The 52,707-nt window shown below is 33.9% G+C and overlaps 1 protein-coding gene and 1 long non-coding RNA gene across 2 annotated transcripts; both read left to right on the top strand.

Moving 5' to 3' along the window:
- Positions 1-7,112: 7,112 nt before the first annotated feature.
- On the top strand, positions 7,113-15,091 carry LOC123540397 (uncharacterized). The gene is made up of 3 exons (XR_006684168.2): positions 7,113-7,368; positions 14,190-14,238; positions 15,050-15,091. It is a non-coding gene; the product is annotated as an uncharacterized LOC123540397 (long non-coding RNA).
- Positions 15,092-24,789: 9,698 nt separating this feature from the next.
- On the top strand, positions 24,790-36,867 carry LOC123540078 (calmodulin-A-like). Its single transcript, XM_053525771.1, has 6 exons — positions 24,790-24,832; positions 25,582-25,725; positions 29,360-29,422; positions 30,947-31,043; positions 34,067-34,167; positions 34,638-36,867. Exons 1-6 carry the CDS (start codon positions 24,790-24,792, stop codon positions 34,667-34,669), a joined length of 480 nt encoding a protein of 159 aa, XP_053381746.1. The 3' UTR covers positions 34,670-36,867.
- Positions 36,868-52,707: the final 15,840 nt, after the last annotated feature.

Genomic DNA, 52,707 nt, shown 5'->3' on the forward strand with positions numbered 1-52,707 from the left:
TCGCTGCTAAATCAGCTTGCTGGTAAACGCCGTCACGACCACAAATCAAGAAAGAATTAGGAAACCTTAAGTTCTCTGTAAAGATAAATCATATCTACATCGTCTACCATTGCTCAGGTTTTGATATTCAACACAATGCTTGTAAAAATGCAAAAATTATGATGACAATGGGGCACATAGCAGCATTTATTACATACTCGTTTCTATTCCCCGTTAAATTAACTGGTACCGGAAACGTCACAAACAATACCGCGGGCTTCTGCTGACGTTAATACACAAAAAAAACGTGTATTATCCCTACATAGGTCGGATCGCTACCTGTCAATTCTGTAATTCCTTTTTAAAATGGTTATTTAACAAACAATCAAGGCCTTCGAGTGGTTTATCGTTTAATTTACCACGGTTCAGAGTTCAGATGCGCAGGAATTATACCACGAGGGCGTTAGCCCGAGTGGTTAAATACTGAAGCATCTGAACGATGAATCGTGGTAAATTAGACAATAAATCTCAAGAAGACCTTGATTGTTTTCATTCTGACATGGTCATTGATATATTTTAATAAATATTATGCTAGACTTCATTTACGCGTTGAGTAATGTATCGGACGTCATGCGGCAATTTGATGTCATATTTTGACGTCATAATGCTCTCGCGCGTCAATCGTTGTTTATCGTAGAATATACAGAGCTTGGTTTTCTTCTTTGTTTAACTGGAAATCAAATCGAGCCATGTTAGAATATTGATTCATGTTATTGCTCTGCGTTGAAAAATGTTTTCATCAAATGTGAACATTTATTATTTACAATGTGTCAAAGTCCTTTATTGGATGGCCCCCTTTTCAACGACTATGCATATGGAGTTTGAGGAGTTATAAAAGTGCTTACATCTATTGAGTCTAAGAAAATCATATAATTGACTTTACAGCCTTATTGAAAACTTGATATTCAAACTTCTAAGTATTACCCCCACTGTGAGTTTTATGTCTGCAAATGATTGTTTTCTTATAAATGTGTTAAATTAACTTTTTTATATAAAATTCTTAAGAAGATCAATAAATCACTTTTTATGTAAATTGATTAATTGTAGCCAAAACAAACCAAGAACTACTTGTTGGTGGCTTTTTATACTAATTTTACAGTACAGTGCCATTCCACTTTTATAAGTTTAGCGTGTACGTGGCATTTCTATATCAGACATTCAAAAGGCTGTCGTTTCTATGACTGAAAAAATTGTTGAAAAAGACTTTAAACCCGAACACACACACATTTCTTGTAAAGGACAGTGTTTGCCTGCATCAAATTTGTTTCGCGCCATATGTTTAAGATTAAATAAGATTCCTGTCTGTCTTGCTTTTAAGCAAACCTTTCGTGCATTTAAATATACAAATGTAAGATAAATGCCATTGTTATTTATGACCAAGTCGTGACTTTTTAACCCGAGTAAAGTCCGCGGGCATAAAATGTTTTTGATCGTCCTCTACTTCTCACGTAGTGTTTGTCTGCCTCCGGAAAAAAAGTCTTTTATTTCAATAGAATGAGTATTCAAATATTCGCGTACAATAATGAAGAAACTCCAACGATATAAACGTTTGTTCTTTGATGTGTCACAGGAATTCAGTAGAGCTACATTATAAATTGTTGAAATATAATTAGTACACACAGCATATATACAATCTAGTGCTGCAGAGAATACCGTTACAAGTACCGTAGAAGATCAAATCGCGGAACTATCTTAAATATATACATGTAAGTTTTATAATAAACTTTCATCTTCATAGCATTTATTGATTTAATCGAGTTTGGCCCATGGCAGGTATGCACAAACCTCTTTAAAATGCGAAGTATTCAAAAGTCGGAATAAGATTTTGAAAACATATTTATTCACTTCAGTTTTAATTGAATGCAACTGTTTTAAATAGACCTTTCTAACGTAAACGTAATTACGAAACGGAATACTGAATCCGTAAAATTTTAGGCTAATTTGTGGTCTAGGGGAGACAATTTCATCCAATAGTAATGCAATAGTATCTCCCTTAGACCATTATTTGCAAATAACATTTACGGATTCAGTAATCCGTTTCCGATTTACGTTTACGTTAGAAATGGTTAATACTAGTATTCAGTTTATTTGTGATGTAATAAACATGTTCAAGTAGTACAATACACGTTGTTTTTTTTCTTTCAGTCAGTTTAACATTTACTGTTTAGCTTTATTCCAACAAAATATTGCGAGACAGAAGTGCTCAGTGACGATTTGATGAATGTTTGCTTTCATTCGTTTACATGTGGAAGATGTCAGGTCCGGAGAATAGTGAGGCTATTTACGAGAAGTATTGAAAAGTGTTATATTCTGTTTATGAAATGTTTTGTGAGTCAGTGGATTTCATCGCATTAGAAAGACTGCAAACTATATGTCTGCAATGTTCATAGATCATAGAAACAAGGAAGTTGATGTTCCAAGTCCCATATGCATTTATTTTCTTGGTGTGCAGAATATTAAAAATGCAATTAAATATTTCTAATGTTACAACGTAATACTCAATGGCATTCACGTTATGTTTCCAAACTAATTGGTATCCTTGGAGATACCCTAACAGACATAAATTAACAAAGATAGACAAACGTTCAATATCAATACTGCGCTAGCGCACGCGCTAAAATGACTATGTATCAAGTGCTTTGGCAAAGGCAACACTCAAGCTTCCAAGCATCGGTGCAGCAGTTACCAATTTGGTCTTGAGGACCTCATGACTCTCATGAATTTTGAAACTGATCGCGTAAAAGGCAAAAATATCTGTTGTTTGTTCTTGCATGCCAGGGCCAGCAGCTTCATTAAAAGTTTGAAGCTTATCATATTACTGAGAGTAATGCCTACTAGAAAAAATGAAATGTATAAAGAAATCATGGCTGTAACCACAGCACCAAATCATGTGTGGTACGAGCTTTCGATTTCTCACCCTTATTAGATACACTATAATTATCGAAATAAGAATATGTATTCACGCACACTGTACGTAATGCTATCGTGCATTTTGAAGGAATATATGTACACGGTTGACATAAAACTTAAGAAACATTTTTATAGGGTGAGACTTTTTCAAAAAAAGCTTATAGCTTTCTACTCAATCCTATATGTTTGTACATTTAACAATTTATTGTAACAGATGTAATTATGTCCATAAAATACTCTTTAAACTAAACATTTTTCTATCTGGTTATCATACCTGTTGCCCCTTAGCTCCTAGGCTAACACTTTTTCTAGAGGAGTCAACATATTGCTTCTTTCTCCTATTTAAGGTGGACTTTTTCTATAATACCTGTATCAGATTCATTATTATTTAAACCCCGATGAGAGAAAAAAAGGCCGAAAGTATGTTATTTCATTACAGGTCATGTAAGACTTGTTACGTTTACCCAATTTCATCGATAAACATTCTTTAGTAAAGTGACCAAAATTCACAAAACTGATAATACGTCACAAATGTTACATGTAAAACAATGTGTCGCAATTTAAGATAAACATAATTGTCTTATTTAATAACACATAGCGAGTCTGAAAGACGTCAGCAAATATATTATTATATGGAACGCGCTGCTTTAACCGTTGATTAGGAGCGATATAATAATCAGTAACAACTTTTATATAATAACACCCTTGAAATGTTAAGTTTCATTTCATTTAGTAACCTCTAATATACTGTAGCAATGGCGCGAGAAAAGCAGTTCTTTAAATTTCTGTTTGTTTGAATTAGTGTCAACTGACACCGTAAGACGTAAAATGCAATTATTTTATAGCGGGAAGACAGGTACATGTATATAACTACAGACAATGTGCCTGCTGGTTGTTTACCCAGCATAAAATAATTCTTCAATTAAGAAGGTTTTGAACCTGAAGCTGTTAGGCGACAGTGAATTGAAATCAGAAATCAGCGGCCGTAACCACTTGGCCCTTGCGGCCCATGTTACCATGTATTGTTAAATTAGCATTCATGTATCGACTATATCATTGTGCGACTTAAAAAGCGAGTCTGAAGTTTTAAATTAGAAGATTCGACATATGTTTATTTTCCAGATAGATCTATCATTAAAAAACGGACTTGATACATTAAAATTGGTTGAAGTGAGAAAACTGGAATTAACACTGATCTTTATACGCTTTATTTGGAACTTTATCTGTTTCAGTTATGTTCTTAAACGCAAAGTTCGGAATAAATGCGGGAGTTGAAATCAGCTTATATTCCAAAGAGCCTATACGCAACTTTTGAAAAAAATGATGCACAAATTTCGATGCCACGTCGATTTTGATTTTGTTAAAGTAGATCATATTGCAAAGTTTTCCTAAAACATCAAAGAGAAAGATAAGCAAATTATTTCTACTTTAGATTATGCTAATTCGAATATAGTGCTCCTTAAATGATAATTTATAAATGAAATCGAAACTTTAATGGAAATTGTCTAATAAGTGATAAAACCTTTTCGCAGTTTTAACTTTTTTTCGTGCATTTATAAACGTTTTAGTTTAAATTCAAGTAAAGTACCCAAAACATATGCATGAATCTGAATTGCAACGGAAACTATCTTTTAGTGATTTAACCAGCTTTTCCGGTGTCAAAGCTTTCGCTGGACATCTCGCTGAACTAATAAAAAAACAAATACTTGTCAGCATAGTAATACTAGACGATACCTCTGTATCTCGGATGCCAAGGTTTTGAGCGTGTTGCTCAATCAAACCGAAATTCGAGTTACAAGGATGTCTTGTACGCGAGTATTCGGGACTTGAAAATGTCTTCGAGATATCCGGAGGTTCAACTGGAAATGATTTCAGTATCATCAGCGATAAAACGTGTAATAGATTGTTATCGTCGCTAAATCAAAGAAGCATCGAATGCATGACTGACAGACATAATTGCTAATTACTATTACGTTCTCGGCAACTACTGCTAATTCCATTCTGTGAAAAGAAGAACAAATCAAGAGGTTAATGCCAGAACGTCCTTAGTAAATATAAGAAACGAAGACACTGACAACCTTTTGGCATTAACTCGTCTAAACATCTATATAACTTAAAATATGTAGATAGGTCTAATTTATTTGTGTTTGTATTCCTGATGTGCCAAAAACAAATAAAATTCAATTAAAATTAACAGCCATTAACGAATTGTAAGCTGCTGAAATCAACAATATTACACAGATGATAGCTTAAACACAGATGATGTCTTAAGTGAATCGCATCTGAGTGTTTGTCTCAAACTATACTAAGTAAAAGATCAAAACTATTTTCGCTACTAATGTTTACGAAAACGATACCCTGGATGCTTCAACTAAATCACGAATTGTTCGCTACTTTCAATACAAATTTATTATAATACAATTTGTCTGAATATTATATATAAGCGGAATATAAATTACACAAACAATGTGAAGAATGTGAAAGTCATATTTTTGCGTTTTCTTCTCATGAGCACACAAACAATGTAACCAGAAGTATTGATGCCAACATGTAAGAAATCTAGGCCCTTGACACTTATTACGCATGGCAAGATCGGATGTATGTACATTTAGTTGTAAAACAACGGAACATCTTGCATACAGGAATACCTGCATGACTATGCATAATTTTTCCACCAATGCAATCGACATATTTGGCTTTCTTTGTTAAAGTTATCGATATTGACATGATACAAGTGATCAAACGAAATACTTATTATGTACAAAATTTGGAGTTTTATTAGTTATAATCATAAATATGTGTAATTTCTCATATTTTTCATACATTTTAGAACCCATGCTTTACCTATTGCCAGTAACTTGGAAACATTAAGACAACCACGTGGGATCATTGGAAGAAAAAATTTAATAAAACAATAATAGTAAAAGTAAAAATGCACTTAGTCCTTAAATGCTACAGTTACTTGAGGTCACAAAATTAAAAGTAGGTTAAAACCGAACATGTTTTTAACAGGTACATGTTTATGTAAATGTGTTGACAGTTAATATCCTAAACCAGACACAAATGAGGTTTGTAAACTGTACTTCGATATGTTAAATGTTTAATTTGAGTATTTCTCTATGATATGACATTAATGTTCATTGTATAACTCAGCATCTGTTATTCTTTGTAGGTACAAAGGTTTCTGATGCAATATTGAGGCCAAATATGCAAACGATTGATATGATTATGTGCAATACATATTAAAGCTCCTGTTGAAACGTTTTATGTTTATAATGTAACTCACGCGTCCATTAAATGTACATTTCTTTTTTATTATTTTTTTGATCATTATTATTATTTGGTTGTGTTCGTTACTTGCTGGTCTATCATTCCCATCTATCAGAGATTCGTCAAAATCCCGAGATGAACCTCAAATTTATTTATTTCATTTAATAGAAGCATGTGCACCCATTATTACTACCGGTTGTGCTTGCCAATTGATTGTGGGCATTATTTTACAAGCAAAATTTACATTTCAAACAACGTGTAAGCAAGGTACTTACTAACAATGGATAAAGATAATGGCTGATTGGTTGGAACGTGTTGCCTGAAATTTAACCAAACCACGCATTTCGGTGAAATATGCCAGAGGTTCGGCTAGGGAACCATGGTAGACTTTTATTATGCGATAATGTTGTCTATTTAATGTGTTTTTATTTCATGTTCAAAACTTCCTTGTCTACTGAATATGATGTTTTTATAATGCCCATAATGTTCATACCTTCCATGTCTATTTCATATGCTGTTCTATCACGTTCGCCAATGACATGAACAATTTTTGGAGCTGAATGATAATATGGATAATCTTAAGACTGATTTGATATGTCGTTGCTAGACACATTTCTAATGATGATTCTGATTGACATCCTGCCATTGGTAAAACCTTGAGCCGTCAACAAAAGACAAACATCATACAACAGCCAACAATATATTATGTTCTTTTTTGTCTATCTCTAATCCGATAGAATGATTTTTTATTAAAGTTTACGCTTTTTATTTACAATAAATCACTTTGAATCCAAAAGAAGACATCTTTATTTGTATGCACTTAGACCTCCTCTGGTTTCCCTCGATTTAAAACATATTCGCTCTTGCAGCTCATCGGATTTGTCAAAGAAATAACAGATATCACGGTGGTAGTTTATCGGAGCGTGTATTATAGCAGAATTTGTATCGATAGGAGCACATTTTATTTCCAGTTTGCTTATTATTGTTAACAGAAGATAACTGAATAAATATTTAGGCAAAATAATGGACATGTTTAATCATATGAACAAACTTTCATATCTATACTATTTTATTGGTTTTAAATTTCTTCATTTGATTTTTTCACAAACAGTTACATTGTGTTCGGATAGAGGAAATTAAAGAAATATGGTGAGTGAAGTTTTAGTCTTTAAGCATTGCATATTTCGGGCAATAATTTGGGTTCACTCATAATAATATCACACTCCTGGTTTACATATCTGAAAAGTAGGATCAAAGAGACAAAGCGCTGTGAAGAATTATGCAACAGAACACCTTTGATGGGCTGCGAGAAATCTTGCGTTTAAGTAAAATCATGTTTATTAATCAAAGTCATGTTTATTAAACAATGACACCTTAACTGATTTACATGTTACTTACATTTTTACTAGACTAAGTACTATTCTTTTCAATTTCTTGGTAAAATTCGCACATTTCAAAATAAATAGAGGTTATTTGTTTGTTTTGTGTAAATATGGAATATATCTCACTGAGAAAAGAAAAAATTCAAATATTTTCACGAGCGCGTAGCGCGAATGAAAATGTGAACATTTTCTCACTTCGAGGTGAGATATTTTCAATATTCACGAAAAACAAACAAATTTTCATTTTATTTTATGCTCAATTACGTTGAGATGTGCATTTTGCAACAATTTGTAATCTCAGCGCGGGAAACAGATGCGCGTAAACAGACATGACGTCAGATGTGTTGTGACGTTAGAAAGACACACACAATATAAAGTTTCATTTAATTTTATTTTTTGCTGCATAACGTTATGGACTTCTCATTAAGTAAAAGAGTTTAAATCGAGAAATATTCTATAAAGAACAAAGTACAACTAAAATTTTCATCCTGTTTTAAGCAAATAATTTAAAATTCATACACAATGAATTGAGGGGGCGGAGCTACGAGTATATCTCTCACAGTGTGAAAATATAGATTTTATATTTTCACAGAGTGAACAATGAGATATAAAAAAATATGTAACTGATAGAATACAGTGTTTCATTAGTTAGCATAAAATAAATGAGGGAAATGAACTCAGCTTCTTCAAAACAGTTTACATACAATATTAAACAATCCGATATCAAAAGGGTAGCCTATTAGCAACGTAGATTAAGTTGTGTTTGTTGGGATCGTACTACGGTCACTGTGTATCTTTAAAAATTCAAAAGTTCGTTAAGAATGGTACATTTTCTCTTATAACAGAACATATCAGATACAATTCTTAAACTTTGTATACAATTAAAAAATTTATCTTTTTCAAAGAAAAAGTCTAAAAATTTATACTATCGAATGAACAAAGGATCGTCTAGAAAGTGTATATGACAAAAGACATTCACGTCAATTATAAGGCAGTTAAGTCAACATTTGTGAGGACCAAGGACAAAGAGGACCAAATAATGGATTCCTATTATAGAACTTATAAACAAAGTTTATAATAGTATTTTGAACAAGGGTAAGAATATCTAATATCAAATAGTTGATGTTCATTTACAGAAACGTGTCCCACTGGATAAAGTCCAGAAGTTGTTTTTTTTGGTGTGTGTGTTAAAAGCACCAGACTGCAATTAAGCCACTATTACTTCTAATTATTGATTTACATTAAAGTTCATAGTGACTGTTTCAAGCTCATGTAAAGACAAAGTTCAAATATTGATGTTAGACTTTGTCGGTGCATTTTAGAGAACTGGCTAGAAGGAGCTATCAGAAAAGCAAGTAGTCAAAATATTGATTTTTTATTTCATTTCAGATAAAAAAAACACTTGAAGTGTGAGGTTTTGTTACAAAAACAGATACAATAGCATTATTTTTCTTTTGCGATACAATTGTCATTGTAATTCTTTATTTATTACGTTTATCATATGATTTATTTGAGATAGCTAAAACATATTCGACTATATGGGAAAAATTGTTCTAGCACGGACCCTTGCTCGCTAGCAAAAGCTGTTTGATTGTAGTAAATAACGATTTTTTTATTTGTATAAACATTGTCTTGGTCAGATTCATAGTAAATGAGATTAGTATTGAGTTGTTATTGTTACACAAAAGCATGACTTGTCAAAGCTTAAATTCATTCCTAATCAACATTTATGCTTCTGTCTTCGCATGTCTTTCACTGTGATAAATGCCTTCCGTCTCTTTTGACAATAGTTATGATTGTAATCATCAAATAAGATGGCGAAAAAGTCCAGACGGTATTTACATAAACATTAAACATGTATCACTCACAGGAGCGTTACATTAAGAGGGACACGGAATATAAAGTGCATACACAACGTTTCATATTTAAACCAATGAATATCATAGAAGAATAAATTGTGGAACTATCCTGTCCAAGATATTAAAGGTCCGAACTATAGTTTGTTTCCCGCTTCAGAAAACGAAATCAGTCTTTGTGTATGACAGTCATGTATGTACAGAATGGAAGTCTGTAGAGATTAGTGCATTTATGTATTAATTGAACAATGTTGAATAAGGTGTCGATTATTTTAAATTCAATTTCTCTACTAAAACTTACTTTAAACCGTAATAGACAAATTGGTGTTAAGGTAGTTCTGCACGTTTGATAAACCGGAAGTGATGGCGTAACGTCATTTATCCGGAAAACGTGGAATAAAGCCTGAATTCGGCGTACGGAAATAAAAATCATTTTAGGAATTAATGACAACCTGTGAGTAAATTTATTACAATGACACTGTTACTATATTTCTAAAGTCAAAAAATGCTATAAAACATATGACACGTTAAATAGTTCAAATAATTTCTCAAAATCAGCTTGGACTATTTGCTGCACTTTAATCATAGTCAAATATCTCGAAAATAAGCAAACGGACCAATACATTTTATTTTACCATATTATAGGCCATTTGACTGTGTACAACTGTGAGAAGTTTCATCAAAATCTACATTGTAGAAAAATCTCTATTTGCAAAAATGTTATGAAAGGTATGATTTTCCCATAGACTCCCATTATGAAAAATTGCGTGAGGTCCAAAATTTTCGATTCAGTCTAGCAAAAAATCAAGCACACGACCCTATCCTTTTCATTTGCTGGATTTTCTAGGTATATTCTGAAGTTTTGAAAAATCGTAGTTTAATCAAATTCTACATTGTAGAAATAATTTCGATCCAAACGTGCAGAACTACCTTAACTATATGAAATATGGTCCTTATGTGCAAATGGATGGCGAACATACGAGGCTATAGTGTATCGGTGGTTTTAATTGTTTCTGCCACAACCTTTTGATCTCTATATATGTAAATATACTATCCATATTTTAAAGTAGTCATTAAGGTTCTATTTTATACTAAGACTTTTATTATTGTTCGTGTATATTTCTTATCCTACATTGCTTATAATTTTTAAATCTTTATATGTGTTTGCAACGATTATCTGAAATTAACCTAAAGACAAAGTCACTGATTCAGTAAAGAACCTTCTAAAAAAACGAAACCATGCAGTAGTGTTTGTATGAATGAGTAAATGTTTACAAAAAATACAGAGATAAACAAATTATTAAGACGTCAAAGACAAATACAAACAAATCAAATTTTGATACCTGAAACTCCAGTTGAATTCGAAGAAAACCTCCGGCTTGTTAGCCTAAAATACCGACAACCAAACGTTTCTGGCTATATTGTCCAGCCAGACTGTGTTGTCTTCCTCTTCCATTAAAACCAGGAAGTCTCCGTGCCATTGAGATTAAACACCAAATAAAATTGAGGAAAAGGCAAATATCATAAAAAAATTCTGATAAATTAAGAGTTTTGTATGTTTATACTTAATGTGCAGGCCATCTTTGCGAATCATGGCTTTACGGCTGTATTTGGGGAGTTCTTTGCTTCCCTTTATGTACCTTTATCTTTCATTTTCATTCAGTCTTGGATGATTTTCCACTCGACTACTGTTCGAAACATACTTAAAACAAAACATTTAGTGAAAACAAAACAAAATTGTCGCCTCTTGAGGCACACAGTTTTGTTGTATATTTGTTCGACAAATAACATGTCTGGAAGCCGTCAGGAAAAACGTACCATTACACAAGACAAATTTATTGAGTGTATTTAGTGCTAATTATCAATGACAATATCTATGGAATTAATCTGTACCAACCCCATAGATATAGATAGGAGTCCGGTGGAGGAAGTGGCCAACTTCACGTATCCAATGGGGCTAAAAGGATTACGTAAGTAATATAGTATGACGACAGAATAATCTGTAACGCCTTTGTATAATAATGCTCTTTAAGAGTTAGGATCATGTCTCAGAGAAAAAAAAAAAACCATCAACTCATAGAAAGAAAGAATTGTTTTACGTGAAAATTACACGACAAATAAAGCATTTATATTTTTTTCTACAAAACCATTGTCAGTTTATACAAAACCATTGTCAATTTATACAAAACCAGCGTCATTTTAAACAAAACCATTGTCAATTTACTGATATATGCACTGAAGTCCAGAAGGGGCCACACTGGCGTGTTTTCGGACGTTCTCTCCAATGTTTCTTTTCTTGTTACAGTGTGTGATTGCAGTTCGAAAAAATCTCAAAACAACAAACATACAACGATTAACAATCTGAAACTAATGTGGTTTTGCCGACGTATTGTTTCATTTTGATTTTCTAAAGTGAATTATGTCAGAAAGTTTCTCTTAGACTAACAATTCTCACTTTATATTGAAAGCAAACAGTCTTGACGGCTTTAACTAAATCAACAAAAACTTGCAATTTTCCAGACGATTTGATTATCATATTAATACTCAAGTTGGATATCAACCGCACAAATAATGTGAAGATTGAACGAGAATGAGAAAATAATGACGCTGCGCTTGTCTCACTAGGGTACACTAACTTTTCAATCTGCATTAACGAATCAAACATCAACTCAATAGACGCATGATATTTATTTCATGATAAATGCTGTGGGAGTTTTATCAAAGTATGACACAATTTAACAGATATTTGAGTCCTATCTTGCCCTTGTATTATCGTGAATTATGTCATAGGAAAGGCCTACCTTTAGATTCGGGCTTCTTTACATACATCATATAACATGTTTATTGATTGTTTGCATGTGTTATTTTCTCTTTTATAGTCATGAAAGTAAAACAAAGAACCCACTACTTTACATTCAGTATAGTTAAAGAGGACCAGAAATATCTTTATGTCAATGGAAACTTGACTTGCCTTTTTTCATCAATCCCGCTCTGTAGAGAAGAGGGTATTTATTTCCTAATTAAGAACAATGTGTATAATAAAAAACTGTTCCACCCGGAAGCAAAACCTATATAGTTACGCATAATTATAAAGTTTGTTTGTTTGTTTGTTTTGGGTTTAACGCCGTTTTTCAACAGTATTTCAGTCATGTAACGGCGGGCAGTTAACCTAACCAGTGTTCCTGGATTCTGTACCAGTACAAACCTGTTCTCCGCAAGTAACTGCCAACTTTCCCACATGAATCAGAGGTGGAGGACTAATTATTTCAGACACAATGTCGTTTATCAAATAGTCACGGAGAACATACGCCCCGCCCGAAGATCGAACTCACGACCCCGCGATCCGTAGACCGACGCTCTACCTACTGAGCAAAGCGGGCAGGCTTAATTATATAGTAAAAAAATAGCTTCAAAACTGCACATCTTATAACAAAAATGTACAATATTCACACCATTCAAAAAAAATGGAAAAAATAAAATCGATAGAAATAATTTCTTACAAGAGGAGACCAAACAAAGGTTTATTGATAACGATATACATAATATTTTATAAATGTGGTTCTGTTCAATAACCGCATTGTCTCATTTGGTATCAACAAAAAAAAAAAAGAGCAAAAGTCAAGCCAAAAATGATAACAAGTGAATTGGCCTGCTCAACTGTTCCATTAATGTGTAAAATCTTTTAAGCCCTCCAGCAACTACTTCAGTGGAATTCTATTACCATTTGACTTATAATTGATTTCAATTCATGTAGATTTGAAGATTGAATACTGCTTATTATAAGCCGGTTCTAGGGGGCGTGGTCAGTGTTGCATTTTCCATTACTGCTCATGAACAGATTCAATCAAACCTAGTCTGCAATTTTCACTTTTTCCCTTGTACTCAGTGCTTCCGAGGGATCTACTTTCCATATTTTATTTACTTCACAACAGCGGGTGCTAAGTGCTGTGTGACGGCCGCAAAAAGTCGCCCCGACTTAATCTCAGTGCTGTTAAATTTTCTGGTCCTTCGGGAACATTGAATTCATTTAGATTCGAAGCTTGAATACTGCTTAAGCCGGTGCTAGGGGGCGTGGTCAGTGTTGCATTTTCCATTACTGCTCATGAATAGACTCAATCAAACCGAGTCTGCGATTTTCACTTTTTGTCTTGTTTTCGAAGCTTCCGATGGACTTTTTGTCTTGTTTTCGAAGCTTCCGATGGACTTTTTGTCTTGTTTTCGAAGCTTCCGATGGACGTTTTGTCTTGTTTTCGAAGCTTCCGATGGATCTACTTTCCAGATTTTATTTACACATCAAAGATCACAACAATGTTGTTGTAAAGTTAAATAAAATATATAATAATTTCTTTGCAAAGAAAACATTCAAGCTATTTAGATTCACTTTGACTTTGACTAAATCTATGGGAGTAGTAGTGACTAAAGAGTCAAGACCTACAGCTGTAAAACCATCATCCATAAAGCCCTACAGCTGTAAAACCATCATCCATAAAGCCCTACAGCTGTAAAACCATCACCCATAAAGCTCTACAGCTGTAAACTGTTGTGGCACATGACTAGCATTGTATTTTATTATAATCTGCTTTCGATTAAAATACTTCAGATCAGACTGTTCCAAAGTAAATTTCAACTGAGTGTTTTCAAAAAATATGTCTATAGACTTCGAGCAATGTTACGGCTATTAACACGACCGATATTCAACATTAAGATGCTAAAATTGTTCATTTATTTTCAGGCAAGTAGTAAGCGTACAAACGATTCACAAGGAAAAACAATGGAAACAGGTTAGTATAAACATCATAAAAGTGCATACACTTTAGTTTAACGTTTTAACAAGACAAAAAATTCATCTGTTGAAAAAAATATTTCATAACCTTTTCTTAATTAATGTTACCTGACAAAATCATCATGCGATCACTATTTGTGGAATTGTAAATCAGTTTGAAGTGGAAATGTTCTTAGCAGTCGTCTTCCTTCTTAAATAATGATGTACTCTTTCTGTACTCGTTCTGTTCCACAAAAGCAGCAAATTTGCAGACTTCGTACCTGTTTGGTATTATTGAGCCTTGGCAGGTACACTAGGATATATAATGTAGGGTTTATATGCACTGCCGTTTATGGTCAAAGGTGTATCCTGACAGAAATTTAATTTTTTCTCCGACACTACCTTAGTTCAAAGGATATCTACAACAACTCAAGTTAGTATGAAAGTTACTCTTATGGTAGGACATATATAACGCTTGACGTTTACAGTATGGTTATTGCCTGACAACAGTACTTTAAGAGCAATTGATATTCACCTCCAAATATTATTTTCTTATATCTCAGAAAATGTTTGCCTTTAGATTATGTGAGTAGAAAATGGTAAACGATTAAAACAAATCTGAAAAGAAAGTTTATTGCCCGATTATAACGAGAACAATGGAACAACAAAATTTAATCATTATGAAAAGATGTCTATTGTATATGACGTGTAAACGATAGCTATACAGCTGAATGAATATGACATTTTAGTTACTATTAAAAATGAAGTAAATTGCATTCTCTGTAGTATTAGTTGTGTAAATACTTGCAATATTTCTACTTTCTTTTAAGGACACGATGCAACAGACAAGACAGAGAAAAACTTCGATTCAGGCAAGGTGTTACAACATGTTGTGAAATTTTGTGAATATTTTGTTTTTTCTTTTTTTTTACTGCATTTGTGAGCCTTTTTTCATCCGCATCATTGTGTTTTTATTCAGTTAATTTATAGATTTGTATTTCCCAATATTTTGTTTTTGTATAAAATGAGGGGCTGCAAAAATGTTAATATTCTACAGCATTCCAACAAATCCTTGTTGTTGGAAAGATATTGATTTATTTAAACTAGGAATCATCTTTGAAATTGATTAGGTACAATACGTGGTTTCCAATAAGCTTGTAATATTTTAAGCATATGTAATATGAGTAATAGATTGAAGAAAACAATCGTCCACAAAAAGTTACTAAATATTCTACATCAATCGAGGTCATATGCCTTATTTGACTCTACAAAATTAAATGCAGCCCATGTTTATGTTGTGAATGAAGGCCTCTTATTTCACAGGTATGAAATAAATCTTGTATTACCGTTATATTTCTAATAATTGTATGTATACTGCTCACCGTTAGATACAGGGCGTTTGTTCACTACGACCAAATTATTTTTTGAAAGGAGCCTTAAAATGTGTCTTTAATAGATCAAAATTCCATAGTTCTTTCTAAACATTGTCTCAGTCAATTAAGAGATAATGTTCATATTCAATTAATTTTTATATAATAGGAGAGTAACATTGTTGAGATAAGTCTTACAGCTGTGCTTCAATGACCGTATCCTCTTCATGCTGACAGTACAGGTTGGTCCGATGATCTGGTAGTAACACGCTTGACTGTCAATACAGAGGTCCGGGGATCGAATCCCGGACCAGGCACTGGAAATTTCTGAGTTGCTCTTGAGTGTCTCCCACCTAACTAGAAGCTTGTACTGGTTCTTCCAAGGAAAGACGGCTTCGTGTGTATCGGTACTATACACCGGGCAGTTAAAGAACCAGACTGTCTATTCGCAAAGAGGCTAAATTAACTGGACACGTCTGTATCTAAAATGTCCTCTATGTCTGTTCTGGGGGCTTTATCTCACTCTGTCCCTCTGGTCAGATCGCTCTGTGACTGTACTAGTAAAGGATGAATTTCGCGCCCTGTGGGGCTGCGTTAGCTGTATTTAAAGCGCCTTTGAACGTGTTTATCATGAACAGGGCGCTATATAAATCTAGTATAATAATAAGAATAAAACATCTTGCAGTCCTACTCAAAACAAGGCGATGTAAAATGAATATTGTTGAAAAACGTAGGTTCGGCTGAGGGTGTTTATACTCCAGAGATAAAATACACTTAAAATCCAGTTTACTACATCAGTTTATTATGTGATGGATAAATAGTCTAAATGATGGAAATAATGTTGTCAAAATTATAATTCTCTCATTCATCTGGTCTAAAGTCACTTATAATTATAACTGTAAAGTATTTCATTTCTTGTTTCTATGATCTGTCATTTTCAAAGTCCGAGCCAAAAGTAAAAAAATCCCTCTCCCTAGTTCTGACCTAGGTTTATATACAAAAGCAGGTACCCTCCCATATTTGGAGTGTATCATAGTGATGAAAGACAAAGATTACCCCTAATATTTATGAGGATAACCGTTGACTGATGGTACCATCCCAAATATGGAACCACCTCTAACTCTAACAAACCAGACATGTTTACGATGGTACATGATGACAACATACCCTGATAAAATGATACAAAATGATACACACTCCAGTCCCAAGCAATTTATGAGCGTAACTGGTGAATGACATCTCTAGTAGCAGAGGCCAAGGTTTCACATCAGTAGAATCAATTAATAAATCAACTTTAATAAGACTGCTAAATTTACAACACTCCCCCACCCTTAGCTTCTTAATTGTCCCCAATTAAGTTTAAACATCAAAATATAAGTGACTACTGAGCCAGACTCTTGCTCTCAAATACTATGAAGAAGATACATAAGTAATACCTAAACTATTATATCATTGAAACTGTTCCTCAATATAATGATTAAATGTCTAGAACAGTAGCAAATATGCTATACTCTGTGTTTTAATAAAACTCAGGATTATAATTCGGAAGAACTATGTGACTAAATACTTCTCAAAGAAGTATACATATAAAATGACTATTATACTAATGTATGTATGAAACATTAAAAGTATAAGAAAATATCACCAACTGTCCTAGTAAAACACTTGTAAAATAAATCCAGTGTTGAATTCAATTCGTCTAATAAAGTGAATATATTTGGTAAGCACTTTCACACAATGTTTATTTCTTTCACACAAAGTCCTGGTGCCTTTATTTATTTTAACATTAACACTGTATGATGATAGAAATAGGCACAATTTTGATTAATTTCATTGATATAGTAGTCGTCTTTACCATTTACTAATGTAAGTCCTGGTGCCTTTAATTTATTTAAATTAATTTGAAAAAGGGGAATAGGCACAATGTTTGATTTTATATGGCTATGGTAGTCGTCTCTACCAAAGTTTTAAGTCCTGTGTGCCAAGAGCATCTAATTATACAACAAATGATTTTATTAAATGGCACAAATTTTCATATCTGAAAATGAAACCCACAAATAAATCCATTTGAATACACCATGGCTGAATGGGATTATTATTACCAATGCAGCCACTAATTAAATCCATATAAAGAATAATAAATCCATTTGTATACACTTAGGCTGAATGGGATTATTATTACCAATGCAGCCACTAATTAAATCCATACAAAGAATGATAAATCCATTTGAATACACTTAGGCTGAATGGGATTATTATTACCAATGCAGCCACTAATTAAATCCATACAAAGAATAATGAAATGAATAATTACACACTTATAATAGTTAGCACTTAAAATCCAGTAGGAATTTGAAGTAAGTCCAAAAGTGACCTTGATACAAATTCATTTCTTAAAATCCAGAATTTTCTGACGGAGACAATCCAGCTCAGAAAGTAGATCTGAGGGTATATCCTTCCCCTGTACATTCTGGGCTATGACGTGTATGTCTCTTGACATAGTGTCAAGCTTCCTGTCTATGCTTACTAGGTGTTCGTTTAGTCGGTGTAACATAGAAGAAATGTCCTCATTTTCTGGCATTGACCTTGGCCGCTTGGCATTTGCTGGCATTGTTTCAAGAGGCGCACTTGGTATGTCCACATTTCCAATTGATGGTTGCTGGAAGTGCATGCTAGCGGATTTTAATGTTGTATGTCCTGGTGGTGGTAGGTACATCATGTATGGTGGTTGTGGTACTGCTCCGGTGGGTGTTGGAGAAATTGGCACGAATCCTGGACGATGCAACTTCTTTTCTGTCCCCCCTGTGAGATTCTCAAAAATATTGTCATTCATGACGTATGAACACTGCCTTTTATGCCTGGTTAATCCCGAACGAAAAGAAAAATTCCTATTGCAGCTTGTGCACGTGTTCATTAAAATTTAAAAATCCAGGTTTAATTTTTCAATATTTTGGTGTTTTCAGAAATGCTAAATGTCTAGAAATGATTGCCCAAATGTGCAAGTCCCTTATATATACCCAACACTTAGCCTTTGAAGTACCCTCACGATGAAGGACAATTAACACTTTTAATATTTATTACTATTGTGTACCATGTTGGTATGGTCTGTATTGAGTCCTGTTCCTTGAACTTCTCCTCACTTGATGACTGGTACTGTCCAGGCAGGATTTGGAAGTTTGCTGGAACCCTTTCATTTTTGATTTATGGTTATTTTCCTTAGACTTCACCATGTTTGATTGCCAATGGGTCGTTTTATTTCCATGAAACGGTTTCAATCTGTCATGATGCACTATTCTTGATTTGCCATTTGGGGAAAGTCTTATCTCATACAAAAGGTCTGTGATCTTCCTTGTAATAACATAAGGCCCCTTCCAAATATTAGGGTCAATTTTCTTGCTGATTCCTTTATGTCTAGACTTCTCTAAGCACAAAACTAACTGTCCTTTACTAAAATGTGTTTTTGAAATCCGGGTGTCATAATCACGCTTCTGTCTGACAGCATTCTTTTGCAAATTAGTTCGTGCTATATGATGCGCCTCTGTTAACTTCTCTTGTAGTTGAATGGCATAGTCCACTGAACTTATTTTATTCTCTAAAATGCAGCCAAGTGAAATGTCAACCGGGATAATAGCTTCACGTCCCATCATTAAATAATTTGGTGTGAATCCGGTCGCCTGGTGGACACATCCTCTGTATGCGGAGGTGATTAATTAAGATTTTCATCCCAGTTTGTTTGATTGGAGTTTACATAGTAGATATCATATTTTGCAAAACTTGATTGAATCTCTCTGGTCCACCATTTGCCATTGGCCTATATCCACTAGTCCTAGTTTGATTAATTTCCAAAAATCCGACAGACTTCACTGAACAACTTGGATTGGTAATTTGTCCTTGATCAGAATGTATGTCCAAACACATACCATATCTGGACAAAAATTCATATACAATCTTATGAGCAACGGTACTTGCTAGCTGATTTCTGGTTGCGTAACACTCAGCCCACTTGGTAAATCCATCAATGACCACGATAATATACCGATTTCCGGATTCTGTCTCATTAAGTGGCCCCATTATGTCCGTTTGTATACGATCCATAGGATGGCCAACTGTGTACTCTGTTAATGGTGCCCTCGGCATGTTTTTCGGCCTTTTTCGGAATGCACACTTTTCACAACTTTTGATATGCAACTGGACGTATTCCTTCATTTTATACCAGTGATATTTGAGATGTAATTTGGAATATGTCTTTGAAATTCCTAAATGTGCTCCAGTAATTGAATCATGACAAGATATCAAAAGTTCCTTATATAGTACTCTAGGCACTATCAACAAAAGCCGATGGTTCTTTGCACTGACAATGTACTTTTTAAATAACACTCCATCAATCAGAGTTAACACGTCATAATTTAGCCAATAATTCCGCACACTTGGTGAATTCCCAGCTACCTTATCTCTCAGGGGTCGTCTGTTTTCTCCAAGCCACTGTATCACAATTCCTAAATCTGGGTCAGCTCTCTGTAATTTGGCCATTTTGACAGGTGAACAATTAACTGTGTTAAACTGTTTGAGACAACCTAAGTTAGATGTTTGCGCTGCATCCTCGGATAATGCAACATGTTCATCCAGTATAGAATTTACGTCCTTGTTCAACACCTCCTCGTTATTGTCACCAAAGCTGAAGCTATTTCCACTTTGTGCACCATTTAAATCCAGACTATTATGGAATCGAAGTCGTTGAACGCGATTTCGGAAGTACTTCCCAGTCTGTTTTAATCCATGGAAAAGTGTATTGAAACAACCTATCAACTTCATGATTTGCAGCTGCATGAGCACAAAAATACTGCTCCAAAATCCACTAATTTGAGCCTTCACTCGTAATATGACTGGCCTACTCTGATTCCCAATATTCAAGTTTTTATCGAATAATGGAACAACGTCACTGAATTGTGCAAAATCTGACCAGGAATCGTGTTTCTTCAAACAAGTCTGACACCCCTTACATGGTAAACTTTCAAGTATTGTATTCCCATCATAGCACTGACACTCCTCTGGTTCACATGGAATTCTGGACAGGCTATCAGCATTGATATGCTTTTTCCCACTACGATGTTCGATTTTAAAGTTATACTGTGACAAAACCTCTAGCCAGCGCGCCATTTGATCAGTAGGTGACTTAAACGACATTAACCACCTTAAACTGGAACAGTCAGTCCTTAATAAAAATTCTCTACCTAACAGAAAGTGTCTAAACTGGGTTATAAATGTCACTACACCCAACAGCTCCCTTCTTGTGGCACAATAACGTCGCTGTGTTTTGTCAAATGATTTACTCGCAAACATAATTGGTTTTTCAACATAATCCTGAACTGTATCTGACCATTGCATTTGCGACAAGCAACCCCCGCACGAGAAATTGCTACTATCAGTGTCCACTATGAATAAGCCTTCCTCTTTTGGATATGCTAACACTTCTTCGCCTGTCAATGCAGTTTTTAAGTCAATAAAAGCACTATCCTGTTCTGGTCCCCAGATAAACGCCCGACCGGCCTCGGTTAAGCGATTAAGTGGTGACGCCCTAGCACTAAATCCCTTGATAAAACGTCTGTAATAACTACAAAAACTTAAAAAAACTTCTGAGTTCAGTTAAATTCCGCGGCACAGGTCACTCTTTCACAGCTTTAACTTTCTCTTCTGAAGGACGTATTCCAGAACTGTCAATTGTGTGACCTAATATATTTATGCGCCTTTGGAGTAGATTGCACTTGCTTGGTTTTAATTTCAAGTTATTTTTCTCCAATCTGGTTAAAATTTCATCTAACCTAAACAATGCCTGATCAAAAGTTTCAGCAAAAGTACAAATATCATCCATGTAAATAATCATTGTCCTCCACTGTAAGTTCTTAATCACTAATTCCATACACCGCTGAAATGTATGTGGAGCCCCAGTAAGGCCCTGCGGCATAGTAACGTATTGATACAGACCGCCCCTGCTGGTGCCAATTGCAGTCTTTTCACGATCTCTCTCATCCAGTTATATTTGGTAAAATCCTGACAAAAGATCTAATGAAATGTAATAATTATTTCCTCCCAAACTTTCTAAACAACTGTCAATTCTCGGCAATGGATAGGCACATTTTTTACTTAGATCATTTAAGCCCCTATAATCCACAACGACACGCACTCCTGCCTGTGGGTCCTTTTTCCTTACAAAGCATAAAGGTGCAGACCATGGACTCTTACTTTCTACAATTATTCCCATTTCAAGTTGTTGTTGAATAATGTTTTCTTCTTGGCCTTCGAACGCTTTTGGCACCCGTCTAGGTGGTATTTTTACAGGTCGAACATTTTCTGTCACCTCAATTGTATGTCGCACTAATGAAGTACGCCCTAAATCTGTGGAGGAACTGGAAAAAGCATTTTTATGTTTCTCCAATAGACACTTCAATGCTTCTTTTTGTGACTCATTGAGATTTTCAGAGGATCTATGGTACAAGTCCTTTAACCCACTACTCCATTTAGTTATGTCATATTTAATGTCATTTTCACTTGTTTTGGTATTATTGTCCAATATTTCACAGTCATTTAAATCGACATTTTCTCTCAATAAATCCTCTTGTTTAGTTTCATGTTAATATCCCAATAATGACCCTTTTGATAATTTCACTTTTCTGTTAGAGGTGTTAACTAGTCTAATGGGAATTGAATCACCCTGAATTCTCTTTGGAGCAATGAGCACACTTCCCATCAAAACATTGTTAGCCGGTTGTTTATTCTCTGAAGGGTAAATGATGCCCAATAATGAATTAATTGCACCGAAATTTATAGCCTCCCCAGGTATTACTGTTTCTGAATTCGCTGGAATTGTTACTCTTGACCTTGTGGTCACTCTGACTGCCCTCAAGGGAACTTTTTCAACTAGAGTTCTACACATTTTCCCATTCAATTTTAATCCCTTTTTAGCACTAAGTTGGTAATCATTTTCATACAAGAAGTCTAATCCAATTAGTCCATCTTCATGAATAGGTGCAATTAATACAGTGTAATTAAAAGTTTGACCCGATGCACTAAATGAAAATTCACATTGTCCATCTATGGCTAATAAACCATCATCCGCAACTTCAAGACGTATTGAAGGGTCAACTTTACACAACTCAGGTCGCACATCCTCTGGTATTCTATGATATAATGCAGTAGAAAAAATTGTAGTACAGGCACCAGTATCTATGACTAAGTTCGCGCGCACAGTTTGAAAAATATTTACAGGCAATATAATGGAAACACCATCCGTATTAGCACTCCTACACTTAATAGTCTTAAATTCAACTTCACTGTTATTGACCAAGTCTGGGCCGTTAGGCTTGGTCGAAGCTAGTTTTCCGACTTGTTACCTTCCTGAAGGTTTGCCTTACACTCGTCCGCATAGTGACCGAACTGCTGACATCTAAAACACTGCACATCTTTTCTTGGGCGCTGATTTACTTTACGATCCAAGGCTGATCTACTACTTTTAACATTCAACTGGTTCGCGAGATGATCAATCTTTTTGCCTATGTTGGATTTCAGATCCCTACCAAATTCTTGCAGTCTTGCTTCTGTTACATAAGGTTCCCTGCCCTTGTCAATGTTCCTAATTCTCGCCCCTCTCACGTCATCTCTGATGCTTGAATAGTTGTCGAGCAATTCTCTTGCCTGATCGATAGTTTTTGGATCCTGCATCCCAATGAACAAAGCCGCCTGAGAATCCTGAAGTCCCTTAAGAAAGTGCCGAAGGTTTATCGTTTCCCTCGTCTCGTTGTTTGCTGTGGGGTAACCTTTTATTACCAACCTCTTAACCTCTGCCACATATTCAGCCAATGATTCTTTTTCCCTGTTGTATTTCCGGTTTTCTAACTCAGCCAGATAGGAAGAAGTGGAGCGCTTTTCTTGAATTCGCATCGCCATAGATGATTTTATCTTCGCATAACTTGACAATTCGTCAGCTCCAAGCTGCTTGAAAGCGTATTCCGCAGCATCACCCCGTTAACTGTTCTTAAGGCGGAACAAACGTTCACTATTGTCCCACTTGCACGCATCAACCATAGCTTCAAATGGGTGAATGAAACTCTCCCAGGATGATCTGCCATCAAAGATAATTTGCCTAGGTAGAGGAACCTCGTATTTATCACGGCCTCTCATCTGTTGATTTTGCTGCCTTGATATATTGCTGTTTTCATTCGAAGCTGTGTCCCTTTCATTGACTAAATTTCTTATCTGATTGTCTTTTTGCATAGAAATGTCATTGATTCGTTGTTGGTAACTGCGCACTAATTCATCTCTTTGTAAAGTACTTTCCTGTTCATTCTTGCGTAGTCTCTCACTTAAGGTCAAGTTATCAACTTCTGCCGATTTAAGTTTTTGTCTCAAAAGTTCAACTTCAGCTAACAATTGTTCGTGACTATCATCATCTTCAATTGTGACAGAATCTTTTTCTTGTTGCTTTTTAGGTCCCATGGTTGTCACTTAATTGTCACCACAAATATATTGAATAGAAATATATGTCCAAATTTCTTATAAGCACGTGTATAAGTCCGTTTCCGTCGCTGCCACCAGTGTTGAAAAACGTAGGTTCGGGTGAGGGTGTTTATACTCCAGAGATAAAATACACTTAAACTCCAGTTTACTACATCAGTTTATTATGTGATGGATAAATAGACAAAATGATGGAAATAAAGTTGTCAAAATTATAATTCTCTCATTCATCTGGTCTAAAGTCACTTATAATTATAACTGTAAAGTTTTTCATTTCTTGTTTCTATGATCTGTCATTTTCAAAGTCCGAGCCAAAAGTAAAAAAATCTATCTCCCTAGTTCTGACCTAGGTTTATATACAAAAGCAGGTACCCTCCCATATTTGGAGTGTATCATAGTGATGAAAGACAAAGATTACCCCTAATATTTATGAGGATAACCGTTGACTGATGGTACCATCCCAAGTATGGAACTACCTCTAACTCTAACAAACCAGACATGTTTACGATGGTACATGATGACAACATACCCTGATAAAATGATACAAAATGATACACACTCCAGTCCCAAGCAATTTATGAGGGTAACTGGTGAATGACATCTCTAGTAGCAGAGGCCAAGGTTTCACATCAGTAGAATCAATTAATAAATCAACTTTAATAAGACTGCTAAATTTACAACAATATGTATAAATGCCGGCATCTATGGCTTCTGTTAGAGCGATTAGTACAGCAGGTTTACTATCGACGTTGTTTGAAAACCACTCAAATGTTGTCATTTAATTTAAAGCAATACTGAGGGCCCGAGTTAACATTTTATATTTCTTACATTTTGACATGTTGCACATTCTTATGTTTTATTTTGTCTTACGAACATATCATATAATTTGTCACCAGTATTTATATAATTGCCATGCTTCTAGATTGCAATTCATTTCTTCTTGTTGTAATGCTCACAAATTTATTTTACTTGTATTTTCAAATGAAATTGTGTTTCAGAAAATACTTGTTCATGAATATTTATTTCAAGGAAAACATTTTGTGAACAAAACGCTGAAAAAATAAGCTTTCTAAAATAGTAATTATTATGTTAACTCCCCTGATATGATCCATTTTCTTATATTTATAAGGTGAACTATAAATAATACCATCTATTTTAACAGTCGTTTAAATATGTTGTTGTTTTCTCCATTTTTCATTTTGTTTAGTGGAAGTATTTATCAGAATTGAATATTGGGGTGTGTGATATATTACCCAGTAGGGGACCTTTCTTATTTTATCTCTGTTTTCTGCATAAATAAGTTTTTCTCATTGCTAGAATAAGTCAATAAATGCAATGTAAACACAACATTAAACGTAATACAGAACACATGCCTACAAATAATGTATGATATTTTCTCAGTCCATTGAGCAATGAATAATTGAAATAGCTATTTATCTTACAATGCATATTTTATAAACTTAAAATTAATAATGAAATTACAGAAATACGGGAGCTGTTTCGACTATTTGATACCAACAATGACAAATCCATATCGGCACAGGAGCTTGGCAAGGCAATGAAATTTCTAGGTATGAGCCCTGCACAACAAGAGGTTTCAGACGCCATGAGAGCACTTGATGTTAACGGTAATGTACACACATGTAAAAACGTGAAAATTTATACATTTTGAATTAAATATACCTCAAATTTTAGTTAACATTAATACAACAATTTAATAAAACTCGATGTTAGAGACCTTACGCATTGGGAATGTAAATTTATCTCGAAAGAAAGGATATGAGTCTAAACATTTGCATGATTTTAACGCGCGGATATACCAACATTGAACTGTAAGATGCATGTACACTGGGCTACGCAAACAATATCTGTAATTTCAAAGATTACATTAATGTAATTTTAATGATGTTAATGGGTTGTAGCAATTCGTATGAGATGTGATGGATAAACGTCTGTGCTACATATTTTAACAAGACATATGACATTAATAACAGAAATTCTTCCGTGTTACATAGGTTCAACATCACCGTGTTACGACTTCAAGTTGTGTCAATCAGAAAATGCCATCAGGAGCTATATGTTAGGCACTATAACTTAAATAAATGATTAATAATATAAATAGAAACACCGCAAATGTATAAATCAAACTAGAAATCAATATTTTAACTTAATGTTCAATCCAGGCTTTTTTATCAAGCGATGTATTTGATATGTTGTAGTAAAAGGATAATCAAAATGTTATAGCTTAGGTTTAGATGTGTTTATTCAATCTCAGAGGTCACCATTGTCATTTGTCAGTTTCAAAACTGTGGTCAGTAACAATCAATCAGAGGTAGCTGTAGTTTTTAGACTTTCACTTAATTAAGTTCGATAAACGTGTACCAAGACTAATAAGGCATTTAAGCATTCAAACTATTTTGATCTCAGTACATTTCTTATATAAAATCATAACATCAGTAATTAATAAGTATCATGTTTAGCCATTACCCTGCTAATGTTCTGTGATGAACCTGTCCATTTTTCAACTTGAACAGTACCAATGACTGTTAAAATGGGTGCATACCTTGGCCATAACAGAAAACTATTTTCAAAACAAACTAAGAATTTGAGAATACGGAATCGAACGGAAAATGTAGATGGTTATTACGAGTCCACTGCCCTAAATCCGGAGATTGCCGAGCTCACATACGGAAAATACGTAATCAAACGGAAAATGCCGATTGTCATTACGGGTCCAGTACCTTATATCCGGAGATTGCCGAGCTCACATACGGAAAATACGTAATCAAACGGAGAATGTCGATTGTCATTACGGGTCCAGTACCTTATATCCGGAGATTGCCGAGCTCACATACGGAAAATACGTAATCAAACGGAGAAAGCCGATTGACATTACGGGTCCAGTACCTTATATCCGGAGACTGTCGAGCTCACATACGGAAAATACGTAATCAAACGGAGAATGTCGATTGTCATTACGGGTCCAGTACCTTATATCCGGAGATTGTCGAGCTCACATACGGAAAATACGTAATCAAACGGAAAATGCCGATTGTCATTACGGGTCCAGTACCTTATATCCGGAGATTGCCGAGCTCACATACGGAAAATACGTAATCAAACGGAGAATGTCGATTGTCATTACGGGTCCAGTACCTTATATCCGGAGATTGTCGAGCTCACATACGGAAAATACGTAATCAAACGGAGAATGCCGATTGACATTACGGGTCCAGTACCTTATATCCGGAGAGTGTCGAGCTCACATACAGAAAATTCGTAATCAAACGAAGAATGTCGATTGTCATTTCGGGTCCAGTACCTTATACCCTGAGATTGCCGATCTCATATACGGACAATACGTAATCAAACGGAGAATGCCGATTGTCAGTACAGGTCCACTGCCTTAAAACAATCGAAAACACTCATGTAAAATATCAGTAACCTGAAATTAAACTCGTTCCTTCATTATCGTCATTATCTTGCCATTGATTAATTCTCGCTAGCATACATTGTTCTCAGTAATTGATTTATCCAGTGTTACAAAAGCCGTTATATTAGGGGGTTCTACACCTTAATGAATTAACTGACTATTTTGTAATTATGTTGTTCAAGTTGAGATATTAATGCTACTACACTTGCGACAGGTTGTTGTTTAACGTGATAAGAGATTGCTACGACCTAAAAAACTGAATAATTGCGTAGGTGTAAAGTGCAACCATATCTAAATCCATGCATTACATGTTATCATTATATACATGATAATCAAGTTACCATGAAAGGCTTTTAAAAGAGACTGACTGGATGTATCGTTTGGGCACTGTGTCTCCACAAGGAATGAATTCAATAATTCTCCATTAATGCCTTTCTAAAATACAGTACTTGTTATATACGTATATATTATTACTGTGTATGTATTCCATAATCAGTTTTTACTGCTACCTTTCCTTAATCATTGCACTTATAATGCATTTTTTTCGCCAGTATTTTGTATCATACTATGATCCTGTTTATGATTTTTACGCCAAACTCTTTGTTTAATTTTGACATTGTGTCGTCATCGACGTCGTTTGACGTTGACGTCACTTCCTTTGTTATGGGTATTTTGAACCCTGAATAATGCTAATGTAGCCGAAACGTTGGTTAAAAATAAAGTGACTTGTTTTAAAAAGATTTTGTAAGTTTGACTACTTTTAATACTTATGTTACCTGTAATACAACTTTAGGCATCTAACAAAGGTTAGAACTAAACCATGAGAAATGTAGAGTCTATAACAAAAGTCAGTAGAAACAATAAGCGTACATGTTCTTATTCATTTCGAGATGGAATGCAAACAATAAATAATAACATGCTAGTACGAAACGTTGGTTAAAATAAAGTGACTTGTTTTAAAAAGATTTTGTAGTTTTGACTACTTTTAATACTTATGTTACCTGTAATACAACTTTAGGCATCTAACAAAGGTTAGAACTAAACCATGAGAAATGTAGAGTCTATAACAAAAGTCAGTAGAAACAATAAGCGTACATGTTCTTATCCATTTCGAGATGGAATGCAAACAATAAATAATAACACGCTAGTACATATGTTTTCAGTATCACAGTCATAAGTATACTGCGCTTATTAAGTGTGCAGTAGTCTGGTTTGATTTCTGAATCGTAAATGCATAACGGATCATAACAGCAAAGAATGAGATATGCATGTAACAAAATGTTGGAAAACAGTAAAATACTTATCATATATACTTTTTGTTTTGACTCTGAGTGGAAGAGTAATAACTGCAAGCTATTTTAATGCATCAGTTTAATATTTGATCAATAATGAGCTAAAAAGTAATAAACGAGGTAGAGATATACAATATTATTCATTGGATTGTTTACAATTTTGTAACGTAGGGTTACATTTACAAAATTGCCAAGAAGGCACATTCTAATTTTACTTGTTTCTTTGACTCAATTAAATCACGGACGAGAACAGATAATTTGAGTTTGACTGTCAAAGTCTTGATCTGACTCTTTGTTATATGTTTTCGCGACTTCAACTATTGTCATATTTCGACTACTGCAGAAAGATTTTATTCCTAAAATGTTCAATATTTGTTTCCTTAAATTTTGTAAAATGGAATAAAAACATGCATTTATTTCTTAAAAATATAACTGAGCATTACTTTAAGTTGCGACAGACAAGCTATTTGTTCAATAGTATGTTCTAATATATGACTTAAAATTTCTTACGAAAAATAAATGAATATTTTATTTCAGGTAACGGCAGAATTGAATTTCAAGAATTCTACTCCTTTATGCATGCAGAGATGTCAAAAATTAGTATGTGTGCTTTTCTCTACGATATTTTTTTATTAATTAGTTATCTGATGAACTTCAAATGTTTTTTTCCTATTAATGCAATACACTCGAATATAAATGCTTTCACAATATTTATTTACATTATACGTAACAGTAGTTTTAAGGCAATGTGTTATAAATAATTAATTCCCATTGGTTTGGAATTGCAATTTGGTTAGCACATGAGAAAATTAGACTCATTTATTTTTCGCACGAGTAAAAATATTGTATATAGTGCAAAGAAGAGTTCATGGACGTTATCTAAACTTATGGAAAAGGTAGTATAGATATTTTAGCATTGCAAACGATGTGATAATAATCAATGTACTGTCTTTCTAATGAATATTTATTTTTCAAAATGAATTTAAGGTATTAGGCCCATAATAGAGTACCTCCTTTTTGAAGAGTATTCAATTCCTACTATAAACATACTTTGACAGCAATTTTCAGGGGAGCGTAGGTTCAAACCCCACTGTGACCATTTTTTTCCCTTATTTCCTTTTTTTTCTGTAAATATTTACTTCTTTCAAGACTTGTTATTGATTTATTGTACAGAAGTGGAAAAATTAGTTTGATCAACGATTTCTTGCTGTTCAAAGTGAATTTACCTCTGAATCAGAAGGGGTAGAGTTAGACATCTTTAAACATACTGAGTTACATTCAGTAAAAGTCCTATATTTTGCCTTCATTCTTTAGATTACATATTGTGGAAGAAATGTAGGTAGGTTTTACTATTTTTTGAAAAATGTGAACAAAATTCAAAACAGACCCGCAGGATTCGACCTTAATTTTTCAATATTGGAATTGGAATTCTGTCTCATTAAATCTGTTTACTCAAGAAACTCAAGAAAAAAATGATACTGGTAGTTTTAATTTTAAGTTTTATGATTGTTTACCAATAGTTTAATGTTTCGTTCATAAAAAATAATGGAATAATGAATTTTCTGCAAACGTTTTGGATAAAGGCCACCACTTTGAAATTTGTCTCTACTTGAGCTTGAGGAAATACCATAAGTTACACAAAATTTATAAAAAACGGCACGGTAAAAGTAATTAAAAATCTGCAACTAAGTGCAAAACATGGGCAACTGTAAAAATATACCAATCAAATTCCACACTACTATTAAATTGTTGTTTTTTTCTTGCGCGCGTACTTTATGTCATTTTTTTTTCAACATGCTCTCATCCACTAAATAATAATTTGAAATAAAATGTTCAAAGTCAAATTATACAGTGAGTAAAGTAAAAGTAAGATATTTGTACAAATGCAAGAATAATATGAGTTTTACTGCATTATTTTAAGATCGGGAATCGAACCCACGACCCCGTGACAAGTAGATCTGCGCTTTCTCTTTTGAGCAAAGCAAGCGGGCTTGTGAAAAATGTAGGCCATTTGGCGACCTTCCAGATGTGCGGGTGGAGGAAGACCCTAGATTCTCAGTCTTGCATAACTGTAGCCTATAAAATCCTGTTAGATGAGCACAAACAGATTTTGTTTGTTTATAGGTGATGGTGACTTCACGAATAAGGAGGAAGTTATACGATCAGCTTTTAGAACATTTGACAAAGATGGAAATGGTTTCATTGACGCAAATGAATTAAGGTTTGTGTTTAAATATATACAGCTTGGAGTAACGAAGTCGGAAATAGGCTGAGATGCATCTGTTCATTTAAGTACTTGTAGACAGATAAATTAAACTTGAGGCGCAATACAAGAAAAAAATTCGATACAATATTTGATGGTTTCCAATGAAGAAAAGAGCTAAAGAATGGAAATAAGCATAACTGATTCAATTTTGAAATATGTTTCATCATGTTAACGCATAATTATGCTGCAAACAACTAATTCTGCCATTGCAACCAGCGGCGATAATGATCAGGCTGCATATTCGTGCAGCCTGATCACGATCTGCACTGTTCACTATTCACTGTTTGTAAGAACCAAAATATAGCAGGACAAGGGCGTACACTAACTAGATGCATAGAATTAAATAAGCCGCGTCATGAGAAAACCAGCATAGTTCATTTTCGACATGCATCCGCGCAGTCTTGTTGGGACCCGTGCCCTTCGCTTTCAATGCCTATTGCAGTTAGATAAACTGTTAGTGAACAGTATGGATCCTGACCAGACTGCACGGATTCGAAGGCTTGCCCGGATCCATGCTGGTTGCAAAAGCACTATGTTGGTTTTCTCATGGTGCGGCTTATTTAATTATATGCATCTAGTTAGCGTATTTATTGATATAAAATGTTGATAAGAAATCTAGGATATTCAAGATTCACATTAAAGGCCCCTACCTCTAGATATCTGCCTTTCAAATTGTTGTTTGAAATTCATAAAAAGAACATTCCAATTTGAGGCTTTATTTCAAACTATTTTGAAAATGACAAATCAAAGAAAAAAGGTGATCGCATCGGGAATCGAACCCGGACCGTCGTGGCAATTATACTAAATATTCCCACAGTCGTTACCAATGCTTTTCGATTTTCATTGTAAAAAGTAGTAAAAACAACTGATTATGTGTATTTGTAACATATAGTATGTCAGAAATTAAGTTTCAAAGTATTCTTAAGAAATACGGACAGCTACGTCAAATAGGCCACATCAGGAAATATCTTAATACAGATGCTACAAAATCTCTAGTAAATTCACTCGTTACTTCACGCGTTGATTATTGCAATGCACTCTTGTATGGTGTTCCGAAGGTCTTGCTGAATAGACTTCAAAGTCTTCAGAACACTGCAGCTCGAGTTATAACGAGAATATCGCGTTATGATCACATTACGCCGGTATTAAAGAGAATCCCTATAGTTTTTTTCCTTTCATAGAATTTTTTTAAATTCACATATATGATAGGATAATGTGTGCTGAAAACAATGAACAAATAAAAATAATAGGTTACCAGGCTTGTTTTTGTGAAAAATTGCTTTGAACACACCCACTGTTGCTGAAACTGCCAGCGATTTTTCAACATTTTCATAATTTTCTGCTTTTTTTATAAATACCAACCAAAATATACATCCAGGCAGCACAATACGGTTTTTTTCTTATTACAGATTTTATCATATACTTACTTGATATCATAGTCATATTTGTAATACTCTATCCTTACAATGATGGGTACAAATGAAAAAAAAAATATTGTTTCATATTTACTTTTGTGAACTTTTTTCAATGAAAAATACCCATAGTGAAGAATTTTTTTTTTTAATTTTGAAAAAAACTCTTTCATAGAATTTTTTCCTTTTTTTTCTTGTGTATAGATAATTGTATTGTGAGCATAAAAATGGCTAAAAATGTATGGGTCACCAGGCTAAATTTTATGTTAAGACCGCTAGAATACAACATCTGTTCGGACGGAAATGGCGCGAACCTGCCCAAATTGATTACATGTATGTCTGCTAAAAGTTTAAAAAAAGTTTTAAAAATTCTTAATTCTTTCTATAATTGCATACTAAATAATCTGAAAGGTGATATTGTCTTATCAGTACTAAGTCAATTATCTTACATTATATGAACAACACTGTCTTTATACTAAAATGCGATGTGAAAACACAACCACAGAAATAGCAAGATACCTGTCAGGCATGATACTTGTCAATACAACATAAACAAGTATCAACATTTGATTACTGATATAACTTATCAAAAATGTTGTTTCATTCAAGATTCCTCATATTTAAGATTGTCTGTAACATGTTTCAACAAATGTTGACTTCAATTCAGTTTTCCATAGAAAGTGTCGGCTGCGCAGAAAGATGCGCATAAAAAACTATAGGAATGTCCTTTAAAAGAACTGCATTGGATACCAGTTACTCATAGAGTGGACTTTAAGATTCTAGTTCACACATATAAAGCATTGCATGACCAATCACCGGTCTAGGTTAAAGACTTGCTGGAAGTCTATCAGCCAGCAAGAAATTTGAGATCCAAGAACAACTCAAAACAACTAGTTGTTCCAAAAAGCAAAACTGTGAGGTACGGTGATCGTAGTTTTTCATCAGCTGCACCGAAGTTATTGAATGCTCTTTCGGCTACCATTAGAGACGCTAAAAGCTTGGATGCTTTCAAACGATCATTGAAAAACACACTTTTTCTTCAAGATTTATTGAAACTCACTTTGCACAGGAAAACAAGCTTTCCAATGGAAATTATTTCCTATTGTTAATTGTTCTTTAAACAAAAATATATTCAGGACAATTGAAATGTAGAGTAAACCTGATTCAGGCTAAATACCTTTTATTGTTGATTTAATATTTTGTGTGTTGTATTGTATGTCCATATCATTCTGTGATATGTAGTTTGTACAGCGCTTTTGAACGTTTATTTTATAGATGAAAAGAGCGCTATAAAAATCTGGTAAATAATAATAATAATAAAAAATATAGCATTAATTTACAGATGTCTTAAAAGAACCTTTTTGTTGTCGGACGATCTGGAAGTTAGTACATTTTTGTGAAGTCTCGTACGAGAGAAAATATATTTGATGCTTTCACTGCTTTGATACAGTGAAAGTATTAATTGATTTGCATGATTTGCACCGAAAAGCATAAAACAGATAGCTTTCATTGAACGCCTGTCTTTTGTGATATAAATCTTATATTGAAATCTGACATAATTTTCAGAACGGCAATGAAGAAACTAGGAGAATGTTTAACCGATAAGGAAGTTGAAGATATGATGAAACAGACAGATGTTGCCGAAGATGGTAAAATAAACTATGAAGGTAGAATAAGCATAATAATTTACAACATTGCATTTTTTTTATTATTTTGGCATTCAACTTTTACTTTGAGGTCCTTTATTATTATATTATAACTTAAAATGAATTATTCATAAGATTGTTATAATTGTTTAATCAGAAATCATCGGGTCAGTTGAACAGAAAGCAAACAAACCTAGAATCTGATGCTGAAATGTATCTTTTTGCACATTTCAATTAAAAATGTATGTTTGCGTGACATCACAGGTTCATATGGTTCACATGACCACTTTTGTAAGGTGTTGCAAATCTTTCAGTCGGACAGGATAGTATTATTTAATCAAAATATATATTTTTTTTTTACTTTTACAGTACTCATATTTTATTCGGCTGATCTGAGTGAACAAGTACATTTTATGTTTTTAATGAAATTTTGTATGATAATTATAACTGTAGGTCGCTAATTTTAGATAATCATTTCTTATAAATTTCAGAACTTGTCAAGATATGGTGTGAAGCCACATAAATCGTCACTGTGAAATGTTTACAATAGCATGGACCAATATTTTCCTTACTGGATTCTGCACAAGTCTTGGTGTCTACCAAACAAAAACAGGGTTTTTGAGCGGATCTTGGCTGTAATATGAGTTGCATACGTTAAAGTACACGTTTGACAATTTAAGCCTAAGGTAGTTTAAAACATATTTCATGTTGCATTCCTTTTTCATTAATCTCTGATATAGCTGACTGTTCTGACCGGCACTGACAATCAACCATTATTGGATTGAACAATATCTATCTTTTATATGTTACAAGCCCCTTTGTGTTTTATTATATTAGGATGTTTCATTGCAATGACAATCTTACATTTCATTCTTTTATTTTTCCGATTAAGTCTTTGTCCCGAGACAAACTCCGCCTAACTGTAGTCCTATTTAAAATGTCACAATAGTTTGCTATTTTACGGCACTCCCTTTTCAACTAAGGTATATTGTATGAAATGTATTTCTTTCAGGAATGTAACATGTCCCGAGAATGGTGTTTTTCTTGGCATATGTTTGGACACCTTCATTAAATATTTTTATAACTGATACATTCATTACTTGGTTCGCACAAATCACCAGGTGATATTAACCTATCGAGTTTCTATTACTCATTACTGGTTTTGCTCAAGTGTATTTGAAATGTTCATTGTATTTAATGTTGGATTGTGAGCACTGTTACAGAATAATAAGCGATTTTGAATATATGTGTATACAAAACACAACATGGATCTTGTGGGCTCACCGTTCAAAATTAAGTGGTTTTGACTTATCAAGTTACTAGTACTTACATCAATGTAATTTCAAATGGATTTTAAACGTTGAGGTCCACTTGAAACATTATGTAGTCAACTGTTTTGCAAATGTACATGTCTGCTATTATTTAAAACACATGTTAAAGAAAACACATGTTGTATATTAAATACATACATTGATTTTTTTTCAAAGGCTATGAATTTTGCACCTTATTACTATTTAATTATGGTATCAGCTTTCGTTTCAAACGTTGAAGTACATGTTCCGGGTTTTGTAACCGATGATGTAATTACTATATACTCTCTTGGCATATGGATTTATCGAAGAATTTCCATGGAAAGCGTTCGATGTGAATGTTTGTTATACCAACAGCTCACATTACTTGATGTTCTTGTCGTTTTAGAAATTCAATATTGCATAAAATAGTTTACACATTTTATTCAGACTTTATATTAACAAAATACTGTACAATTCATAGGCGTTTTCAATTACAAAAGCTCGATGTTGTATATATGTTACAAATACATACATATAAATATTAAGCTATGAATGATCATGATGATAAATATACAATTTGTTTATTATAACAGGCTCGATTTGATTTTGGAAGATCGGAACGCACGAGGTGCACAAGCACACAGTGTGATCCGTTTCTGCAGAATCTACTCGAGCCGAATATGAAATCCCTGATCTAGCTACTGTTATAATGATCTTTTAATTAAATACCTCCGCCTCTTGTTATTTTTAGATAGAACAAAATCTTAAATGTTTGGTGATGTTAAAATGAAATGAGTGATGTTTTCGTTTGCGATAATGTTATAACTGTGTCAGCACATACATATTCAATGTAAGTAGTCCAGCAATATACAATACAAAAGGTGCGATATGGATTTATTTTCAGCCTGGTCATATTTACTTGTCAAATACAATCTGAATTTTGACAGGATTTATGAAGGTATATAATGAATTATTATACCATACCTGTTATACCATATATATATTTAGTAATTCCTTTTAATAAAATTAAGTAAGCATAAATATTATGAAACTTTTATTTTTATTGGTTTTCAAATTCACGCTGAGGCTACTTGATGGAGTTATATGCTTCGTATAATATTTTAGCAGTTATTCTAACTCAGATTTAGATGTGTATTTTTGTTTCGATACTAAACAAAAGGTGATACTAAGTTCCTTGGAAGTCACAAAATGTCGATGATTAATAGTCCAAAAAAATGGCATACTATAGAGTCATGTCTGTCTTGCAGAAGAAGATATTCAGTAGGAGGAAATTCATTTTGCAACACGTAGATTTAGTCATCATTAAGGCAAAATGTAATGGCTGAAAATTTCATCTATACAATATATGCAAATTACATCTCATGCGAATATTTGACAGGGAATACTAACTAACCTTGAAATATGATAAGCGAGCAGATATCTTGGGGATGCTATTTGGACCTCAAGTTGATATCTCAGTGATACTTTTTAAATCTTAAAGCGTTCTGTTTATGAAGTATCATTATAGCACCATACACTTAACAAAATTCCTAATTGGTCAGTTTATATTGTATTACTATTTTGTTAATAATGCATGTATTTACTTGAAATTTCACATACCCACATTTGAATAGGTTCTGCAGCTAATTATTGATTTATTTTAGGCCGACTCACGGCCAGCGTAACCGCATTAGGCGTTTTGGCCAATATTGCATATTTTGCACGTGCAGGGTATGTTCACCAATATGCACTTGTTAGTGAACATTTTTGGCATTACTGACGAAAGTCATACTAGAAAAAACACATGGCATTGTGAAATTGACACAAGAGCAACGCGCCCGGGCTCTTGGAATTTTACAACAAAACTCAAAATCGGTCACTTCAATGAATTGGCCTTGGGTTAAATTTTGCCAAAAGAGCGCGGATGGTACATAACCAACTATTGAAGGTTCTTGTAAATGGAAATAACCATCAAATTAACAGCTACAAACAAATTATATCAAAATTCCTTTGAATTTGCAAAAATAATTACACACGTGACGTAAATGTGTTCCGGCTAGCAACATTCCGACAGCTCGATCGCGTTGCTTTTGTGTCAGTTTCACCATGATATGTGTTTTTCTAGTAGGACTTTCGTCAGTAAGGCCAAAAGTGTAAACGAACTCGTGCATGTTGGTGCACATGTCCTGCATGTGCAAAATATGTAATGTTAGTCAAAACGCCTAGTGCGGTTACTTTGGCTGTGAGTCGCCAAAATAAATCAATAATTAGCTGCAGTACCTATGCAAATGTCGATATGTGAAATTTCGTGTGAATACATGCATTATTAACAAAATAGTAATGCAATATAAACTGACCAATTAGGAATTTTGTTGAGTGTATATGATAGCTTAGTTTTATATAATTAGCAATTTAACTGGGGATTTTGAGGAAGTAGCAAGTAAGTTTACAGCGCATGGTTCAACTGAAAACTCTTTATAGTTGCAAATTCTGTTAATTTAAAATTGAATTGTAACGGTAAACATATACTGTCAGATATTGTATCGTGGATATGCATATGCCACAACTATTACTATAGCTTTTGTCTGATTGCTTTAAACTTTTTAATTTATTGACCAGACGCTTAAATAACCTACATTAAGCTTACACAGACACTATCAAGTATACATGTACTAAAATCCGCCACCCAATTTTATGAATCGCTACGTTGTTTGAGAACTTTTGATGAATTATTTAAAAAAAAAATAGGAAAGGGGTACCGCATTAAAAGACATAATAATAGCGGATTTGTAATATTGTTTGGATTTCTCAAAGCGGGTATAAATGTTGTATTTCGATGTACCAAACTTGATGAGCTGCATTTAATTTGACAACTACGAATTACTTTGCATTTCAAACATCGATGACGAACAACTATCCGAAATGTTCATGAACAAGTTTTGAAGCAACCCGTTTATAATTTTTTTTCTATTAAAGCTTCTTTTTGTTGTGGGCCTATTTGTAAACCGAGGGCTCTACAGGTGTGTTTGTGGTGTTCTGTGCTTCCGAGAAATCTACCGTTACCTATCATCTTTTGCATTATCTCTTTAACATACATTTTATCTAACTTAGATCTCAGTATAATGAAACACTTTCCAGTACATACAACTGTCTACGCTAAAAACAAACTAACCCTGTGGTACTGCCTGGGTATATATGATTTTATGTATTTACAAAAACAATAACAAGCTGAATGAGTGTTTCACTATGCGAAGTACACATTAGGCTATACAACCGACCATTTCAAATGACATCATAATCATTTCACCTTGAAACGGGCATAAAACAAAACATAGTATTACACTTCAAATAATATTAACTGATAATCAACAGGTTCATATTGATAAACAAGTTTGAAATGTAAGACATTTACTATTATATTCCTGAATATTTATAAATAATCCTAGATTTATATTAACAATTTATGTTTTGAAACACTAATGAATTTAGTTGCAAAATATTAAAAGTAACAAGTATGGTCCAAGAATCTTGCTTATCTATTCTCCAAGTAAATAGAATATAGAATATTCTTTCGAAGCATGGATCTCAACGCTATTATCTTCTCCTTCCCGTCACGGAGAAAGCACATAGCATCGATGTTTATATATCTATCATTGATATATTGGGTAGCAGACGTCGGTGTCCGGACAGATATACCGGCGGAAGTGGCTATTGAAAGCTCATGGGATGACGAGGATTGGCCATCACAGACTCATGACGACTACAAGGAGGAATTACTTAAAGGCCTAGATTTTGGCAGTGGGCCAAGGGATTTCTGTCTTCACCGGCACAGTTGGGGGCTAATGACCATCACAGTATGGTTCCAATAAACAAGGGTCAATGTTTATTGGAGAGTCAGTCTACCTTACAAGTGTATCAATTACTGAGAAGGGGAAACAATGTAATTTATTTTAAATTGATATATAATTGAAAACTTTTAAAGTTATACTAGGTTTTTTTTTGCATTTCTATGTAAAGAAAAATATTTGTTGATCAAACACAATAATAAGACAATCAGAAACTTATTTTCACAATAATGAAATAATGATAAACTTACTTAAAGAAATATGCAAGTTTTTATTTTTTCAAAGTCTGTCTGGAGAATTGTGATATTTCAGAAAAATTTGACTTTCACAGCTTGCAGAATACTGTAAATGACATTTGTCTAAAAATTGAAAACAGTATGTGCATTTCAAAGTTACAAAGCAAAGCATGAAAAAAAGTCACTATTGGCAACATAATGAAAATGAAAATTCAGTAAGGAACACAATAATTTGAAGTTCAAATAATGTTGATTACATGAATACAAGAAACCCAGTTTCCAATTAGAAAAATATTGTTTGTCAGCACAAAGAACTCATGAAGTTTTCACTATACTTGTGTTTTATTATCATTATTATTTTCAATATTATTACTGTATCTTTAATCATCCTTTATGTAATATAATAATAATAATAATAATAATAACATTAATAATAATTATTATTATTTATTTATTATTATTATTATTATTATAACATTAAGGTAATAGTTATTATCATCTATATAATATCAAAATAGTAATTAATATTATTATCATTCCACATTCACTGAAGAAAAATTAATTTCTTTCAACTCCACTGCACACATCTTCATGGTCTGGAGGTCCCTGCTGTGCTAATTGCCCTCTAACCTGTTACGGTTACATAATCGCTGATAAGCAGCAGATAAGATGGGAGTTGTATATTGGATTTGGGGGGGGGGGGGGGGGGGGGGGAAACACTTATATAGTAGTGAATCTAGGCCTTTAACCATAGGCCATCGATACCAGCAACTCGTGCGTTATTTTTTGACCCCTGGATGACCATCTATTCCAGCAATTATTGTGTTATTTTCTTGACCCCTGGATTGCGTTCGACGGCAAAAACACCGGCTTCAGTAGGTCTTAGTTAAAATGATAAAAGTGCATTGATTGACTGCATTTATTTTGTAAACAAAGGGACCTAAAGTAACAAAAAGCAGTGAGTACAACTTTTGATTGTTGAGATAGTTAAACATATAAGATCATCTTCGGATTTAATAAAATGGTATGTAATTACCCCCACCCACGTACCTCCTTATACCAAATATCAGCATCAAAACGATAGTTTGAAATTACGCGCCCGCACTATAAACGCCAATGGACATCTCTTATAGTAGAGACGCAGCACAAAAAAAATCGACTTCTTGGTCTGTTTCATCCACATTTTGCCATTTCGGTATGTTCAACTAAATTTACAACAGTCACCGTGTTTGTACGTTATCAATCAAGAGTTGATTAATTAATTCATCGAAGTCCAAAGCCAAGTAAAATGTTCAATATTGATCAAAATCTCACGAAACATTTCTTATTTCAAATTGAAGAAATATTAATGAAAAAGTAGAGTTCAAATATTTACCAAATATTTACCCTGTTCACACAATTGCAGATAATCATAATAAAACAAATTTGTTTCTACAGAAGAGGTAAAATATCAAAACAGTTATCGTGCTTACATTTTATATAGTCTGAAGAAATAGACCTTGTTGCAAGCAAAATAAAAACTTTACATGTATCAGGCATGGAGGACAAATTACATCAGCTATATACCTATTTCCAAGTGGAGTGCTTATAGGGTTGCTTGAATCTTCTTCTTTTCTAGTTTTATATCAGACGATTACTTCATTCTTAACACTTACTTGATTTACACATTGATTGTATTAATTGGGCTTACTTTTATAACGCCTAAAATAACATTACAAAAGAAAATGAAGATGTTTCAATAGAATATATAGATCACACAATTATTTAAATAATACATGTTTAATTTTATACATGCATGTGAAATGTTAATTGTATGGTACAATAAATGTAACTTTTGTGTTGTGTATAATTGACGTGAAATTTTTAGGTAATTGGATATGTACTTGTTTTATGATGATATTATTTGAAGATTTGTCGCCATATTTGTCTATATTGTTGTTTATGCCACATGGGTCTAAGACCTTCTGGATGAAAATGAAATAAACTTGTAAAACTTGTAAAACTTAATATACTTAAACATATTACAAGTATCTTATTTTCAACGCCAGCTCGATACCTTAACGATAGTCTTTAAATCAAGAAGTCTATATGTCCGCAGTTCTAGGCATGCGTGGTGATCTAAGCTTTTGTCTAAATCAATGAAGATTTGCAATTTGTTTATTTCTTCGGCAATTTGATTCTGTAAAACCCACGCGGGACATTGAACGCGCTAACAATGTCAAGATTCGCCTAGAAAGAGAAACTTATGACGCTCAACGTGTTTCCCATGAGTACCTCAATAATAGTTGTTTTTCTGATTAATTCACAATTTAATTCTGATAAATTGTGTTTGTGATATGTGTAGCCAGATAATGTTATTAAGATGTTTCCGAAATGAAACTTATAACAATATCAATTTGTTTGGTTGATCATTCGTCATCATTTTCATAGCTATAATTGATTGATTTGCAGAAGGTAGGTGCTCATTTGTACATGAATAATGCCTGGAGGTAGCAATGCAAAATATGATATCACTGTTAAATAAATGTCTTAGAAATGTAAATTAACTCCAATTCTTTCAGTTTCGGGTGTGGCACTCTTCACTCCTATACAAACTCACCCAAAGTGGGCTAGGTTCTACAACACTTTTAGCATTTTCTGAACTGTACACAAATATGAGCAGTTGTGTAAAAAATCAACACTTTGCATCGGAATGATTCAAAGTAGAACAAGGCACTTGCCAGGGGGGCAAAAGTTCGCCACTACTCTATCTTCTTTTCATAGATGGTTTAATTAAAAAGCTGCAAGAAAGTGATTGCGGAATGTGCCTGTATAACATTAATATATATCATCACCAACATGGCAGATGACATGACGTTCATATCATACTCAAGTAGGGCTTTAAGCATTATGCTTGACCTCTGTTATACATATTCCCGTCAGTGGCGCTACGAATATAATGACAGTAAATCTGCAGTTGTGGTATTCAAAGCAACCCCAAGTTTCTATTCGAAACCGGAAGTATGGTCCACAGGCGCAAGCGAAAAAAAAAATGTCTCTAGATTATACGCATTTAGTCATTAAGACAGACAGATATTTAAGCACTAGACAGCTAATGTATGACGCTGGTGTGAAATTGAGAGGTACACTTTTAGGAATTTCTAATAGTGGACTGCATCCAGAGGTATTGAACTGTATCACATTGTATAAAATTTACAAAGCGGTGGTTTTACTCCAATTCTTTCAGTTTCGGCAATATTGTCTTTAACAAAACCATAGACGTTCTGTTAACATTATCATGATTATAAATCTAAAAATATTTACAATATTTCGTATGCGCTGAGTAATAAATGGGTTAGGTATATTATGAAATGGCACAATATATATATTTTTAGGTTTTATATAAGCATGTGGGGCATTAAATCATTATTCAAGTGAACATTGCATCATAACTTTCGCCCAGAAAATAAAACTCTGCTTCTGCTAGGCGAAGAGTTCTGCTTCATATGCTAAACACATATATATTATTGATATTGTTTATACCAACGGAACAGTCTTTAGGGTACAGATACATTTCCCGGAAGCATAGATATCCCTAAATGAAACCATAGAGCCAAATAGAGCGCAAAGTAAGCCATAATCAAAACGAAGCTGTAACGGGTTGCTTCGATAATCCTAAAGACTTAAGTCCAAATGAATCTGTAAATAAAATATATAAACAAGTCATCAAGCAGTTTTTTCCTAACGGCATTGTGAAACTTATTTTTGTCGCTCTTGAAATCTTTGAGAATACAATTCATCACTGAACACTACATCAAACAAATGACGCCAAATTATTTCTTACTGGAGTAAGCTACATCATTGTTAAAACCTCCCAAGAGCATTTTGATTATTTATCGTATGTTTGATTTATGCATTATTCATAGATTTCCGACGGCAATTCGACTTAGTTGTAAACTATTTTGTCTGTCTCTGTCAAGTGCTTCTTTTGATATCAGAATGTTTGAAAACTTGGCTATCTGGTTGGTTTAAGCATCAGCGGCGATATGTATCTGATGGGTTTGTTGCGCATTGTTAACCGCTTTAAATGTCTGTTTGTTTGATTTGGATTTTTGACAGTATTTCAGTCATGTAACGGCGGGCAGTTTACCTAACCAGTGTTCCTGGATTCGAAACCAGTACAAAGCTGCTCTCCGCAAGCAACTGCAAACTTCTCCACATGAATCAAAGGTGGAGAACTAAATAAATGATTTCAGAAACAAGGTTGTTGTTGTTTTTTTTTTCAAATAGTCACGGAGAACATACGCTCCGGCCGAGGATCGGACTCCGACATCGCGATCTGTAGACCAACGCTCTACCTACTGAGCTAAGCGGGCAGGCGCTTTAAACATACCATCTGTGTTAATTGCAGAGTGATACACCTGCTGTATTTCTGTGTTTGTTTTACTTACTTTTTAATAGTCCTTGTTGTAAAAGTGTTTAACATTTTTATTATATATGACAATCATTTACACTGTTATATAATGTCTCTACCTTTTTGGGTTTGTTTGTTTTTTTGGGTCGTGTGGGGGCGGCTTTGTATTATGATTTGAAGAATGAAAAGAAAGTTATATTGTTTCTGTTTGGTCATATTGTGACTTCTCTTTTCCAGTTTATTTTTCTGTGGAGGAAGGCATGCAGGTTGAATGTTGCAAAGGCGGCCTAAAAACGCTTATTCTAATAAAACCAATACCTATAAAATTTTTACTTTTTCCAATAAAGTGTTTCCTAAATGTCTGACCTATCAAATCAAAACAAATCACCGTGTTTTTCCCTTTTACTTTGATTTAAGGGTACCAGTGGGTTGAATTTTACAAAGGCGGCCTAATGTAATGACTGGGTAGAGAATAATAATGGTTGATTATTTATTCATAACTATCGTACGTTTGCGGTTAAGGATTCCGAAATGCAGTAAATCAAATTTAAGTGCCAAGTGAAAGTGACAACAGGTGTTGCAAGATCAATGTCCCAGAAATAAACAATTAATTCATGAAAATATAACTAAACACTTATAAACAAATAGTGGGCAATATAGCTTCTTTCTGGTGTCTTCAAAATTTTGTTTTCTCTTCGTTTCAATTTATAATGTTGAAAATCAGTATAAAATCAGTATGAAATAACCCGGAATAATTAAACATGTCAAACGTAATCAGATAAAGTGATATTTTGTTTGCACAATATTTTAGATAATTGCATTTTGTTGCGTTCTACATGTAAATTCAATAGAATAATGCAAAATGAACCGATCAAATAAGATTGGTATCCTTCGAGACATTCTGTGAGATATTCATTTTAAAATATCGGCGGACGTGAAATATCAATCTGTTTAATTTCTTTATTTTGATAGAGTGACGCAAATTTTCTGTAGCAACAAGGGTGTGATTTTTATGAAAATATGATGTCATGGTTACATTGTATTTTAGCAACACTTTCAGTATTATGGTTTGTAGCATTGATTTGTAAGTGCATAGCTGATATAATATTATTTTCATTATCATAATGATTATTCAAACTTTTTTTATTGTCTAGTGTTGTTTTGTCTTTTTACTTGACTACCCAGTGCCAAGACTTTGAATACATTTTTTTTTTTTTTTTTTTTGGGGGGGGCAACGCCATTTTTCAACAGTATTTCAGTCATGTAACGGTGTTGTTTTTGTCCTTTTACTTGACTACCGAGTGCCAAGACTTTTAATACATTTTATGTTTTTTCAACAGTATTTCAGTCATGTAACAGCGGGCAGTTAACCTAACCAGTGTTCCTGGATTCTGTACCAGTACAAACCTATTCTCCGCAAGTAACTGCCAACTTCCCCACATGAATCAGAGGTGGAGGACTAATGATTTCAGACACAAAGTCATTTATCAAATAGTCACGGAGAACATGCGCCCCGCCCGAGGATCGAACTTGCGACCTCGTGATCCGTAGACCAACGCTCTTACCTACTGAGCTAAGCGGGCGGGCCTGAATACATTTTATGAATTATCGGTAATATTTGTAACTAAAAAATGTCAAGGGTAATCTTTTATATTGACTTGTCATCATATCTAATAAATAAGAACATGCACCCCATGTATTTCAGAATATCTTATTTGTATCCGCTTCCAACAGGAACACAAAAGATACACATATGCACTTAGGCATTAACGTGCATAAGCCTGCAATTAAAATACTTTACATTCACAATATACCATTTATGTACCTCTTTTCTGTGACTGAGGAAAATGGTCTGAACATATTCAACAACCCTGGTTTTGAATAAAAATTGTTAATGTGAATTTTGTCGAATGGCACATACAGTATATTGAATCATCTAGCGTTTAATGAAATGGATATAAATTTCCATATGCCATATTGACACATTTGTTTTGTTTTTAAATATGAAACAGGTTTAAAATGACCTAACAGGAAAAAAAAACATTAAATTTAGGCCAAGAATAATAACTAAGCGATAATTTTCCTTGTTTATCTAGAGTTGTCACAGGAGTGACGAATTATACCCCAACAATATGGTCTTCTCACAGAACTAAGTCAATGTAAAAGCTTAACTTGCTTGACCTTTGACCTACTGACCTCAAAATCAATAAAAGCCATCTGCGGGTCATTATCAGCCTACCTATGAAGTTTCATGATCCTCAGCCCAAGCGTTCTCAAGTTATTGTCCGGAAAATGTTTAGATGGTTCGAAACACTCTGACTTTGACCTTTGGAACCCAAAATCAATACAGGTCATTTGGTGTCATGACCAGTCTCTCTATTAACTTTCGTGATCCTAGTCCAAAGTGTTCTGAAGTCATTGTCCGAAACCGTTTAAATGTTCCGGGTTACTGTGATCTTGACATGTGACCTACTGATCTCAAAATCATTAACGTACATCTGCTAATCATAATCAATCAATTTTCATAAACCTAGGTCCTGGCTTCTCAAGTTATCATCCTAAAACCGTTTAACTGTTTCGTGTTATTGTGACCTTGACCTTTGACCTTCTAGCCTCAAAGTCGAACTTGACCTGTATTATATCTTGCTACACACAATTGTGTACAAAAATTCATGATCCTAGACACAAGCTTTCTCAAGCTATCACCTGGAAACCGTTTAACTGTTTCGAGTCACTGTGGCCTTGACGTTTGACCGAGTGACCTCAAAGTTGAACTTGACCTGTGTTTCATGATTTTATACCTGTGTACCAACATTTTTGATCCTAGGCCCAAGCGTTCTTAAGTTATCATCCGGAAACCATTTAACTCTACAGGGTCACTGTGACCTTGACCTTGACGTACTGACCCCAAAGTCGAACTTAACCTGTATTTTCTGTACCAAAATATATTCAAATAGGTCAAGCCTTTCATGAGTTATCATCCGGAAACCATGAGAACCAACGGACCGACCGACAGACCGGCCGACTGCCAAGCTCACTCCTATATGCAACCCCCACCCCCACTCAGACTTTGTTTTCTGGGAGTAAAATTAAAGCGGCAGAAAATCATTTGGAAACATAAAACGCAATAAAAACCTGCTAGTAGACTGAATCTATCTATGAGAGATAAACTTTAAGACATATTCTCCTCTCGCACCTTGCATCGAATTATGAACTGAATCACTGTGACAGTTAAATTGAATAAAATTTATGATCACAGAGGTCATTAACTAGGTCGTACCCGTTTTAACGTGACAAACTTCTAGATATCGACAATATATTTCCGGGCTATGATTCTATACCAACAGATAACTAGAGAAAAAATGGTATTTAATAAGACTAAATATAATAGACTTCATAACGGATTTTATCATACACACAAGATTCTAGGTATTCTAGGTACTTTTTGACTTGTACTTGATAGAGACGGTTTATGTTTATTTTCCTGATAATTTGATTTTACATTGTAGTTTTATCTACGCTAGCTAGACTCTCAAGAGAGAACAAGTTGGAAACATTTTAACTTTCTGTTTTTATTCATGCATTTCCTTATCATAGCGTATATTCTCCCTTATTACATACTCGTTTCTATTCCCCGTTAAGTTACACTGGTACCGGAAACGTCAATATTTTTCCATACACTGACGCTTGAATTTCATATCGGGTGCGTGACGAATTCAGTGTGTGCTGTTGCACTATTTTTTCTATCTAGTTCAGTATTGTCAATGCAATTCAGGCTATTGAACATATTTATGATATTTACATAATATTTATACGTGTGGATGCGTAGGTAATAAAAAGGTTATTACCTTTGCATCGGGGAATATGCACTCGTTCTTAAGAACTCGTGCATATTTCCCGATACAAAGCTAATAACCTATAATTATTAGTGCAATATTAAGTTCAGACGATTGCACGTTTGTCGCATCACATCATATTAATGTCAAATAGATATCTTATTCTATAGGCACATAATACTATTCCGTATCGTTAAAGAATTTCAGTCTTAACACAAATGTGATTCTGTGGACGAAATATCATTTGCGTACAAATAACACACGATACCATGTATACTTGTTAAAAATAATAATACATACATGTATATATGTTCGGGTTTCTTAAAACTGTTTCTTTTGACGAAATATGGTAAAATCAGATGCTATTAAAATAATGCTATGGTACATGTATCTTTACAGTTACTTCTGCTTTCAAACATCTTTCTATTGCACTATTACATTTCACAATTTATAGACCCTCAAAAAAATCTTAGCAGTAATAACTCAAATTTCACATTCAATGTGCATGTATTCTACATACAACTTTCATTTGTTTCTTTATTTTTAGACGGTACATAAATAATACAGTAAGTGACACCACAGATGATATAAACCATTTGATTTTGGTCTCCGGAAATTGCATTGAATTATTGTTTGAAATATCAATTCAGCTAAACTGCAAATTGAGGTTTTTGTTAATTGACTTTTATTTACACTGTAAAATGAAATATGGAAATGTTGCTTATTTTAAAGCTGCCTAGGGAAATATCCTGGATACTATCAAAAAGATAAACAGATACATGGTGTGTGCCATAACTGATTTGTGAATTATCGCATTCCTATCTTTAAACACTAACGAGTTATCAAGCACTGCACCAGCATGATTTATGGCTATGGTCCTCGGCGAATATTAGTCGCGTTAGATGATTTACGAACGCGATTGTTACATTTTCGTTTGCACTCTCTATTATTATTCTTGTGTTTGTGTGTGGTGGGGTGTGGGGAGTTAACGCCGTTTTTTCAACAAAATTTCAGTTATTTATCGGCGGGCAGTCAACCTAAAAAAATTGTACTGGATTCTGTACCAGTACAAACCTGTTCTCCGTAAGTAACTTCCCCACATGAATTATCAGAGGTGGAGGACGAATGATTTCAAACACAATGTCTTTTATCAAATCGTCATGGAGAACATACGCCCCGTCCGTGGATCAAACTCGCGACCCCGCGATCCGTAGACCAACGCTGTCCTTACTGAGCTAAACGGGCGGGTTCTCTATTAAATAACATTGTATCAGGAAACCTCGCTAACTTCCGATGACGTCTGAATTTTGTATCTTGTACGTGAATTTCCTTTTATGTTCATCGTCCGTTTTTTATTTTCGCCAGTATTGTCAGATTATATTCTGACTATTAAACAAATTTATGGTATTTATAAAATACCAAATTATGTACGTACATACATACTAGAAAGATTATTAACTTTTCATATCGTTCTTTAGCGGTGTTTAAGTCGCGCAGAACTAGTGGTTCAGATTTCTGAAGGCAAAGCTTATAACATATAAATACTAAGCGTCGTTATCCTACAGAAACTGTATGATTATAGTAAATGAATAGGACACCTCAGAAATGAGACATCACCTACAATTAAACTGGCACTCGGACTATGCCCTCCTGGAATATAGCTTTAGTCATGTTAATAAACACCTCAGGCTCTCATTGCCGTTAAATAAGGGTTTTGGTACATACACCCTTAGATTTTTCCTAGTAAATAATTATCCTTCTAATTCTTATTCAGTAAAGTGTAGAACAAATTTGTCACTATGTGCTGTGTGAGGTATGTATCGTTACATTCTAATACCCGGAAGACTGACTGATTACCATAAATTGTGTGTGACATTTGGTGTAATTTACATTTATATATTTCAAAGTCAGAAAATGTTGTCGATTAATGCCAGACACCACTATCTTTACCACTTAAACTTAAAGGTGTTTGTGAGTGCCTTGCTTTCATAAATGTATATGTCTCTGTGTATGCTCTATCAGGGCGGCAGTGTTCTGTAAATCACGATGTAACCCAACGTAAAAGTTATTATAATAAGTGATTGATTTACATTTCTCCGTATTTTAAAAGATATCTAAGTGTCCTTTGGAGTCTAAAAACAAGGTTCAGTGCTACATAAATTCATTCATTCTGATTTTTACTTTAGCTTTCATTACGTTTTATTCCTATTTTAAAGCGGTATAGTAATACATATTTATAGTCATTCACAGTCAGCCAAACAGCTCAACATAAAAGTTCAAAAGTCGATATTTCATTCGGAATTTCCTGTAGATTTAATTGCATTATTCCATATTTAAGAGTGCATTTAGTGTCACTTAGACTGACAAACACGGTGCAGCTCAACATAAAAGTTTTGTGATTGATTTGGATTTGACTATATCTTTCATCACTTTTTCTCCTATTTAAGAGAGAACATTTTATAACTAGAGTCACTCAGACTGATCAACACGGTGCAACTCAACATAACATTTTCGCACCCACATTTTTGAATTGTCTTACATTTATGTTCACGACAAACAAAGACGCTATGTTTATGAACACTTTTTCTACTTTACTCCATTTACACCAAGGTTATTTTAATTCAGGAAAAATCTCTTGCCATGGTCAAATGAATATATTAACATTTAGCCTGCTTGTGGCAAGTGATTTTGCCTTTGCGGCCAGTGCAGGCCAAGATCAGCCTACACCTCCATGCAGTATGATCATTGTCTGCACTGTTCGTTATTCAGTCAGACTAAATTTTCAGTTCTTTGAATAATAAATGGTACTTCCCAAATTGAATGATGGACCAATCCATGTTAGAAAATTAGCAGGGTGAAGGTTAAAGGAATACTGAAATTCGTAAAGAATCATTAAACATACAAACGTGTAGGTCACTCATACTTTACAAACTGTCAGCATACAGTTCCGTACTGAGGCACAATAACTCTCTCACATAAGAATAGATGGGTTGTGTTCTTTTTGTGGAGTCACAGCACGTAAGACTCAACTTACTGAAATACGCATTCGTCTGAATGACGCATGGAAGTCCTTTGCAATTTGAATATCATTTTTATTCACACACTTAATTGCAATAGATAAAATGTTCACTTTTTCGCCTATCTTAGCCGTAAATAAAAAAGGATGAGAAAATTAAAATATTACAGTCCCTGTGACTAAATATGTATGGCTACGGTTGCTATAATTTCATTTTACATCCATTGCATCATTACGTCAAAAATTACTTTTCTATACTGTCATAATTTCATGACATGAAAGTCCACACCGCCCTTGCTCTGATAATTTAAAGTTTGATTATTTATCATGATTAGGGGATGCATCAATTTGGTTTGTATCGAACATTCCCTACCGTGAGCAAATTAATATTTCACAGAACGTCTCAAAGGATATTGTCATTATTCAATGAATAAATCGTGCAATATTATGGTAAATACACGAAAACAAGTGAGATTATTTAACTCAAGCTAAATTCTATATTTTTTTTGTACAAATGTAATGATTTGTTACGGCTGTAATAATTAATTGTTAATTTTAACATGTATTCGAATATCTTAACGTTTGAGTGCACTCTTTTGATAACGGAGAATTGTCAGCATATACTTGACAAAACCTTGCAGGATTTTTTAGCTGGCCAGTATACTACAGTTTAAAAAATTTTATACATAACTTTGTCCCTAATATGCCCCAAAACGCAAGTTACAGAACATCCAGGAATTATTGTATCGGTGGGCGGAGTTATCTATCGAGAACGTGTGCTATAATTCAGAAAGTATGTCTTGTGGTCAACCATTAAAGTGTTTGTCTTCGAATTTATTCTTTCAAATAAATGCTAGAAGTTACTGAAGTCATGAGCTAAATGTTCTTTTCTTGGAGCGATTTTGTATGTAATTACTGAATAATACATGTCATGTAATCATATTATACAACACTGTTTATCTGCATTACATGATATACTAGTAAATCGTAGGTCTATATTTTTTTGCATTATGATCAGTTTATGACCACACTCAGCATTATATTTTGCTGGATTTAAGATAATACGAAATGTATTTATGATGAAATTATTGTTAAATCGGACCACAATGGAAATAAGGGGTTTCACATTCCCCTTTTTTGTGTCATCCTGGGTATATGAATACATGTTCTGGTACATTTTTTTTTCTGCAGTTTTTGATATTTTAAATTAGTAATGTTTCTTAATTGTCTTTCAATATGTTTTAATTCCTAGTCATTGTATATGTGATATTTGAAATGTGTTTTAATTTTGTGTTGTACCATTCTATGTGTTTTATATACTGAAATAAATCAATCAATCAACCACTGGCAATAGTGTATAACTATAACCCTTCTAGTTCATGTAAATGCTAATGAGTATCGATTTACTTATTTTTTTATAGTAGTTACGTGGTATGTGTTGGCCACATGGACAACTCCCCTAGAAGAGTATTATTTCAGGTTTTTCTTGATAGTGCAAGTTACAAACAGTGCTCCAAAATTTAGCTGGTTCATAATAAAATCCGTAGAAGGATCCTTTAGAAGCAAAGAATGCAACCGAGACAATGAGACAATGAAATGTGCAAAACCTCCCACACCCACAAGTACCGGCGTAAGCGGAACTCCTTTATACATTCATTGAATAGACCCCATGATCCCAAAGGACCATAAAAATATAACAACAACTTACAAGGGGTAAATCGCATACATGTGACCTTAATTCAAATCACGTCTAAAATACGTTCAGTATATTTATATGAAATGTCTATCCCCGTGTTGTGCATGAACAGATGACCTTTCGCTTTTGACTCCAATTTACTAACCGCTAAGTCATAGAGGTATATCAAAATAACTCAATGACATATAGAAATAAATACTGTCGATTGATTATGCACGGGTATACTGTTGTTTACAATTTATAATAG

The sequence above is a fragment of the Mercenaria mercenaria genome, chromosome 16 (genome assembly GCF_021730395.1).
Source record: "Mercenaria mercenaria strain notata chromosome 16, MADL_Memer_1, whole genome shotgun sequence".
Classification (NCBI taxonomy): Eukaryota; Metazoa; Mollusca; class Bivalvia; order Venerida; family Veneridae; genus Mercenaria; species Mercenaria mercenaria.

Excerpts from the sequence above, each read along its gene's own strand:
- LOC123540078 (XM_053525771.1), top strand. The coding sequence starts at position 24,790 with ATGCCGGCATCTATGGCTTCTGTTAGAGCGATTAGTACAGCAG. Across the intron at positions 29,423-30,946 it reads TGCAGAGATGTCAAAAATTA|GTGATGGTGACTTCACGAAT; the intron begins GTATGTGTGCTT and ends GTTTGTTTATAG. Across the intron at positions 34,168-34,637 it reads TGGTAAAATAAACTATGAAG|AACTTGTCAAGATATGGTGT; the intron begins GTAGAATAAGCA and ends TATAAATTTCAG.